This window comes from Pan troglodytes, chromosome 6 (assembly GCF_028858775.2).
Source record: "Pan troglodytes isolate AG18354 chromosome 6, NHGRI_mPanTro3-v2.0_pri, whole genome shotgun sequence".
NCBI classification, from domain to species: Eukaryota; Metazoa; Chordata; class Mammalia; order Primates; family Hominidae; genus Pan; species Pan troglodytes.
This window is the reverse complement of record NC_072404.2, coordinates 105759713-105831801: the sequence shown is the minus strand read 5'-3', so window position 1 is coordinate 105831801 and position 72089 is coordinate 105759713.

Genomic DNA, 72089 nt, shown 5'->3' with positions numbered 1-72089 from the left:
TGATGAGCATTCACATAGGATACAAATATCTTCACAGTTTTTGACCACTCAGAGTGATCCATCCACATACCTCTTCCCCAAATTTCTTTGTCACCAATTTTCCAATCATGCTTCTTCCAAGTCCCTGACCATCCAGCCAAACCATTGGCTACAGCCCATGAATCAGTATATAATTGCACATCTGGTTATTTCTGCTTCCATGCAAAGTGCACAACCAGATGGACTGCTCAAAGTTCTGCCCAGTGGGAAGATTTCCCTTCACCGCTGTCCTTCAGGGATGTCCTAGAAAGGGGCTGTAGTGCTGCAGCTGTCCACTTTCGGGTGGTGCCTGCATATCGTGCAGAACCATCTGTGAACCAAGCCCTAGCCTTCTCTTCCTCTGTCAACTAATCATAGGGAACTCCCCACGAGGCCATCAGTGCAGGTTGGGAAAGAGAAGGCAGGGTGGCAGGAGTGGAGACCATGGGCATTTGAGCCACTTCCTCATGTAACTTACTTGTGCCTTCAGGACCTGCTTGAGCCCGATCACATATATACCTCTACAATTTGATGACAGAAGGCTGCTGTGTGTGACCCACTTTATGGCTAGATGGGTCAGAAAGCACCCAATTTGTGATAGGCAGTTCAGGTCACATGGTGACTTGATGACCCATAGTCAAACATTCAGTTTCCACCAAAGCCCAGTAACAGGCAAAGAGCTGTCTCTCAAAAGGAGAGTAATTATCTGCAGAAGATGGCAGGGCCTTGCTCCAAAATCCTAAAGGTCTCCTCTGTGATTCACCTATCGGGGCCTGCCAAATGCTCCAAACAGCATCCCTATCTGCCACTGACACCTCGAGCACCATTGGATCTGCTGGGTCATGTGGCCCAAGTGGCAGAGCACCTTGCACAGCAGCCTGGACCTGTTGCAGAGCCTTCTATTGATCTGGACCCCACTCAAAACTGGCAGCCTTTGGGGTCACTCAGTAAATGGGCCAGAGTACCACACCCAAATGAGGGAAGTGTTCCTTCCAAAATCCAAATAGGCCCACTAGGCACTGTGCCACTTTATTGGTTGTAGGAAGGGCCAAATGCAGCAACTTATCCTTCATCTTAGAAGGAACATCTTGACAGACCCCACACCACTGGACCCCTAGAAATTTTACTGAACTAGAAGATCACTGGATTTTAGTTGGTGTTATTTCTCATCCACTGGCACACAAATATATCATTAATAAGTCCAGTGTGTTTGCTACTTCCTTTACTTCATCTTTCCTTATCTTGAGTTTTCTGTTCTGATTAATGCGATTTTGGTTATAGTCTCTTCTCAGGTATTTTCCTCTGATTTGGTGCAATAACATATTCAGTAATTCTTTGTATATTTGCAAACACTTTTGCACTCCTGTAGATGAATCTCAGAAACTCAACGAGCAGAAGAAGCCAGACACACAAATGAGGACATGCTGGATGTTTCTATCTATAGAAGCTCCAGAACAAATAAAACTACTATATGTGATAGAGGTTAGAATAACAGTTACTTTTGGAAGCAGAATGAGAGAGCCTGCTGGGATGCTGGAAATGTCTGTTTCTTGCTCTGTGTGGAGGTTACCTGTGTTTATACATAGGTAAAAATCATCAAGCTGTCTGCTTTGGGTTTTTGCACTTAACTGTATGTGAAATATACTTCTAAAAAGAGAAAGAGTCTTAAAAAGGGAAGAAAAATTAATAAATCAAGAGCCTAACTGGAAGAAAATTGTAAAAGAAGACCAAAAATAAGCCCTTCCTCTATTAAAAGGCATCAGAGCAAAAACTGTTAAAGTTCCAGCAAAACTCTCAGGAACAAATATATTTAATGCTACTTAAAATGTTCTAATTTTTAGGCCAGGAACAGTGGTTCATGCTTGTAATCCTAGCACTTTGGGAGACAGAGGCTGATGGATCACCTGAGGCCAGGAGTCCAAGACCTGCCTGGCCAGCATAGCAAAACCCCGTTTCTACTAAAAATGAAAAAAATAGGCGTAGTGGCCACCATCTGTAATCCCAACTACTTGGGAGGCTGAAGCATGAGAATCTCTTGAACCTGGGAGGCAGAGGTTGCAGTGAGCTGAGATCAAGATCGTGCTACTGCACTCCAGCCTGGGCAACAGAGCGAGACTCGGTCTCAAAAAAAAAAAAAAAAAGAATAAAATGTACTTATTTTTAGAAGTAGATAAATGAAAAGTTTCCCAAATCATTCTACAACATAAAAAGGTGACCTCATATTTTTGGCCTGATTTTGGCCACAATATAGAAGTATCAAGTACCCAAATTCTTTTTTTTTTTTTCCTTTTGAGATGGAGTCTCACTCTGTCGCCCAGGCTGGAGTGCAGTGACATGATTTCGGCTCACTGCAGCCTCTGCCTCCCAGGTTCTAGCAATTCTCCTGCCTCAGCCCCCCAAGTAGCTAGGATTACAGGCACACAACACCATGCCTGGCTAATTTTTGTATTTTCAGTAGAGATGTGTTTTCACCATGTTGGCCAGGCTGGTCTCGAGCTCCTGACCTCAAGTGATCCGCCTGCTCTGGCTTCTCAAAGTGTTGGGATTACAGACTCAAACAGACACACTTGAACTTGTTAGGAGACACTGAACTAGTCCTCTTTTTTTTTTTTTTTTTTTTTTTTTTTTTGATAGAGTCTCACTCTGTTGCCCAGGCTGGACTGCAGGGGTGTGATCTTGGCTCACTGCAACCTCAGCATCCCAGGTTTAAGCGATTCTCCTGCCTCAGCCTCCCGAGTAGCTGGGACTACAGGCACATGCCACCATGCCCGGCTAATTTTTGTATTTTTAGTAGAGACAGGGTTTCACTATGTTGGCCAGGCTGGCCTCGAATTCCTGACCTCAGGTGATCCACCCACCTCTGCCTCCCAAAGTGCAAATTAGCCCTCTTGATCCAGCCTTGCTTCCTTTTACTTTGGAGTGCTACAAAGAGGGAAAAACTGAAAAGGCAGCTAAACTTCCCCATCCCCACCCTGAAGACCTTCAACTACAGATTAAGCTTGATCTGGGGGAAGGGAAACAGATTCAAACAATTATGAATGTACATGGTTGACATTTATCCCGTGAGCTCCAGTTATTTGGTCACCATGCAAACAAGTCAAGAATTCATGAAAAGATTTTTCAAATTAAAGTATATTCAAAAGCTAGAAATCCATTGGAAAGCATGACACAACCAAGTTCAGGCAGCTCTCTTACAGTGTATAAACACGAATTTTCAGAAAGTTAAAAGTTAAACATTAAAAATTTTATTTTAAAGATCAGTGAGAACAATATCTGTTTATGTCAGTCCAGGTTACTCCTATGATACAAAAAGCATTTGCTATAACATGTTTATATTTCTTCACTAAAGGCCCACCTTTACTCTTTCTTTTTGACCTCTGTACAAATGAAACTTGTGAAGCAATCATTGCATCTGCTGGAGCTGGGAGTCTGTTTGCATTTCCATTCATCCCCTTGTTTCTGGGGGGTCCACATTCAGGCACAGAAAGAAAAAGCTAATAGAGCAGTAGGCCTTGGTCTGAAATCAGCACTTACAGTATCAGCCCACGTAGAAACAGATCTTTTTGTAAGGTTGAATAGGGCTGATAAAATAATAGATTGTCCTGCTGTGTGGAAGCCATGGGAATGCAGCTAATGGCACTCACACAGGTCCCAGGAACCCACCTAGGAGCTGCAGCAAGAAACTTATGAAAAAGTAAGGTTTAAGCAAGGTGCTATGGCTAAATTAACATAATATGTAAATGTGTATATGCTTGTGTCAGTAAGGCCTATGTGTATGTTGGGTCTTAACCATTAACACACACACTGGTTTGATATATCCAGCTTCTGTTTCAAGTTCTAGTACTGTCTAGCAATCTTTCTGGAAATATGCCCCACGTTTCAACCATACTCCTGCCAAGAGAACAGGCTCCCAGGGAAATGGCAGTGTGTATTCCATTAAAACCAATCAATTGTATTGTTAAACTATACAAATATTTCCATGCAATTTTCAAAAGAAATATAATTTTCTGAACAATATCACACAAATATCTTGAAACACACCACAGAAATCAAAATGTTCATTTGTAGTCCCCCAGCCCTTAGATTTCTGTCTGTGATTCCCAACTCATTCAGCATCTTAGGAACCAAGCAGGCATATTCTGTAGCTAGAATATATCAGGGCAACTTCAGCCTTTTCCCTACCCCAGGCAAAAGCCATCCTGTGCCTTTGGGCTCTATTCCTCATGTCCTAACAGACAAGAAAAAAAAATGCACAGGAAATGGCTTTGGATTCGGGAGGTGAAGGTGGTGGCAAGAAGAGCTGGTAACTATGCAGTGAGTAACTCATCAGCAAAATTAAAGTGTGTGTGCATGCGTGTGTGTCAGAGACAGAGAGACAAGAGGATACCTGCTTTAATAGGAAAGAATAAGTAGTTCTTGGTAAGGTCTAAATGATAAATATGGCCTCACAGTAAAGCCAAGTCTGCACGTGATATTTCTTTTTGTAAGACTTGTATTACCAAAACTTTTATTTTTATGAAAAATAGTGTCTTAAGTTAAATGGAAAAAGCTATAATGTTAGAATATAAATCTTTGGGCTTACTGAGCTGAAAAGGGAGATTGCCCTTCTGAAGACACTGGGGGAGGGCATTATATAGTGCTGCTCTCTCTATACCCCTGAAAATGGAATTATGATTCTACTTTATTTCAAAGCCTTCCCAGAATAGAGGGCTATGTGTGCTTCTGGTCCCTGTGTAAAGAATTAGAAAACTAAAAAAAAAAAAAAAATAGAATTAGAAAATTAGTAAACAATTCAACCCCTTAGAGCATCCATGTTAGGACCTGAAAGGATCACACACTGGAGTAGTTGAAGGGGAAGCCAGGGACAACCAGCAGCCCCTAAAGCCCTGCTGGCTGGCCATGTCACACAATCTGCCCACAAGCCAAAGGAACTTGAGTTTGTACAGAGCTGAAGACAATAGGGCAGACTAAGCAGGCTTGGCCTTGCAACAAGAGCTGTGTGTCACACTCAACCTCCCCTTCCTCTGAAAGGCTTGGCAGCCTAGGGGACATGAAGGATACCAGTAGTCACTCTAGACATTTGGAACTTGGCCGCTCTGCCCTATGTACCTCTAGTCTGGTGCATCAAAAATGTGGGATTGAGGAAGAACCTCAATATTAGAAGGTAATTTTCAGGTAGAAACAGGTGAGCAGAGTCTAACACCCATGTAACTGTATGTTCTATCACTTTTCAGCTTGCTCTCTGAGGTGTAGCTCCGTTCTCACAATGCACCATGACCCAACTCAAATTCTGCTAGGGATGCCTCTAAGCCACATTGGTAGTACTACTTGTTAGTACTACTTCTGAGCCTCTTGAGCTGCCCACAGTAAGTATTCAATAAATGTGCTTAAGAATACTATTCAGTCTCATGTTGGTTCTTACCTTTTCTTTGTAGCTATATCCTGTATCTCCATTAGGATTGTACACAGGGCCAACATATTACACTTCACATCTCTTACAGGTCGTTACAAAGCACCATACTCATAGTCTTCTGTAAAGTCTTCTGTAAAGTCTTCTGAATCCTTAACGCTTGCCTGTACTGGCAATAGATGGGTAACATCTGTTGATGTTTGCTTCACTTACATTATTCAATACAGTAGGGCCATTTAAAGTTTCAGCTGCCAACAATGACTATTAGTTTAACACACCAGCCCCTACATGGAATTAGCTTTCCTTAATCCTAGTGGATAGCTCCAAGAAACAGAATATGTGATCAATTTTATAGGACATTTTGATCACTTATATCCTGTTACTGATATTTACAATAAAAACATTACCAAAATATTGTCCAGTAAATGAACACAATTTTTTTTCTTATTCCTTGTATTTATCCATTTTTAAGGCCACTTTTGCTTATTTTGTTCTCTTTTCTGAAGTATTTCTAAGGTAAAATAAAAGAAATAACTCCTTTCAGGTAGTCTGTTTGGAATGAATTATCCAAAGGGTAACCCAACAATGTGTGAGCTTCCCTAGGCAATATGGCCATCCACCACTTTAAGGAAATAAAACATAAACAGATAAAGCAGTTAGCAGGTAATTACATGCATAAAAGAAAGATTTTCTGCTTTCCAGGGGAGAATGAGTGCAAGCTCCCCTGTTGCATTTGAACATGAATTTTAACTGTTAAATTTTGATTCGTATGAAAGTTTTTGTAAAGAGAGACACATCTATAACAATAATTCCTCCTACACCAGGATTTAGAATTGGGCCACACAGACTCCTTAACTGGCAGAAGATTTGCATTTCAAGGCCTTTTTGAAAATACCAACCCCACACTGAAAAACCTATATGAACAGCCATTAGAAAAACCAATCCTGCTATGAACATCCTCTGCTAATTATAATGAGGAGGCCTAAGGGAGAATCTTCCAACCCTGGCCACTAATCCAGTCAGATTGCATCTGCATTTGAATGAGTGACATCAGACCTCTCTACAGCTGTGACCCATTGGGGTCGCCGGCCAATCAAAGACTCAGTACGCAGCTGGGCCTGGTCATTTGTTCTCTCAGATCTTATCAAGCTTGACTCCTTTTCCCATTAGAACTCTCCTTTCTCACTTTCAGTCTCAATTTCCCTCTACTCAAAAACACCCAGAATAGAAAGGAGCTTAAAGGTCTTCTAATCCACTGATTGTCAAAATTGAGTTTTCTTCATAATCAAAGAATTCTTCCTTCAAGTTAAGGCTCATCCAGAAGCCTAAGAGATAAAAGAGTCATTTGGATGTGCTCTGGTCATGGAGGTAATGGGGGCTAGCAGCCCACCTGGGCACTGACCTGCCCTTCCCAGTAAGGACTTTAAGATAGAAATTCTATTCCCTCCATGTATGGATGAGGCATCTGGAGGGTAGACTGTTTTTCAATGGGGACATCCCTGGCATTTGTGGGCAGAAGCAGTCTTTACCACACAGGATTGGCCGATGCATAGTAGTCACTTAGCACCCCTGGCCCCCAGCTAAGTAACTGCAGTGCCCTCCCGTACAGGTGCTGACTGAATTCAGATACTAAGAGAGAGTGGTTCTGGTTCCACCTGGGCCGAGAATCATGTGATCTGGAGTGATTTGTCCAGGGTTAGTCAAAGGACAGAGCCAGGATAAACCCAGGTTTCCTGATTCCCAGCCTATCCCTTCTCTCCAACAGGTGGACTTTTCTGCCAACTACCATGCTTTCATCCCTCAGCCCTTTGGAGCTTTGTCCTAACAGCCAGGACCTGGTCTAATGTAATTCTGCTTCTACTACTCTGAGGCTGCCAGACCTTACTCCTTCTATTGCTGTTCCTGTTGTGAGGCCCATGCAGGCTCTTCCATCTGAGAACTCAGATTAATTTACCCACAGCGAAGACATCTCCAGCACTTTCTCAGTTTATGGTGAGCACAAGTTCAACTCCAGGGCTATGACCAACGCAGTTTCTCAGTGAAATGTGATTTTTCAATTCACTAACTCTGATACACTAATTTTTTTTCTTCTTTCCAAATTGTATTGTTTGATTCTAGATCATCTAGATTCTATATAACCATCTGTATAACCATGATTCTAGTAGATAAGTTCTTGGCTGCCATCCTGGTTGGATGCTAGAGAGATCTAGGTTTGAGTCCTCCTCCTCCACTAATCAGCTATATGAACCTCTAAAAGAGACGTGGCTTTTCTGAGCCTCAGTTTCCTCATTTATAAACTGGGGAAAAAAGAAAACTTCCCTTGCAGGAAGGGAAGTTCCTTGTATGGATTAAATGCATGTATAGTACTTAGCACTAGCAATTGCTGCCACTGTTATTACCACCATCACCATTTCCTCACCTTAGTGTAATTTGTTGGAGTACATTCCCCTAAGGTTTATAATGTTGTCACATGGAGGTGGCTGAGCGCCCCCATTCTAGATTCCATGTTCAGAGTTTCCCCTTAGCTTTCAAGCTTGCCCAGTAATATCGGTCAATTCTGGAAGAAAATGATAGATTCCCCTCTTCCTCCTCTAATAAGACGAGTAGACACCCCTGTGGTCGTCCAAGAGATCTTATTTCCCGCTGATGGAGGGGTTGGCAAATATCCAGACCTTTTAAAATGGGTTTTTACCAACAGTCTATCAAGTCTCCAGAGGAAACTATCGTGTCTGAGACAGCCAGGATCCTTTATTACTGACAAGTTTGATCTGTGTGGTTGAAATCATTTTTGACAAGAAAAAAACAGGCTCAAGTACAACGAAATCATGACCCATCCACAGTGACCAATTTTCAAACTTCAAAATCCTCAATAGTGCTTAATTATTACACACAAAAACGAATTTCCATGGAAATTTGATGTACATTTTTGTCTTTTGCATTCAGTACTGAAAAACCAGTCAAACAATTTCAAAAAATCACAGCTATTAAGCCAAACTAAACCAAACACTTTGTTCTGAGATATTTGCCAAAAGTCGTTTCAGAGTACAATTTGCTTTGCTGAATCAATTAGTTTTTGCAAAGTTATATATGTGTAAAGCATTTGTTAGATGCCTGTTCAAAATCTATCAATGTGGTTAGTGTTTTAAATGATATATAAAGATGTTAAGTGTATATATGAAAAAGTACACTTTATTGAAAATAGTTAAGACCCAATAAATCATAACGAATTCAATATTAAATTCCATGTTGGGATTTTTTGGATAGATCAGATTCAGCAGCTCTTCTGTTTTGTTTTGTTTTGTTTTGTTTTGTTTTTGAGATGGAGTCTCACTCTTTTCTCCCAGCCTGAAGTGCAGTGGTGCCATCTTGGCTCACTGCAACCTCCACCTCCCGAGTTCAAGCGATTCTTCTGCCTCAGCCTCTTGAGTACCTGGGATTACAGGTGCCTGCCACCACGCCCAGCTAATTTTTGTATTTTAGTAGAGATGGGGTTTCGCCATGTTGGCCAGGCTGGTCTCGAACTCCTGACCTCAGGTGATCCACCCGCCTCAGCCTCCCAAAGTGCCGGGATTACAGGCGTGAGCCGCAGCACCTAGCCAGCAGCTCTTCTTAACAGAAAGCTTTTGTGTGTTTCTGAGGAAATTTTGCCCAAGGAAAGACTGCTGCAGATTCCCGAGCTACATTTCTTTGCTCTTTTTATTCTCAATGAAACAATAATTATTCAATTAATCTTGTCAACAAGTGGAGGCTGGTTTCATTTCAGTTGTTTACTAATTATTATTGGGTAGATCTTTAGATCCTTGAAAATGTTGTCCAATTGCCACAAACTACTAATGAAGCCAGGCTTGGTTAATTAGGGAATAAGAGCAATTAGCTTGTCAGCAGTTAATTCCGACAGTCCCTAGAGAAAGGCTACATTTAGGGATTCGTATCACAGGAGCTATTGACCTCTAAACCCTCCTCCTTTTCTGTCACTGCTGTTTAATGGAAAGTCACTTATTTTGTCAGGCTAATAACTGAGGTAATGAAGTATCCCATGGCTTCGGCTTGCAACTCTGTTTTTCTCTTGCTAATTTTAGAAAGTTTATAAATAGCTGAAAGGGTCTATTTTGGACATCATTAAAAGAGGAAACCCAAGGTGGGACTTCACAGAATCCACTGAGGTCTGCTGACCACCCCTAAAGCTATCTGGAGCTCATTAGTCTACAGAGCTTTCTCTGCCGAAGAACAGTTGGTTGTGAATATTTTTTTGTTACAAGACTGTTAGGAGTCAAGGCAGTTTTGTCTAAAATTTTGATTTAATGGAACAAGAGAGGATGATTTTGAAATATGTTCTCTTGTTTCCATCTCTCCTGACAGAAACTCTTTTTAAAGCAATGGAATTAGGTAATTCATCTGTAGCCATTTGGTGAGGGATGGGGGGAGTGAGACTGGGATGGCAGTTATTAACCATAAAAGATCTTAGAGAAAGCTCTTAGGACAACCTGACAAGCCTGCCAAAGACTAATAATTTAAACCAAGGTCCTCTGATTGATTGTTCTAATCTTGGACCTCCCACTTTCAGTGGAAATTCTGTGTAGAGCATCCCCTCCATGTCTAGACTAGAGCTGAATCTGACCGGATTGAGATATTTCACTGGACCAATTTGCTGTTCCCTGTCTCCCCATTCTTAGAAAAGTCTAGGACAGAAAAGTACAAGCCCTGGATCTTGGAAGCCCAGTCACCAGGCCATGGTCTGTCTGCCACATGGCATGTTTCAGAGTTTTATTTACCTCACCTTCACTTTTCTCCTTGGGAATATTATAAAAAACTCCTCTATGCTTAAGCCATGTTAGCAACTACATAGGATATAAAAAGAACATAAAAGTAGAAATGAAAATGGAGGCAACAAGTCCCATCTCATCATGGAGTTTTGCTGAAGTTGTCACCAATAGTAGAAGTAATGGTGTTGACCTCGTTGGTACTGAAAGGACCTAATAAAGAGCATCCCTGCCTTCTTCCCCCTGAGTTCAGAACCAAATGAAAAGCAAGACAAAAAGTTAAGGTGAATGGGCACCCATATCGCCTGTACTTTAAATTGGTAGAGTTCAACTCAGATTTTACTATACTCTCAGGCAAATTACCTCCATATTTTTAAGAAATCAAAATGTACCACTACCCGCCAAGTGTGGTGGCTCCTACCTGTAGTCTCAGCACTTTGGGAGGCCAAGTCAGGAGGATCACTTGAGCCCAGGAGGTCGAGGCTGTAGTGAGCTGTGATCATGCCACTGCACTCCAGCCTGGGCTACAGAGAAAGACTCTGTCTGAAAAAAAAAAAGTAACTATATTAAACATCATATTAGAGAATGTGGCTTCTATCACAGGCTTCCTGATAGGACTTAGACCCCAGAATTAGAATTTACCCACTCAGTGCCTGAACTGCTAGACCACGTCTCGTGGGAAAACTGTCTGAACCAAGGAGCTAAGAAGAAGATATGCTCCTGCTGGTGGCTGCCTGCTGAAGAGAAAGGAGTTGGCTTTGCAGGCCTAGCTTCTTTTTCCAAACTCAGTAACCAAATTAAGTCTCTCCTCCTCCAAGGATGCAGCCAGGATGGGGCAAGAATACAGGCATGTTCTCCAAGTAGAATTTCCTCCACTGTAATAGGCAAGAACTATGTCTCCTCACAGATGTTACAGACAAAAGCTTTCTATATAGTTACATTTTCAGTGATTCATTAAGAAATTAAGAGTCCAATAAAATCTGAATTAAACCTTATTAATTTTAAAATTAAAACGATTAACTTTTGCATTGTCAATAACCAATCCATAAGGCAAATTAATAGTTTCTATAGAATTCTTGAGGGATTATTTTAATTCTTAAGCAAATGCACTAATTTTAAGACCTTTCAAAGGAAAGTGGCCCTAAGTATCTGTGGGGAATTGGTTCCAAGACATTCTGAGGATGTCAAAATTCAAAGATGCCCAATTCCTGATGTATAATGGTGTAGTATTTGCATATAACTAAGCATGTGCTCCCAAATACTTTAAATTATCTCTAGACTACCTAGAATACCAAATACAATGTAAATACTATGTAAAAAGTTGTTATACTGTATTGTTTAGGGATTAATGATATGGAGAAAATCTATATACATCAGTACAGGTACAATTTCTTTTCCAAATAGTTTCAATCCTTAGTTAAGTCCATGATACAGAACCTGGGACACGGGGGGCCTACTGTAACACTCACATGAAAAAGGATCATGCTAAAATATGACACTTTTAGCTGTTAAATTAGCTAAACATGCATATGTACTTTGTTATTACCAGGAGAGTGGAAATGATGCACAAAAGTCAGTTTTTAATTTTACTTCTCAATATGCACATATTTTACCAACATGCCCTACCCTCAACTTGCGGATGAGTAAAGAAAGAATGAAAGGAAAAGGTACTGTGAGTTGCCTCATGTTTCCCTTTCCTTCTATGCTATTTTTAGCACAACTGATTGACTAATACAGGGAATTAATTAAACAAAAGATGTGACAAGGTTCCCTGGTCATATGTTTCTTAGAACATTGCATTCTTCCTGTGTTTGAAACAAATTCTGGTTTGAACAGAAAACGTGGTCTTTTGAGACTGTTTGCATACCCTACACACACACACACAGACACACACAAACACACATACACACACACACACACACGAGTCCTGGATGTAGCACCCTCACCTTATACTTGCTTTGAGTCTTGCTGAATTCGCTTGTTTCATGGGTCCACCAGAATTCTGTGTGCCTGGGGCAGTGGGAATGCTATCGGCAGATGGGGCAGCTAGGCAGAATGGAGAAGCTATACTGCATGGATCTCCTATGCTCAGATGCAAGATTTATTGTCCCATCATACTTTATGAAACACAAGTTCAAAGATAAAAATTCTTAAAAATTTCCAAACAGAGGCAGCAGAGCTTGAGTGTGGGACACTTTTGAGCATGGGACCATGTGCAATGGCACAGGTCACATGCTTATGAAGATCACATGCCCTAAACGACATAGGCCACATGCCCATGAAGAAAGATCACATGCCCTTGAAGCCAGCCCTGAGTAGAGGATAGGATTAGACCTGAGAAAGTTTGGGCCACAGATTAGCAGCAGGGAAGCCTGAGTTCCGGGGATAGCGAACAACTGAAAGAGAGGAGCAAGTGTTGAAACAAGCCCCCACACACAGCCTTTTTTTTTTTTTTTTTTTTTTTTTTTGACATAGTCTCACTCTGTTGTCCAGGCTGGAGTATAGCGGCACAATCTCGGCTCCTTGCAACAGCTGCCTTCCAGGCTCAAGTGATCCTCCCACATCAGCCTCCTGAGTAACTGGGACTACAGGAACATGCCACGACACCTGACTAATTATTGTATTTTTTTTGTAGAGATGGGGTTTCACCATGTTGCCCAGGCTGGTCTGGAACTCCTGGGCTCAGGAGATCTCCCCATTTGGGCCTCCCAAAGCCTAGGGACTACAGACATGAGCCACCACACCTGGCCAACTCCCTATTCTTATTTTAAGCAAGTCCTCTCACTTTTGCCAGGAGGTAAGAATATCAACAACAAATGGGCCTTGTACCAACAGAGCACCAGGCTACATGCAATTGCTAGTTACAGTATTACCCCTCAATTAATACAAAGGAATTAAGTTGTTATTCAAGTTTTATGGACCCAATTTAGCCTTTGGGCTAAATTACCTTCCACTGAGCACAAAAGTATGTGAGTTTTTGCTACATTTTTGTTAGCATCTGGCAACAACCAGTAAGATTAAATAAAAGTTTATTATAATTTTTCCAGTGATTTAGTAAAATTGGCATAAATATGCAGGTTTGGTAAATTAAACAGCCTTTAGGGTCCTTTAAACCCATTATATTTGTGATCATTTTAGTTTACAAAGTGCTATCACCTACAGAATTCCCATTTAACCCCCATCATAACCCTGTGAAGTAAGATAGGCAGACATTATATCCCTAAGTATGAGTGTGTTTACCGGGCCTGCCCTGCCAGGGTGCTGAATTGGGTTGCATGAACCTCCATTGCCCCCACAGCCCCAGCTGATTGGAAAGGTGGAATCACTTAATACAACAGAAATCATAACATAAGCTAGACAATGTGCTGGTGTGACCAGACTCTAAAAGACGAAATGGGCCAATTGGATGTATCTCTCAGAGAGCATAACGTGTCCAATACAGACCTCCTTGTACAGATCAGACAGTTCACATTTCTCAAATAGACCTATTGAGAAATTTTCCTAAACTGTTTTGTTCTTAGTCTTCTCCATCTTAGTAAAAGGCATTTCCAGCCACTCATTTGCTCAGCAAAAGACCTAAGAATCATCCTGGTTCCTTCCTTTTCTCTCCCTGCTACCTCTCAGCAAGCTCTGCAAATGCTTTTTATAGCTTTAGTCTATCTGCTTCTGCTCTTTCCCACTGACCATCTCTGGAACAGGCTATAATTATCTCTTGTCTAATTTTGCAATAGCCTCAAAACTAGTCTCCCTGCTTCCATTCTTGCCCCTTTGGTAATCCATTTTCTACACAATAGCCTTTGTGAGCTTTATAGAACGTAAATCAAACCATGCCACTTACATACTTAAAGTGTTTCAGAGTTTTTTCATAATGAAAAAACTCATTGCCCTGTCTTACAAAGCTCTGCATGATGTGGAATTTATATTCCTCTCTAAGCTACCTCATACCAATCCCTTCGGCTACACTGGCCTTTGTTAGCTCCTGGACCCATTAAGCTCTCCCTACCCCAGGGATCTTGTAATGCCTATCTTGAAATCATTTTGGTGGGGACTAGCTTAAATATCACCTCCACATAGAAGCCTTCAGTGATCATGTTCCCCCAACACTGCCAAAGGAATTCTCTACCCTGTTACTCTCTACCCGGCTCCCATTCATTCTCATCATAGAATGTACCAGAGTCTGTCTTATTTATGCCTCTGCTTGTTCATTGGCCATTTCTCTCCATCAAATGTAAGTTTCATGAGGACAAGGACCTTGTCTAAATTGTTTATTACTATAGCCCTAGCACATAGAATAGTTCCTGGCACATAATAGATATTAAATAATTTTTTCTTTAAATGAAGAACAGAGAGGAAGTCAAATAAATATATTAAAATTTTCAGATGTAGTGGAGATTGGGGCACCCTGAGAGACCACGGGGAAATAAAAATTATGCACACGTAAAGGAGAAAGGAGACAGGAACACAATTGCAGAAATAACCCCAAATCCGAGAAAGAATAAATACAGGCTCTAGACTACCTTCAGTAGGAACAATGTCCCAGTTCTAAATTCAGGACAGGTGTGTCCTGACAATAAACTCTTTTTGCCAGACACCAACCAAAGTTTCAAGTTTTTTTAAATTAGAAAACTGAAGGTTATTCTGAAGCTTTGTCTTATGACAAGTCACTGTGAATGGGCATCCTAGATGACCTATCCAACCCTACGGCTGGCAAGAAAGACACAGTAAACAACCATGAAGATCACATGGAATGGGTGAAGGATGGCATCCCCAATGAAGAGATGCACCAGATAAAAATGACAAGTCCTCTAAGATTACCCTACCATAGACCCCTCCCAAATGCGTTAGCATTCCCTGAACACACACGCACTCTTCTACATGATCAGAGCTTTGCACTTGGTCTCTGCCTCGATTACTCTTCACTGTTAGCTGCCTAGTGTACTCAAAATGGGATGGTTGCTCTCAAGGCCCTCCATGTATGCTTCAACAGTAGCCAACTCACAGCCCTGTGTTCTTCATCTTTGCTTACATTTCTGTCTTTCTTGGTTAGACAGTGAAAGTCTGTTTCGGGGACAGTGAGCAGGTGCTCAACGCAATAGGTGCTCCACAAAGATATGGGCACATGATTATTTTCAAAGTTCACACAGCTAATGACTCACAGGGCCAAAATTAGAATCCAGTGTCTTTCCCTTGGTTCATTCTTCAAATCTTGTGTGGCATTATCATTGTACAGATGGTTATGAAGAAAAGCTTTCCTGATGATCGTAGCAAAAACCTTAGTTTGGGGATTAATGTTGAAGAAAAGCAAAACAATTCTCTACGGAATAAACACAAAAGGCTTCACAGTGTTCTACTAAAATAAATTGTATCATTGGAGTCGTGATAACTGAGGGAAATTTTCTATTTTTAAGTTCTTTTTACAACTCTCGTAACAGTCAGTATCCCAGGCAAATATTTACCCAACATGTACTTATTTAATGGCTACTGGATAGGAGACTCCCTGCACCAGCGACTGGGGACAAAAAGGTAAATAAGACATGTCCCCTGCCCTTGAGAAGACATAATCAATAAAGGAGTACACAGCAGCCTACATGATCCTTTAAAATTGAGTAAATCATATCACTCTTCTGAAAACAAACAAACAAAAAACCTCAACTGGGTTTTCTATCTCATTCCTGGTAATCTCCAAAACCCTTCCTATGACTTAGAAGACTCTCCTAGCATAGCCTCCTTTACTTTTCTCACCTCATCTTCCACTGCTCCAGTACTCCTAGGTTTCTGCCTCAGGCCTTTGAACTTTCCTTTCTCTACCTGAAATATTCTTCACCAAATACCCATAGTTCAATCCCTCATTTCTTTAGATCTCTCCTCAAATGCCTTCTTAGCTAAAAGGGCTTTCCTGTCCACACTGTCCACCACTCACCTCCCAACATCGTTCTCTGACCCTTGTACCTGGCTTCATTTTTCTTCAAGCATTACTACTAACTGATATTTTAGATTTAGGGGGTACATGTGCAGGTTTATTACATAGGTATATTGCATGATGCTGAGGTTTGTGGGTGTGAATTATTCCATCATCCAGGTAGTGAGCATAGTACACAATAGGTAGCTTCAGCCCTTGCCCCTCTTCTTCTTTCCTCCCTCTAGTAGTCTTCAGTGTCTATTGTTCCCATTTTTGTGTTCATGTGTACCCAATGTTTAGCTCCCACTTATAAGTGAGAACATGTGGTATTTGGTTTTCTGTTTCTGTGTTAGTTCAGTTAGGATAATGGCCTCCAGCTGCATCCATGTTGCTTCAAAGGGCATGATTTTGTACTTTTTAATGGCTGTGTAGTATTCCACTGTGTATATATACCACATTTTTTATCCAACCCACTGTTAATGGCCACCTAGGTTGATTCCACGTCTTTACTATTGCGTGTGAATACTGCTATGATGAATACACAGACGCATATGTCTTTTTGGTAGAACAGTTTGTTTTCCTTTGGGTATATACCCAGTAATAGGATTGCTGGGTCAATTGGTAATTCTAAGTTCTTTGAGAAATCTCCAAACTGCTTTCCACGGTGGCTGAACTAATTTACATTTCCACCAACAGTGTATACAGATTCCCTTTGCTGTTTTTTGACTTTTTAATAATAGTCACTCTGAATGGTGAAATGGTATCTCACTGTGGTTTTGATTTGCATTTCTCTGATGATTAGTGATTATGAGCATTTTCATGTTTGTTGGCTGCTTGTATGTCTTCTTTTGAAAAAGTACCTGTACATGTCTTTTGCCCAGTTTTTAATGGAGTTATGTAGTTTTTGTTTGTTGAATTGTTTAAGCTCCTTATAGAGTCTGAATATTAGGCCTTTGTTGAATATATACTTTGCTCATATTTTCTCCCATTCTGTAGGTTGTCTGTTGACTGTTGATAGTTTCTTTTGCTGTGCAGAAGCTCTTTAGTTTAATTAGGTCCTACTTATCAATTTTTATTTTATTGCAATTGCTTTTGAAGACTTACTCATAATTTCTTTCCCAAGGCCTATGTCCAGAATTATGTTTCCTAGGTTTTCTTCTGGAATTCTTATAGTTTGAGGTCTTGCATTTAAATCTGTAATCCATCTTGTATATGGTGAAAGGCAGAGGCCCAGTTTCATTCTTCTCCATATGGCTAGCCAGCTATCCCAGCACCATTTATTGAATAGGGAGTCCTTTCCCTATTGCTTATTCTTGTTGACTTTGCCAAAGATCAGATGGCTTTAGATGTGTGGCTTTATTTCTGGGTTTTTAAAAATTCTGTTCCATTGGTCTGTGTGTCTATTTTTGTACCAGTAACATGCTGTTTTTGTTACTGTAGTCTTACAGTATAGTTTGAAGTCATATCATGTGATGCCTACAGCTTTGTTCTTTTCACTTAGGATTTCATTGGCTATTCAGGCTCTTTTCTGGTTCCATGTGAATTTTAAAATAATGTTTGTTAATTCTGTGAAAAATGATGATAGTTTGATAAGAATAGCACTGAATCTGTAGATTGATTTGAGCAGTATGGCCATAATATAGTTTGGATATTGTCCCCCAAATCTCATATGAAAGTATAATCCACAATGTTGGAAACGGGGCCTGGTGGGAGGTGTTTGGGTCATGGGGGCAGATTTCTCATGGCTTGGTGCTGTCCTCATTATAGTGAGTGAATTCTCATGAGATCTGGTTGTTTAAAAGTGTGTGTAACCTCCCCCGCCTGCGTTGCTCTTGTTCTTGCTGTATGATATGCCTGTTCCTGGTTTGCCTTCCACCATGAGTCAAATCTCTCTGAGGCCTCCCCAGAAGTCAAAGAGATGCCGGCACCATGCTTGTATAGCCTGCAGAACCATGAGCCAATTAAACCTCTTTTCTTTATAAACTACCCAGTCTCCAGTATTTCCAGACAGCAACACAAGAATGGCCTAACACTGGCCATTTTAATGATATTGATTCTCCCAATCTATAAGCATGTAACGTTTTTCTATTTGTTTGTGTTGTCTGTGATTTATTTCAACAGTGTTTTATAATTTTCCTTGTAGAGATCTTTTGCTGCCTTGTGTAACCTCTCTTTCTCTCTCTCTGCCTCTATTCTTCTCTCTTACACACACACACACACACAAACACACACAAAATTATAAGCTTCTTTAAATAAGAATGTGTGGTTTTATCCATATTCAACAAGTGGTTGTTGAATGGCTTAATGAATGAATTAGTACATTTCATAAATACTTTATTACAAACTTATCAAAATATACATAATTATGCAATTACAACAATTACTCTCTTAAACTGCACTGAAGATAGCTCTTACTGAGAACTAAATCTGGGTGTTTAGGCTAGAACCTGGCCCTTGTTGAGGAGGCTGTTTCTTATTTCTAGAGAGCCATTAGATATAAGACACTGGACCAGATATTGTGAGAGAAACAAATGTGCTTAAAGTAAGATGTGGACTTTAATGGAATTTTCATTTATTAGGAGAGATAAAATTTACACCTGATCATACAAACGTAGTCAAGTGGCAGTTTGAAGACAGAGCATGTAATGAAGGCTCAGAAGAGAGAAAGAATACTTTTTGGGAAGATCAGAGACTTAAAGGATACATTGATGTCTCAATTATGCATTGAAGAATAAGTAAACATGTGGAAAAGAAAATTGCCCACAAAAGAGATATAGAAAACAAAGCCATGAGACGATAGGAAAAGGTATAGTCTACCTTGGATAACACTAATGGGAGAAAAAGAGATACAGATGGAACGATCCACTGAGAACCCAGGAGCCAGCGAATATGCTCAACATTTGAAATTGTGGGAGGCAGGTGTGCAAGCCTGTGCTCAAATCCACACTGGGTCTCATGGACTAACCTTGAAACTAGTTCTTTAGCAAAATTAAAATATCGGTACCTCCTTCGAAGAGTTCTAACAGAATAACATTTTGAAAAGCACTGCCACATATTATATTTCATTAATACTGTTTCTTCATTATTCAGAAGACATTGTCTAAGTCATAGAAGAAATTTGGACAAATGAATGACACAACCAGAGCTTTTCCTTATTGACAAATTACCTAAAAGATTTGGTGTGATTTGGTTTTCCCTTTACCTGGTATTTCTGAAATGCCAAACTCAATTTCCTATTCCTCTATATGTCAACCATGTACACGATGTCAACATTAGCCTCTTCTTTATACATATGCCACAAGATGGAGTATCCAAACCTAAACATTCAAAATAGAAACCTGAAAAAGTTATGAGGTCATGGAGCCAGACAGCCTGGGTTGGATGCTGCCTTTTCCATGCAATAGTTATGTGACCTTGTAATGCCATTGAACATCTCTGTGCCTAGTGGTTGATGCTATAAGAATTAAATAAGATAATGTATGTCAAGTACTTAACACAGACTTGACACATAGTAAATGCTTCATATATATTAGCTATTGTGTTCCCATTGAAGTTCTCTTAGATCCTAACCAGACAACATATAAAAATTAGTAATTTAGTTTTCATCGTCTTTTGTTATTAATACGCCATATTAAAATGGACCTTTAAGAGTAATATGTACCTGACACTGAAGGAAATACAAAACTGGATTTCATGAAGATTAAAAAACCTTCATATATCAAAGGACACCATCAAAAGAGTAAAAAGACTCCATACTACCCATAGTGAGCTACAGATTCAGGGCAATCCCTATCAAAATACCAATGACATTCTTCATAGAAATAGAAAAAAAAATTCTAAGCTTCATGTGAAACCACAAAAGACCCTGAGTAGCCAAAACAATCTTGAGCAAAAGGAACAAAGCTGGAGGCATCACACTATGTGACTTCAAGATACACTACAAAACTATAGTAACCAAAACAGCATGGTTCTGGCATAAAAACAAACACATAACACATAGACCAACAGAACAGAATAGAAACCCAAAAATAAATCCATCCATTTACAGCCAACTGATTTTCAACAAAGGTTCCAAGAACACACATTAAGGAAAAGACAGCGTCTTCAATAAATGGTGCTAGGGAAACTGAATATACAAATGCAAAAAAAAAAAAAAAAGAAAAAAGAAAAAGAAACTAGACCCCCATCTCTCACCATGTACAAAAAATCAACTCAAAATGGATTAAGGCTTAAATACAATACCTGAAATTATGAAACTACTATATGAAAATGTAAGGGAACTATTTCATGACATTAGTCTGGGCAAGGACTTTTTGGATAGAACTTCAAAAGCACAGAAAACAAAAGCAAAAATAGACAAATGGGATTGCATCAAACTAAAAAGCTTCTGTACAGCAAATGAAACAATTAACAGAGTGAAGAGACAATGTACAGAATGGGAGAAAATATTTGCGAACTATGCACCTGGCAAGGGGTTAATATCCATAATACATAAGGAATTCAAACAACTTAATAGCAAAGAAACCAAATAACCCAATTTTAAAATGGGCAAAAGATTTTAATAGACATTTCTCAAAAGAAGATATAGAATGGCCAACAAACATATACAAAATGCCCAACATCACTAACCATCAGGAAAATGCAAATCAAAACCACAGTGAAATACCACTTTGCACCCACTAGGATAGCTATAATTTCAAAAAATAAAAATAACAATTCCTCTTGTGGAGGTGGAGAAATCGAAACTTTTATATGTTGCGAGGGAATGCAACATGGTTCAGCTATTGCAGAAAACACTTTTGTGATTCCTCAAAACATGAAACATAGAATTACCATTTGACCCAGCATTTTCACTTCTGGGTATATATCAAAAAGAATTGAAAACTGCATAAATGTACAGGCATGTTCACAGGGGAACTTTTGAAAAAAGCCAAATTTCCATCAACTCATGAATGGGCAGACAAAATGTGGTATACGCATACAGGGGAATATGACTCAGCCAGAAAAAATGAACTGCTGATAGATGGTACATCAATGAATCTATAAAGCATTATGTTAAATGAAAGAAGCCAGACACAAAAGATCACATATTGTATGATTCCATTTATATGAAATATTATATATTCAGAATAGGTAAATTCGTAGCAACAGAAAGCAGATTGGTAGTTGCCAGCAACTGGTGGGGGGACGGGAATGGGGAGCAACTGCCAAATGGGTACAGGGTTTTCCTTTGGGATAATTCCGTCTGATGGAAATGTTTTAGAACTAGGTAAATGTGGCAGTTGCACAACACTGTGAAAATACTAAGTGCCACTGTTCATTTTTAAATGGTAAATTTTATGTTATATGAATCTCATTTCAGAAAAAATGGAAACAAAATTATCATCTCCATAAGATATTAGCATTACAGCCTTTCCTAATTAATTTGTCCTATTTTATACTCTCACAGTGTATGTTCCCGCCATCATGCCATGTTATCCCATGTGTTCTACTTTGTTTCAATACACATCTACTACAGAGGTCAGTAAACTATGTCCTGCAGGCCAAATTTGGCCCACTGCTTGTTTTTGTGTGGCCCACAAACTAAGAATTGTTTTTTACATTTTAAATGGTTGAAAAAAGTTAAAACAAGAATAATAGTTTGTGAGACATGAAAATAGTTCGACACTTCAGTTTCAGTGTCCACTCAGAAAGCTGTATTAGTTTAGGGTTACTGTCATTCTCTTACAACATACTGTCTACGATTGCTTTCATTCTACAGTACCAGCTCTGAGTACAGAGATTACATGGCCTGCAAAGCAAAAAATATTCACCATCTGCCCCTTTACAAAAAATGTTGTTGACCCCTGATGTACTCGATCATAATAAGCTTCTAAGTAGAAGTAATCTCTCACAGCACCCAGCCTGATGATTTGTACATTCTAGAGAGTTGATAAATGTCTCTTGCATAAATACTTCTGTAAAGTTTTTACTATTCAAATGCATGCCACATGATTTCTGCTTCTATATGCTAATAAAATTGAAAGCACTAATTTCTTTGTATTTTTACAAAGTTTGACACCTCGTTTGATATTTGGCACATGAATTCTACAAAAGACTTTTTTAAACAGAAACTCCAAGCTGCAATGAGAATACATCATACCCAAAAGGAGAAGTAATTTTACAGTCTTTTTAAAAATATGAAATAGATGCTTATGTTGAAATCTTGAAAATTACACTAATGTGCCATTCAAACTTTAAACGTCAGTACATAAAACTATGTTAGTTTTCTAGCACAAAAATAAATGAAGGATTAGAAAGTTCTGATCCCTAGCATTGCCTCTCTGGAGGATAGATTCAGAACTAGTGTGACAATAGTATTTAAAAATTTCTAAAATTAATATTTAATTTATTAGAACAAACAGAATTCTATAATCCATTTTACAAAGTGAGTTACCACGTATGTTCAAGAAAATGTAGGTAAAGATGTAAATACTAAACATTATTGGAGTAGATTGTGGGGAGAAAAGAGGCAAAAAAAAAAAGAAACATAAAGATTAGGTTTTTATCTTGATTGTAAATGATAAATTATCCAGAATCTTGGTAAGACAAAAATGATACTAAGCAGCAATCACTTATGTTTCTTAAACATTTTTTTAGCAAAATTATTCTTTGACTCTTAATATTTTCATCATTACTTTTATTTCTCTGTTTTGCAAAGGAGATTGCCTGGGTTGCGTGGGACTGTCGGTATAATCAAGCAAGCAAGCAATACAGTGAAATTGATGTCATGTGACGAGCACCCATTTGGAGGTCTGAAGATCTCAGCATGGAGCCAAGCCACCTTGGCCCTATTCTTAAACCTTTCATCATCCATGATGAAGAAGGTGACTACATGGTTTCTGAGATCCTTTCATTCTCATATTCTGGGAGTCTAAGTAATAAGTTTAATTCTGACATTTGTGATTGACTATTCAACAGATTTGAGTGAATCACATTTTTATAAATAATATATATATTAGGCTTTTGTATTTCTTCTTTCTCAAATATTCTATGTGTACCTACTAGTGTAATAGCCCTGTATTAAATAGGGCAATATGAAAGAGTTTATGAAGGCTTAAAGAGCTATATAAATGTACGTTGTTATTATTAAATAAAAATCATACAATGTTAGTGTTAAGGCCAGAAGGTCTTAGAGATCACCTTACATGACTTCATTTCACAGATGAGGAAACTGTGGTCCAGAGAGGTGAAGTGCTAGAGATTCAAAGATTCAACCTTTTCTATTATTCTATGTTACCCCATTTACAGTTAAGAATTGCATTCCAGGCCAGATGCAGTGGTTCACACCTAATCCCAGCACTTTGGGAGGCCAAGGCAGGAGGATCACTTGAGGTCAGGAGTTTGAGACCAGCCTGGCCAACATGGCAAAACCCCATCTCCACTAAAAATACAAAAATTTGCCAGGCATGGTGCCCCAGGCCTGTAATTCCAGCTACTCAGGAGGCTGAGGCAGGATAATTGCTTGAACCCAGGAGGCAAAGGTTGCAGTGAGCCAAGATCATGCCACTGCACTCCAGCCTGGCCAACAGAGCGAGACTCCATCTCAAAAAAAAAAAAAAAAAGGAATCGCATTCTAAAGTATTACTGTCCTTGCAACATTTGCCTATATTGGCTTTCTCAATTATAATTTACCTTTTTTATTCAAGAAGCAGTCTGTTTTCTCACGCTCTTACTTTTGTATTCCCATGGCTTGATTTTAAGCTAGTTTCTATGTCTGCAAAACATTGCATTTTCTGATTGGGTTTATCAAACAATGATATCTAAGTAATATGTTTGTATTTCATCCAAGCATAAGAAGTATACAGCTCATTAGAATTTAGGGCTAATAATGTAAAATGAAGAAAAATAAACAAAGATAAAATAAGGGTAAATTGTTGCCTTATCTGGACAATTTTGATATCAGATTCCTCAAAACTATGGTTTTATAAAGAGACATAAATTAACTTATTAAATCATATCTTGTTAACCAGAAAATCAACAATAGTAGTAAGATACTTCTGGCAAAGTCCATTCATTCAGTCATTCAACAAACATTTATCAAGCCCTATAAATAGCAAGACCTTGTTGGAGACCCTAACTAAAAGGCAGAGATTAATAAGTTCCTTCCTAGGAAGGAATTTAAGAAATAATAATAATTCATTGAGTTCTTACTGTGTGCCCTGTACAAAGTGTTTTATGTGAATGATCTCTTTTGATCTTCAAGACAACATGAGTTATATACCAGTATATTAATGTGAACTTTAAGTGAAATACAATATAAAGCATCTAGTACAGTGCCTAGAACATACTAGATTCTCACAAAATATTAATTTTCTTTTGGTCCCCCTTTTATTTCACAGCAGACATCATAATTTTTCCTTCTAGAAGATATATCCCAGAAAGTAGTGGATTTCCAGAGCTGAATGAATGATACAACCAAAAGAACCTGCTGGTTGAACATAAGAAATACCCCCAGACCCAAGGTAAGGCTTAGAGCAGTGGAATGAAGCTCAGCTAAAGGCAGGAATTGGACAGCCACCCATCTGAAGGCACTGGGGCCCAGGACACGCTGGAGATTCTTGGAGGTGGGAAGTAAGCAGAGGCTCCACCATCAAAGTTTGGAGGAGAAGGGGTCTGGGTTCCTCTCAGTCATGTACAAGTTCCTGCAGTGGAGGAAAGCCCAGTTCCAAGAAACACAGCGAAGGAAGCGTGGGCAGAGGCACAAATAACAGATTGGATGCCCCAGCCTAGAGCCTTCAGAGTGTGGCTTCCAGAACCACAACAAACTCTAACAGACTTTCCACAGAGATGGGAAGGAAGTTGCTAGAACAAACACTATCCTGAAACTTGCCCCAAATCTGAACCTAATCAAACCCCAATGTTTTTTTGAGGTTAGAAAAAGCCTGGCTTAGCATTTTTAAAACAATATCTATTTGCCTTTTGTCTACCATTTGCAGCCAGAAGTGGAAGTTCTAAAAACCCATTAAAAACTTTGGGTTTTATTTTGTATTTATTTCTTTACTATATGCTTTGCCTGGCCAAAACCAGAAAATGCTGGAATGGCACAAGTTCATTCTCCTGAGATATCCAGATCAAAGTTGTTTGGAACTGCTTGGCAAAATATCTGAATTTTTCCATTCTTATCCAAACCAATGCCTCCAATCCCTTGCAATTTACTCATATGCATCCACCTTCTCAAGTGTTCTGAGGCATTTCTTTCAGCACACACACTGGCCTTCAAAGGGTAACAAGAAATTGTGTGCTGGCAGAAGCTATATTTTCAAGTTTATGCCTTCAATTCATTATCCGACAAAGAGAACAAGAAATTCTGGCAATTTTATCCACTCTATATATTCCACATGGAGTAAAGTATAGGAAGAGCAATGTCAAAGACCCTCTTGCATAGAGATTTATTTGTTGGCAGTATATTTTACACTGCTAAATTATTATCCTCTCTCCTAAGTGTGGAATCCAGTTTGGCCAAGTAAAACTTTAAAGCAGCTCATATAATCCGACCAGCAAATTTACTGGGAAACTGGTCTTGTTCCTTTCATAGTGCCTTAGAGAAATGTCCCTGGGGGTAGGGGGTTAGCAAAACTTGCCCTATCAGATATGTTGTATTTTTGTTGCAGAATTCACATTTTACACTTATTTCCCCTTGGTCATTCTTATTCTAAGTGGCCTTAATCCATAGATGTTACCTTTCAGGAACATATTAAGGGTATAATGCAGTGCATGCTGTAATGTTAATCTTGTCTTCATAAAAATACTTCAATTTATCATCTATAGATTTCTTTTCCCGTGGTAATTTTAATCTTGATTTTTTTCCATGAGATACAAAACAAGAATTTGCCTCACAAAAAAAGTCAACTCTTAAGAGAACTCTTCCACCTTTTCATTAAAATGAAGAAAATGCATGATGCTGCCTTACTCAAAGCTACTGAGAAAACATCCCAGTAATGCACCTCCTCACCTGTTACATGTTTTAGCCTCAGTTCCTATTTGGGTACTTGGGTATTTTTCAGGTATACCCTTGGCTATTTCTGGGTGTGTATTTGAAACCATCTTCATTAGCATAATATTTTTCTAATGTCAAATGAAAAACATTTTTATGATCAGATAGATGAACTTCTAAGGTCGGAAAGCCTGTCTCAGTTTCTAATATTTCCAAAATATACAAGTGATTCTTTTGCTTTATAAACCTCCACCTGCTTCTTTCTTTCATGTAATTCGCCTTTGTTCAGTTATTTTGCACCACCCCTGGAGTGTTTTCAAATATATTTTAAACCCCTAAGCAACCCCATTTCAGCTGATTGACTTTAGAGAACTCTAATGCTGGCCAGGCATTTTGCTGCAACCCCATTTAGACTCAGCAGGAAGAGCAGATTTAAAAGGCAGATTACTTTTTAGCTTTTTAAAAACTGCTTTATTAGAGAGGCTAAAAGCCACAGTGGTGGTAAGCTGAATTCTTTTGAAATACAAGCAACTTCAAGACATCTAGGGAGTAGCTCCTCACCCGTGGAGCTCCTCCCTTTGGGTTTCAATGATGGCAGGGACCAGCTGGCTCCAAGTATTTTTCTTAAGGGTCCTTGTGGCTCCAACAACAGAATCCCTAAAAGCACCAAAGAGGTTTCATTTAAGGGTTGGAGACCTTTGAAAAGCAGCTCACCGAGGTTCCCGCCTCTGGACTTCTGGCAGGCCATTTTGTGTGAAAGTGTTGTTACATACTGGCTTCTACTGAAATGGAGGGGCTGGCCAAGGGGCAATAGGTAGGGAACTATGATGAGGATGTGAAAGCCACTTACAGAAGAGGTGAGAATACCTGCAGGCCTCATTCCTATGACAGGCATCTGGGAGTCCCAAAAGATGGCTAAAAAACAAACAAACAAACAAACAAACAAAAACGGGTGGATGGATGGATAGATAAGACATAGATAGATAGATAGATAGATAGATAGATAGATAGATAGATAGATAGATAGATGATAGATAGATGATAGATAGATAGATAGATAGATAGACAGACAGACATGTGGAGGCCACAGTAGTGGCTACTGCTTCACACACCATCTTAAAACATGTGCTACTACTAATCAATGCATTCCTTCTCACATACTTGGGGTTTTGTTGGTATTATACCAAGAGCTGCTTATAGAGCAGTTGAGTGTTCCTGAAAAGAGGCTGGACATACTGAGATTTCTAGAAAGTCTACGAGATTCCATATGGAATCTCATTGTGTTTAGAGGTTTTGAGAGGAAATAAACACAACCAGATTTCAAGAATGTTTGTAGAAAAGGCACGCTAAGACTATTTAAAGACAAGGTTAAAACAGGATTAAGCCAGAGATCTAACTAATCATACCGTGTAGATGCAGGGCATATGTGCTGCCACGCACTCCCTCTGTGCCCAGAGAACATCAGAAACCAATTATAACTCACCTGCCAAGCCCAGAACAGCCTTAGAATCTTTCTTGGCAGGCTGATGCCATCCTGGATTAAACAGAGGATAGCCCTAAAGATGTATATGAGTCAGGTTAGAACCCAACACAGCTGGACATGGTGGCTCATGCCTGTAATCCCAGCACTTTGGGAGGCTGAGACGGGCGGATCACCTGTGGTCAGGAGTTCGACACCAGCCTGGCCAGCAATGGTAAAACCCTGTCTCTACTAAAAATACAAAAATTAGCTGGGCGTGGTGGCGCATGCCTGTAGTCCCAGCTACTCAGGAAGCTGAGGCAGGAGAATCACTGGAACCAAGGAGGCAGAGGGTGCAGTGAGCCGAGATCACGCCACTGCACTCCAGCCTGGGTGACAGAGTGAGACTGTTTCTCAAAAAAAAAAATTAATTAATTAATTAATTAATTATTTTTAAGAAAAGAAGTCAACACAAATTCCCACAGGCAGGACAAACAGGTTGCAAAAGCAAGTGGAGCCAGCGGAATGGGAGCAGGAAGAATGTCAAGTACATGCCCTACCAGAACAGGGCAGTAGGTGCTCAGCTTCAGAAGATGTTATCCTGCAGGAATCGTGGGCTTGTATCACCAGATTTTTTAAGAGTAAATAAAACCAAATTTTTACTTCAAATCTCTTGATTTTTAAATGCTGGATCCAAAAAGAGGGGGAGAAATTAATGCCATGTAAGCCAAACAAAATACATATGCGGAAAAAAATAAAAAGACATCTGCTTGTTAATGTAGCCTCCAGGCTTAGGAGAATTGAAGGAAGATTTCACTTTGCTCTTGTCTTGCCTGAACCACCTTGCCACTATCCGCAGCTTAAAAACAAAAGAAAACCATCTCACCAGGGCTTGCAGAGGGCATGTGACAAATTGCAGAAAATTATAGCCAACATTTTGTGGTTGCTGATCTTCCCTGGGTTACACACTAGCAGAGGCCTGAAAAAACAGGCAAACTTCAAAGATCAAAGTTTCCATGCTGCAGAGGGGACTTTTCAACCAGCTTGCTTTTGTCTAGTTCCTCCCACCCCCAACCCCTTTTTGTCAATCACCAAGCAGTTGTCACAAAGTTCAGATTCTGACATTGTCAGAGGCTAATCATGCCTTTCACTCATAGCTTATTTCAGTATTCCAACCCTCTAGGTCTTGGTCTCTTTTTGGGCTGTTTACATACAATTTCCTTCTGGGTGGAGCTTTGTTTTTTCTTTCCTTCTTTTGGGGCTGTTGTTTTTTCTTAAAATAGGAGGTCATTTCAGGCAGAAATGTGTTTTCGCCTCTTTGCTTCCTCTATGGCTGGGCCTGGGGCCCTTTTGGAAAGAAGGAAATTTCCACTTTGTTTACGAGGAGGGGTTGGTTTTCTTTGGATATCCCATTAATTTGCTGGGTAGGGAGTTTGATGTTCCTAGGATTATCTAAGGAAATCAGGAGAGGCATTTTAAAGGCCCTTCTTCATTTTTTTTTTTTTTTTATGTTACACTCTCTGTTTTTCTGATTCTTTTTCTCTAACTTGTTCACATTTTTCTAATGAATTTAAGCTTCCTATATGTCCGTCCTTGCGTTCCAGCTTTCTACCCTATTTTTTTAGCTTTAGTTATCAATCTGGTTATTTGACCAACATTCTGGACCAATTCCAGCATGAGTCACAGTTTTATACTTTTAAATGGAAAAGTAATGTTTCCCTTCTCTTTAAAATGCAGCCATGACCCATTGCCATTGCTGCAAAAGGCAGACTTGATTGTGCATGTCTTTCTCTACTGTATTCTCCCATTTTCATGGGCCACACGTCAAGCAATTCATCACCCACATCGAATAATGTCAATAGGCACCCGGGTGGGAGTGAACTGTTCTAAGCCTCACTCAGAGTTTACAGTTGTCCTCTGGAAGAATGCATTCTAAGAAAACAGCACATTAACTGAAAAAAAAAAAATTTCAAAGCCAACAGAAGAAAATCCTTTAAGGCATATCTTGTGATGACTTTAGTAGGCTTGATGCCAAAGAAATGTTAAATAATTTATTCAAGACCACTCCCAATATGTGATTTACTTAAAGGATCATGTTTACTAACATATCATACTAAAAGACCTCAATTAAGTGGAATTAAGAATCCCATTTCAGAGTTTGATTGTTTAGGACCATTCCATTTCATAAATGCTTATTGTTCATTCTAAACCGAGGAAGAAAGGTAAATAATGACAAATAAGGTCTATGGTAAAGATTGAGATCAGGAAAGGCTATTTAGGATGGTGATTAGGACCATGTATTTGGAGCCAGGCATATGTGGGATGGGTACACATCAGCTAGTACCAATGCGTCTCAGGCAAGTTACTTACTATGTCTATTCTTCAATTTGCTCAGCTATAAAATAGAGATAATAACAGTACTTCCTTCATGGAGTTGTAAATGACTATGTTAAAGACCTAGTAAGTGTTCATTACAACCAACAACAGCAATAATTCCAACCTTCATAGGGCACTTTTATTATGCATGAGGTACTACCTTTACTTAAATGATTCTATGAAGTAGGTATCATTATTATTATCCTCATTTTACCCATAAGGAAATTAGAGACTCAGAGAAGTTAAGTAACTTATCCAGGGTCACAGAGCTACTAAGTAACCAATCCAGGATTCCAACCTAAGTGAACTGGCATAGAGCCTGAGCCCTTAACCGCTATGTAGCTTTTAACGTCCTTTTAATGTGTAATGAGTCTTCCCTATTCCAAGTGTTTGTTGTTCTAAGGTCATTCTGTCATTAACTCAACTTCCTATGTTGCCTATGACTGCCTATAGTGTTGTACACAGAGCAGAGATGCTGAAAATGGCAAATCTGTTAAAACTGTCTCTTTCTCTCTCTGTCTCTCTCTCTCTCACACACACACACACACACACACTTACATGGTTGTTTATTTACCCTCACTGTACCCTTCCTGCGAAGTCAGAGGAGTAAATGAGGGATATAAAATATACATTCTACAGTATAAAAAGAGGAAGGAGTTTCTAATTCATTTTTGCCTTTTAATTAACCAATAATTAGTTATTTAAAACTTCTCATTCCTCCTAGCATTCTGGTTAACTGATTTTTTTTGTTATTTTATTCCTACAATAAAATAAATACATGTGGTAGAAATTACAGTCAAATAGCTTCCATTCCAAAAGATACAAACTGCTCTAATTTATCTAGTTTAAAGAAGCAACAGTTTTAGAGTAAACTGTTGGTGAAATTCCAAGTAACATTTTTACTGTCCTGAGAAATGAAATTTGAAGAATTGGAAGGCATAGGAGGCCATGACGCCAGAGATGGAAATATAGAATGGGGCCAGCAGTTTGTCACAGTGATACATTCTGATAATCAAGAAGTTAAATATCACAGGATATGTTTGCAAATCTATTACAATATGCTGTGCTTATAAAATTATATAAAATATGCTGTGCTATAAAATCACTTATATTTTATTGTATATTTTATGTTATCACACATGACCTCATTTGATTTGCACAGGAGAAATAGTATTAGATGAGATAGGCAGTAGAAATAATATCAATCCATTTTATGTAGGAGGAAACTGAGGCTCAGAAAGCCAATGACTTGGCCTAGGTCACACAGCTTGCAGAGCCAAGACTTACCATTTTTTGGTATTTCTACTAAGTCACAATTCTTACTGGCACTTTTGCTGAGCCTCCCTTGACAGTTTCCTTAGACCAAGATGGCTGTTCTCCAAGGGATGGGAACCAGGAATGATTTTTGTAGGGAAAGGTCCAGAACAAGAGGTAGTAATGCATGGGTACACCCTCCCAAATCACCTTAGAAGGCTAAGCAGGGCTGGAGGAAAGGAGGTCATTGGCAGGAGAAGGGAAAACTACAAAGGGCAAATGTCCCAACTTTCCCACATCTGGCCATGCTCATTCCACATTTTACTTTGTGTTAAAACTATTGGCTCTTGATTCAAATTGCAAGGGTTGAATCCTGGCGCCACTCTTCACGAGCTCTTTTTGCCTCGTTTCCTTGTTGGTAGAATGGGATTCAAAACCATCCGAATTTTGTAGGATTGATGTGAGAATTAAACAAGAGAGAGCCGAAATGGCGGCTCATGCTGTAATGCCAGCACTTTAGGAAGCTGAGGCAGGAGGATTGCTTCAGGCCGGGAGTTTGAGACCAGCCTGGTCAACATAGTGAGATCCTGTCTCTTTTTTTTTTTAAACAAAAAATAAATAAGAATTAAATAAGAGAACCATGTAAAGGGCTTAGCATTCTAACTGACACATGGTAAGTACTTAATGAACATCAGCTATCATCATCACTATTTTTCATGCAGAGCTATGAGTGGCAGAGCCAGTATTGGAACCCAGCCAACTCAATTCCAGAGACCAGTTTCTTAACCAAAATTCCTATTGTCTTTGGACTTTCTGTGTCCATCTGTCTGGAACGAACTTCCCTTAGATATCCATCTGCACAGCTCTCTTCCCCTCTACATTTAGGCCTCTGCTCAAATATCACTTCCTCTGAATGACACTTCTTGGCTGCCTGATCTAAAACGGTACTCTTTGTGACTCTCTATCCCTTTAATCTGCTTCATTTTTTTATAGTACTTATAGTTACCTAATACAATATTGAATATTTATTTGATTTGTCATGGATTGCTTTCTCTACCACTAGGAAGCAAGCTCCATGAAGGCAGGGGCTTGGTTTGGCTCACATGTGTGGCTTTTTTGCTTAGAACGTATTCAATTTTTCTTTGCATAAATGTATATACTGATGAGTAAAACATTCATTGACAGCGGCAACTAACATATGGAACCACTATCAACAGAGAAACCAAATAGGAATAAGATCTAGCTCCTACTCTAAAGAGACTTACACTTTAGCTAGGAAGGGGCTTAGAAAGGTCATTAGAAACCCACCTAACTGTCGTGACAGAGAATGCCAAGGTTGAATGAGGGGCACCAAACCTCTGTGTGCTCCACCCTGAGTCTAATCTGCAGACTTATCTATCAAGTGAGTCTAACAGTCTATTCTTCCCTAATGAAATGTTCTAGAATCAAATATCAAATCAAACAATAGAATTTCAGAAAGCATTTTAAGAGAGTTTAAATGCTCAAGCCTTGCTATCTCTATGAAATCAGACATACTATTCCTTGGGAGGTGACATTCTCCAGAAGACTATGGAAATAGTATTTCTTTGATGTAATCTGCTCCCAAAAGTAAACTAGGGAAGTAGATATTTTACAGTTGCTAAAGATCTTGAGAGATTGAAAAGCAAAATAGGCACTCAGTCTCATTAAGCCCAAACTACTGGACTGTGTCTCCTGGGTGAGTCATTAATCAATACCATTAAGTTATAATTCTTTGCCAAGCTAAGAAAACACGACCCAAACAGTAGTGAGCATTTCCTCCCTCTTACCACTTACCCCTAAATATGAAGAGCGATCTTCTAAAAACTTCAGTCTTCCTGAGATTAGCAGGTCTGCAAAATGTCCACTGGATTTGTCCAGAGAGAAAATGTGCCAAACGTGATGAAGTTGAGAGAACACCACTTGATTCTGGCCACTCACACTCAAAGCTTTTTCCACTGCCCGGATAAAGCAGTGCAGAGCTACACAGGATGACAAGACTGAAATAAAACAAATCATTTACAACATGATTTCCTGCTAAGCAGTGTTCTAAGCCATCCCATGGTGGATAGTGCCTAGCTAACACAGAACAGACCCTAGGCTCTTGAACGGAAAGTCCTTTTATATGACAAATAACACTGTGTGTGTACTGATGAGTGGCAACCACAGAAAAATGGTGCGCTATAATGTAAACATCAATGGTTCCAGCAGAGGAAGACTGCACTGTTCTTCATCAGAGAAGCTCACCTTGATCTGGTATGATGGGCCTAAGGAATAACTAGCCACTGGGGCAGTCAAATCTACATTCACATAAAAGGCCATAGCAATGCCCAGTGTGACTTATTTAAAGGGCAACACAATTGAACATAAATTATCAAGTGTCTAGAATATGCAACATTATGGGTTAGGGGTTAAAAAAATAAAGATGCACAAGACACATTTCTGCCATGAAGGAGGAGGAAAGTGCTGACTTAAATGTGACCTCATTTAATTTGATCCTTATAGAATCCAGTAGGGTAGACACAAAGTTTTATAAACCCCATTTTACAGATAAAGAAGCTAAGGCTCAAAGTGGTAAGTGATGTGCTCAAGTTTAATTTGAGTGAGCTCTGGAGCTGGAACTCGACCCCAAATCCTGGATTCTTACCACTATAAAACCTGCACCCGGCTCCATCTTTAGACAACAGAAAAAAGCAAAGCCTTAATTCAAACATATTCCTGAGGTAAATTAGAATTTGCGTGACATTTTTAAACTTTTAATCACTTCAGTATGTCATTGCAACACCATTTAGCTTTCTTTCATTAAACCTTGATATGACCACATGACCAAAACAGCCAGATGATGACAGAACAGAAGCTCTGCTTTCACCCACAGAACAATCCAGGACTCAGGGATGGCAGGCTGCATCCAAAGTATTCACAGCTGAGGTAAATCTAAAACCTTTGCTCATTGGGGCATTCCAAGGCTTTTGGGGAAAAACATACCTCTTTCTCAAGTATTGTTTGGCAACTTTTCTTCATCCAGATGATCCTGGTTTGACTGGATCACCAATAATGTTTTTCAGAGAATTGAAAATTTTATGAGCTTTCCCTCAAGATGGGCTCAAGGAATGCTTAACGTAAAGGCACAAATATTATGGAGCTGGAGAAATTTAAAAAAGAAAACTGATAAAAAGAGTGATCCAGGTCCCAGGAAGATTAGAGGGTCTTTAAATTCTGATTTTGTTCGGGGTTGAACACTAAACAGAATTCATACATTGACTCTCTACAGTTTACAGTTGGGGCTGTCTTTAACTTCCTTCACCTGGCTTGCTTTCTGTATGCTTTTATTATACTCACAGTTCAAATCTCATTTCCTGACATTGTTTATTATCATCAGGTGTTGTGCCTTTATCATTACAGTCATAGTAGCACTTTTATCTCTACCTCTATTTCTAATGAAACAACCTTTTTACCCTGTATTATTGTACTTGTGTATATTTTTATATCACCTCTGAACTTAAAACTTCTTGAAGAGTTATCTGTAATAGAATATTATCTCTGACTAACCAGCATGAAGTCTCAAATTTGACAAGCATCCAGTTTATTGAATACAGAATTAATCTTTCTCTGGTTTCCACTGACCCCTCTATCTTCATCAGAGGACTTCTGTTGGACTTCAGTCCAGTCTGGTCTACAGAAAGTCCCTTTTTATCAGTTCTCTTTTTTTTCTTTCTTCAGCTCCATAATATTTGTGCCTTTATGTTAAGCATTCCTTGAGCCCATCTTGAGGGAAAGCTCATACAATTTTCAATTCTCTCAAAAATGCTATTGGTGGTCCAGTCAAAACAGGATCATCTGGATAAAGAAAAATTGCTAATCAACATTTGAGGCAGAGGTACATTTTTGTCCCCAAAGCCTTGGAATGCCCCGATGAGCAAAGGTTTTAGGTTTACCTCAGTCCTGAATCTTTGGATCTACCAGCAAATTAGGGACCCCTGTCAAAACATGCCTTAAAGAGGGAGATGGCAGTTGGGAAAGAGAGTAAATCAGGAAACTCAACATCCTCATTTTATATATGAAAAATGGAAGCCCAAAATAGCAATGTAATTTACCCAAACTCATCCAGCTCTTGGTAAAAGACCCAGGACTAAAACCCAGGTGTCCTGTCTGCCAGTCCTCTGAGGTAACTTTTCTTTCTCCTCACCATCCCAAACTGCCTCTCCTAAAGAAAATAAGTCCTTCTGATATTTTAGTTCTTGTTTTTATTAAATTGGTTTGCGTCCTTGGCTCCTTGTCCTGCCCTCATGACTGGCCCAGAGTGCTGGGCCACTTGGAACTAGGAGTGTCAGTCCCCATGGCTCCAAGAGGTCACCATCAATAGAGAAGTCACTTGTCTCACGTCTTTGGGCAACACCACCTTCCCTACTTAGACAAAAAGATGACCCTTGCGTTAAATCTGTCAGTCTTGAGTCCTTTGCTAACTGGCAGAGCTAAGAGATCATACCCAGGCTTATGTTGGTCAGGTAGAAACAAATGTGCCACCTATAGGTCGGGTGACATTATGATCATTCTAGCACCCTTTGATTTGTTAAGAATAAAATAGTTTTGTTGGAATCCTTTGTGGTTATGTTAGTGTCTTATTGACCTCATCTTTTTCTAGTCCCACCTTCTTTTTTTTTTTTTTTTTTTTGCCTTCCTGGTGCCTCGTATTTATTTGTTTTAAGATGTGATTGAGGCCGGGTGTGGTGGCTCACGCCTGTGATCCCAGCACTTTGGGAGGCCGAGGCGGGCGGATCACAAGGTCAGGAGATCGAGACCATCCTGGCTAACATGGTGAAACCCCGTCTCTACTAAATATACAAAAAATTAGCCAGGCATGGTGGCAGGCGCCTGTAGTCCCAGCTACTAGGGAGGCTGAGGGAGGAGAATGGCGTGAACCCGGGAGGCGGAGGTTGCAGTGAGCTGAGATCACGCCACTGCACTCCAGCCTGGGCGACAGAGTGATACTCGGTCTCAAAAAAAAAAAGATGTGATTGAGGGATATTACTTTAATTTTTTAAGCACCTAAAACACTTTATGTAAAAATAAAGAAATAAATTTATCAAATCCAATTTTTTGGAGCAAGTTGCAATGGAAAAAACCCTAGACATGAAATCAGATTAGAGTTCAAAAACACCCTCTCACCTGCTAACTTTTGCCGATGACTGAACTTCTCTGAGTCTCAGAATGCTCATTTGTAAAATAGAGTTAACAATTCAACAACAGAGAGTAGGCTAGTTGAGCGAGAAGTCATTAAATGAGTCTGGTGTGATGCCTGTCATGGCACATGGGATCCCACTCCACGTTTGCTGAATCTGAACTCAGAGGATTTTCAGGATCATAAGAGCTTTGTTTACCACAGCTGCCCTCACTACTGCTCTGGTATCTCTTTTCTTGTACCATCAGCACTTTTCATAGTGTGCTACAGAAATGCCCAATTATGGTATCCTCTTGTGGTTTTGATTTGCATTTCCCTCATGGCTAATAAGAGCATCTGTTCATGCATTTATTGTGCATGTGTTCTTTGGAGAACTGTCTTTTTATATCCTTTGCCCATTTTATCATTGGGTTTTCCTATTTTCATTGAGTTGTAAGAGTTCTTTACATATTCTAGATTCAAGTCCCTTATCAGTTATATGACTTGCAAATTTTTCTTTCATTCTGCATGTTGCCTTTTCACTTTCTAGGTGATGTCGTTTGAAGCACAAAAGTTTCTCATTATAATGATGTCCAGTCATCAAATCTACTTTTTCCTTTGTTGCTTGTGTTTTTGTTTTCATATCTAAAAACCATTGTCTAATTCGAATTCATAAGTATTTACCACTGCATTTTTTTCTAAGAGCTTACAATTTTCACTCTTATGTTTAGATTTAATGATCCAGCTGGAGTTAATTTCTGTATATGTTGTGAGGTAGGGATCCAGATTCATTCTTCTACCTGTAGATATGAAGTTGTTCCAGCATCATTTACTGAAAAATACTATTTTTTCCCATTTTGTTATATTTACACTCATGTTAAAAATTAAGTACTTTTTATAGCAACACATCAGGAAGCACATAATGCCTAATTGCCTCCCTTTTTGTATTAAAATTGATTCTATTCAAATGTCAAAAAAATTTAAAAAATCAAATTTAAATGAAATGAAAAGATATCATGGAGCATATTGTGATACTGCTTATTACATATGCACATTTTAAAAGCTGAGTAAGGTAAATTTATCCAGGAGAAATATATTAAATATTTGTCCAATTCAGGCAACCTTGCACTTAGGAGGGCAGCAGCAGAACTTTGGACATCATCCAGAGGAAAACATTAAACAGCATGAATACAAAGCCTTTCAGCATGTACTAGAAAATAAACCCATCCTGAAGTTGAACACGGACAAGGTCCTAGATTTTTTTTCTTTTTTAGAAAGATCAAAATGTCAGTCTGAACAACAATTTTTTTAAACTAAATAAAAGCAGCATTAATGTTTTTAAATACAATTCAAAAACTATTAAAATGAGTAAGTTATCAGGAAGTACATGACCATAATCCATGTATTTTCTATGTTCCTTCTACTTGTACATAGATTTCAGATCACGTGCAGTCCTATTATGAATTCTATTAATTCTTCCTTGCCTTGTGTTGTAAACATTTGCATTGATTTAAGTGGCTGCAGAATAGTTCATCATGCTGCTGGCTGTTTAACAAACTCTCCTCCTAACTCTAGACATTGTTTGGAAGTTGAATTGAATTTTGTGATTAAGTGGTTGTTTTTCATAACTCCTGTAGTTTTAACTTCAAAATTCCTTTGCACTCCCAGTCCCAGTGACCATTTCAGTCATGCAGGGCATAGCAATGATGCATAAAACAGAGACAGACAGGAGATAAGCGATTGAAACTGCTCTTGTTGGGCAGGGAGACAATGAGAAGCAGGGGAAGCACAAAACAAACCAAAAAATCTGGTTTTAATATCTGCTTTCAGTTGTTGGACTAAATGATTATTTGGTTCCCTTCTGTGAATTTATTTCACCAGCCAGTTGTTCTAATTCTGTATTCCTTTTGGCCAGATAGACATAGACTAAAAATATGTACAGAAAAGAATTATGGACTTATTTTAATGTGTGCCTATCAGCATTTGGTTATTTCCTGTCTTGTTGTAAAAAGAATTTAAAGCAGTTCACTTTGGGGAGTTTTCTGAAAAACTTAAGGTCTTTAACAATGCAATTTTTTCTGCTTTCTTTCAGTTCCTAGAGCATTTCTGTCAGTTATAGAAGTTAATTATATTTCCTAGAACCTTATCTCATATTATAGGTATATACTATTTTAATTCCTATTTGCTCTGCTCTCTATAGAAATCAGTTTGACATGAACAGTTTCATATCAGCATTGAGGGATTATTACAAATGGGCTCACATGTGTCTTTGTTTTATCTCTTGTGTAATTACAACTTGGATGGAGCATTATTTGTTCAACCTTCTAAGGTCACAGACCAGTCTTTTCTGGTTTACATCTGTACTAATCAGCTAAGAAACAATGGGTCAAGCTATGAAAAAGCTAAACGTTGAAGATTGTTGAATGCAGGGCTTTACAGTAACATGCAACTACCTGGCCTTTGGAACACCAACTGTATAGGATTGGGAATAATACTGGAAATGTCCCTTTGTTCACTGCAATGTGAAATCATTCCATCTCAGTGTTTGCTCAATAACCACATGCATTTTTGTTTTTGCCTTTTTGTCTCTTCATTTTAATATTTACTATGTGTAAAACTTCTGTATTCTGCACTGTGGCAGGGAGGTGTTCTGCAGATGGGAGGAAAAGGATGTAATTCCTAGCTAATATAAATCTTCACACTTGCATGGAACTTTAGAACTGACAAACTGTTTTTCCACATGAGTGAACTTCTCTGAGTCTCAGGATGCTCAACCTAGTGAGGGAGATAGGACAGGAATGAGTATCCCGTTTTACAGGAATGAAACTGAGACTCAGAGATATTGTGATGTATCCAAATCCATCAGACCTAGAAAAGTGAAAGACCCGGATGTTCACATCCCTAATCCAACCTGCTTATCACCATTCATGGCTATAATGAAAATTTTTCACTAAGTAATTTCTCCCTTTGAAGATTTTCTGTAATTCTTAGTTGCACACTAGTTTTACAACAATCCAAGTCAAGAAGAAATCTGTGTGTTTGTTAAAGGACTTTTTTCTTTGATGTGCCTTTACTCTCCGTGGAATGCACCCAACAGTGAGTTTTCCCCTGCACTGAATAGCTCCTTTTATTTAGTGAGATGGTACCTCACAGAGAGGGAGACTTCTCAAAGCAGCTAACAGATTGGGGCTTCCTAAACCACATCTTGAGGGACAAGAAACACTGCCCTCCCTGGCTGGTGGTAAAGCTTCAACAAGCCCAGGTGGCTTTTCTCTTGGGCTCCCATATTTCCGCTCTTTACTCTGCCAAAGTCCACATTCCTTTCCCTGTCACCACACACAGTTTGACCCCAGGCCAGGGTGGCAGCTTCCTCGGTCCCTTCGAGGCCACAGCCAGTGCTGCTCTGTAGACTCATTGGCAGTGGGCATCTGGGGACAGCTGCTGCCCAAGCCCTCCTGCAGCAGCCCATGCACCTTGCCTCACAATTGGCCTTGTGTTCTACCAGGCTCCTGGGAGGAAGACCCATCCTGCTCAGCCCAGGCCTCCCACCAAGTGTGTTACTTGGGGCCCTCCACCAAAACAGGATGGCGGTTGAGTGTTGAGATTACCTGACCACCATTACCTCTTCCTTGTCTCCCAACAGCTTAATTCAGCCAAAGGTGTCAGGACCTCATCCCTGAGAGATTTGGGTTGTTGTTTGGTTTTCTTTTGTTTCCCAGAACAGGAAAAACATGAATATTTTCTTTTTTTTTTTTTTTCCTGTGCTTCTTTGAAAAGACATGAGGGGTGAGCCCCGTGTGAAAAGATATTTTTGCATCTAGTTTGGGGGGAAAAAAAGCCTTTCCCCAAATGTCTGAGAACCTTTTCATTATAAAATCTTGTGATGAACCACTAACGAGGAAGAAGGATGCCATCAGCAGCAGGGCCGGAGTACAACAGCACCGTCTACTGGACAGAGGCTGAGTTTATTGATGGTGTTCCATGCAATGGCCATGAGGAAAATATGGCTAACACTCTGGGGCTAGGGTGCAGGGAGAAAAGCATGAAAGAGGACCTGGACTTTTCTAAATGCAGTAAATCTGTGAGAGGCAACTGCTTTGTGGGACTGTTCACAAAACAAATTCCAGGCCTTGAGAGTTGCTCTTTAAAAAAATTTCTAAAAATTTATCCCCTATACACCCATGCAACCCCCATCCATCTACTGTCATTTTTATGAGGCTGCCCCCACCATCAACACTTATTAAACACCCTCTCACCTTGACACCCACACATTCATTCCTTTATTCATTCATTCAGCGCCAGGCCCTGCGCTAGGCATTCAAGGTGTAATAAGAAGTAAGCCCTAGCATCCTTGAGCCATTCTGTAGGCATCCAGGACTGGGCCTAGGCAGGAATTCCTGTTCCAAGTCTTTCTTTATCAACTTCCTTTCAGTTTTGTTCTTACTTTCAGTTCCCCTCTGAGCCCTGCTCTCTGCTAAGAGATAAGTGGGATATTGGGGTATCCATGTAAATTAGCCAAGCTCCTATATTAACCAGGTAAAATGTTTCTTATCCCATGTAAATTCAAACTCTTAAATCCTTAAGATGGCTATTCAAGGATGATCCTAATGTTAAGATCTTTAGCCAATTTGACAGATACATGGAGGTCAAAGAGGAATGGGGTGTTGATGTATGTCCCTTAATCAATCATTATAGTTGGTAGCTGCCTTTTTAATACATACAAATGGCCAGCTCTGGCCAACAGGTTAAAACACAATGAAAGCTTGAATTTTCTTAGGCATAATTATTTGGTATGAATGTATCTTTTTTATTTTCCATCATTAATGAATTTTTAAAATGTATAGCCAAGCCTTTAAAATCAAGTAGGCCACAGTAATATCACCAGGAAGAGAAAATAAATAATATTATTAAGGAACCAAGATACCTCTCTGTAGCTGTTGGGAAAATTAAGGAAAGTAGAAACTGAGCCGTATGTATTCATTATTAGAACAAACATTCTCCTCAGTGGAGATTATCGTCAGGATGACAGGTGATCACTAGTGGCCCAGGGCTTTCTAACAGTCCGATGAGGCAAAGCCCAGAGTACAGTCACAAACTCAAGGGACTGAAAAAGCTTTTGGAATCCCCTCATTCATCTCTCTTTTTTAAGCAAAGCCAAACCAACCCACACCAATTATACCAATCTCATCGTTTAAAATTGTCTAGGGAAATGAGTTTATATATTTTGTTGTAGTCCCATCCTAGTAGTTAAAATGTACACATCATCAAAAAGTTTTTTCTAATGCTAATTTAAAGCCCCAGATTAAACTTAAACCTGTATCCCAGGAGGTGGAGAAGGGGAGAGGAGGTAGAGTAAGGAGAGAGAACAATAATTAATCAATTTCTTCCTTATAATAGCATGTGTTTTCTTGAAGCCCAAGTCTAATTCTATTTATAAATATTTCTTTCCCATTATAAGCAATTCCAGATTGATAGGTTGTTTCAAGTGAGCCATAGTCTCTTCAGTTTTTCATTAAATGTGTTAATAACTCACAGTGCATGTATCTACAGTCACAAAGCAACTTCTTGGGCTTTATCTGTTGTCTTTTACATGTATTCAGTAGAGAATGATGGGTGGTTTGAATATTTGTGGGTAGCTATTCGTGAATATGTTTACTGACTTCCATCATTAAAAGAGTCACAAGTTTCAAGTTAAACTGGAAGTCCTTGGTTTATATTTCCAATTTCTGCAAAGCATATAAAATTTTGAGGTAATGACAGCAGTGTTTCTAGAAATAAGAAACAGTCACCCATGTATCTCAAACAGTGTTTATTACATAGAACAGTTTCTGCTGAAACTACCCCTACCATATTTCATAGAATTCGTTTTCCTCCTTGCCTGGAGTGTCTGTGTCCCAGAATCTAGAATAGCAACTGTATCATCCACGCTGACTCCTGCCTGCAACCTTAACTTTTTAGAGATCAAACTGGCCCGTTGTCTGTGCTGTCACCACAAGTGACAGATCAGCCTTGTGCAGTGCTGTACATCAATTTTCAGTACAAAAATAATAGTACTTCTTCCTTAGCTGCCTGAGTAAAATCAAAGTGAGGGTCTTAAACAACTTAATTTCATCCTTCAGGGGCAAGTCATTCTTGAGCCTACTGTAACTGAAGAGGGATAGGTTGTGGTGTAATTGTTTCCTGCTTAACCATTTTACTGCTATACATCAATTTTACTCTACTTTTGTCTGTATCCAATCATATTTTCAAATATAAGTAATGTGAATATTTAAAGCCCCCTAAAAATGGGACAGAGGAAATTATTCCCAATGAACAAGGATAAGGGATCTGTATTCCTTGAATTTTAAAATAGTCGTGAATCTTAGAAACCCACTATTCCAGCTGGGAATCCAATTACGTGGCTGTCTAAACATTTTTCTTCAAGGAGTCTTTCTAGTCAATAATTATTCTTTCAGAGCATTCAGTTAGAGCCTTTACCAACAAAGACCAAGCATTTTAAAGTCAATAAACAAGGATTTATAATAGGCAGTGCCATTCTGATTTCTAGTAGAACCCAAAACCCTCTCTGTATTTCCATGCCAGATAACACATTTTACTAATATAGATTGTACCAACCTTTCTGATGGCCAATATTAAAAATTTAAATGTGTGTATAATTTGACTAAGGTGTTCACTTTAAGGAATATCGTCAATAGAAATTATTGGATGCATACACTAAAATATTTGCACATAGATGTTCATCACATTGTTGTTTATAAAAGTGAATCTTGGCTGGGTGCTGTGGCTCACGCCTGTAACCCCAGCACTCTGGGAGGCCAAGGCGGGCAAATCACAAGGTCAAGAGATTGAGACCATCCTAGCCAACATTGTGAAATCCTGTCTCTACTAACAATACAAAAAAAAAAAAAAAATTAGCTGGGTGTAGTGGTACACACCTGTAGTCCCAGCTACTCTGGAGACTGAGGCAGGAGAATCGCTTGAACCTGGGAGGCAGAGGTTGCAGTGAGCTGAGATTGCGCCACTGCACTCCAGCCTGGTGACAGAGTGAGACTCCGTCTCAAAAAAAAAATTATAAAATCTATTTTTCTCTATGAATAATAATAATGTGTGTATTTTCACTATCTATATAGTTACACAAGCTATGAAGCCATTTTTTCAAATGTATGAGCCATTTTTTAACTTTTTTTTTTTAGTAAAGTGAAAGCAAGTTTATTAAGGAGGTAAAGGAATAAATGAATGGCTACTCAATAGGCAAAGCAGCTCAAAAATGGTTTTCTATTACGGTAAAGAGAGTATATGCATAGAGAAAGCTTCAAAGAAATATGTCAAAATGTTAACAACAGTTATTTGTGGCTAGGACTACAGGTGAATTTATCCTTCTACTTTATATGTTGTGTGTTTTTTTTTAAATTTTGTTTTGTTTTGTTTTGTTTTTTTCAAACAGAGTCTCGCTCTGTCACCCAGGCTGGAGTACAGTGGCATGATCTCGACTCATTGCAACCTCTGTCCCCTGGGTTCAAGCAATTCTCCTGCCTCAGCCTCTCTAGTAGCTGGGATTACAGGTGTGCACTACCACACCCTGCTGATTTTTGTATTTTTAGTAGAGACGGGGTTTTGCCATGTTGTCCAGGCTGGTCTCCAACTCCTGACCTCAAGTGATCTGCATGCCTCAGCCTCCCAAAGTATTCAGATTATAGGCCTGAGCCACCGTGCCAGGCCTACTTTACATGTTATATCATTTTTTCTGTAAGCAGGTACATCTTTCATAGTTTTAAAGGGCTGTGTTTGGCCAGGCACTGAGGCTCACGTCTGTAATCCCAGAACTTTGGGAGGCCAAGATGGGTGGATCACTTGAGGCCAGGAGTTCGAGACCAGCCTGACTAACATGGTGAAACCCTGTCTCTACTAAAAATACAAAAATTAGCCATATATGGTGGCACATACCTATAATCCCAGCTACTCAGGAGGCTGAGATATGAGAATTGCTTGGACCCAGGAGTTGGAGATTGCAGTGAGCCAAGATCATGCCACTGCACTCCAGCCTGGGTGACAGAGTGAGACTCTGTCTCAAAACTAAATAAAAAATTTAATTAATTAATTAATTAAATAAAGGGCTGTTTTTACTTGGAGGAAAAAGTAGCTCATAAATACCGAAAATATTTTGTTTTATCAGGGTTTTGTTTTCCTCAAAGGAAACTACTCATGTGAGGAAAAAATTCTATGCACAAAATGTAAATTTTATATATCAAGAATGATTAAGAAATGGAGTATTATAGCTAACTAAGAGTAACTATACTGACTCTATGTAGGTATAAGGCAAGGTCACATCAAAAGGAACACTACCAAGTGGCTTTCATCCAAACTTTTAAGACCTTCTATTTTTACTGACTGGACCAAAACCAAAAATAGGCGTCTCTCAATCCAGCACAGTAGTCACTAACCTTCATTGCTTGGCTGTAAACATACGGAATTCCTCCACCCTCTTCTCACCCACAGACTCTCTTATATACAAAAATGACTTCAAGGACTAACCAGTGGTATTTATGCTGGGTTTTACAAAGTTGCTGACCAGACTTGTCAGCATAGGAAAGAGGGGCTGAGATCCCTCTCCTCTGGCTTTTTCATCCTAGAATGATACATAACATTTCTTTTGGAAGAAGGGTTGTATGGCAGCAAAAGCAAAGCTATGAGACACACCCTTCTTTTGCAAATAGGAAAACTGATGCCTAGAGACTAAATTACTTATTCACCAGGATGGAAATGCCAGGATCAGAATGTAGTTTCATGACACTTGCTCTGTTAGTTGCTATTTACCCAGCACCATCCTGGATTCTCACAAGAAAGAACCCCTTTAGGACAAACAAAAGATCAGACCCAACGAAAGGTGAATGTCCTTGTGCCCAGTCTGAGCTGTTCGTTTGCTGGCTGAAGAATAAGTGTAAGTGTGCTTTGTCTTCTTAAGGTTCTTATGGAAGGTAGCAAACCAACATATAAAAGTCTTTAAAATAGCTAATGCAAGACCTCTGAACAGCCATTGTGTTAAATGTCACAAGAGATTTTCATCTTAGTATTTAGTGGCTGGCAGGAGATGACTCAGTGTCATGGAATTTAATTTTAAATTGTTTTTAAATAAATTTATGGGGTCCAATAGCATGTAACTTTGGAAGGTGACAAGGTGGCTTTGGAGATTTGAGAGTTTTTGAAGCCATATATCAAAGGTTGCCTTTGACAGTTATGGGGATTTACTTTGTTCCCTACTCCAATTGTTTCCAAAAGCTCTCAACCATGCTTCCCTGTGCAGCAAAACTAAATTTGGAAGTCTTGCCATCTTTGCCTGCCTGGGACCTCAAAGTATCGAGCCCTGTATGCCTAGAAACTGCTCAAACATTCCTTTCTGGGGGCTGTCATTAAATCCCTGTTTTCTGGATGGAGATACTGAGGGTACAACTATTGGTCAAGGTCACCCAGTAAGTCAGTGGCAAAGCTGGGAATACAACCCAGACTTTCTGACTCCCTTGCCCATCCCCTGACCATCAAACCACATGCTCTTGACCAGGATGAAACAGACTTGTCTGTCTCAGCATTTAGAGTGAGCCGAGTAAAAGAAACTGCAATTTATCCATTTCCATTTCAAACTTTCATGTGTCTCTTATTTCATCAGCTAATAGGCACATCGCTCCAGATCATTCTTCACTCTAAAAAACTTATTTTTTACTAATTTGTCAAAGAAATGCTATCTTAATTTGGAAGACCATGAGAAACCACTTTTTTTCCCCCCGTCATATCACATTGTGTAACACTGGCAGTGTGGCCACTCCAAAAACCCGCAGAAGCTGCTTCCTTTGGTCTGCCGATGGCTGGTTCTTCTGCCAGCTCCTCCATGTGGCCTTCCTTGTATGGGGGTCGGGCGTCCCGTGGTTCCTGGCAAAGGAACATCCCATGGACAAGCCAGGGCCTTGACGTGGCTGTTCCTTCTCCTGCTCTTTTGAATGCTCCTTGACCACAAGAGAACTCGATTCTCCTGCCAGCTGTACCCCATATGCCACTTGAAATGTAGTCAGTGGTGACTGTCCAACAGGGCGCCAGCCAGAGTCCAGAGCAACTTTACTAGGGATGAGGGAAAGGCAGTACAACCAGGTCTTGCCAGTGAGAACCATCTCCTGCCAACAACCACAAGGGGAGAGAAGGGTTTTTAATGCCCATGGGTAAACTGTCCCACTTTTTCTCATAGCCTATAAAGATGTTTCTCCCAGCGTTTTATACCTGTCATGTTTGATCATAAATATTTCTTCCTCAAAATGAGCTAACTTGTTTACCAAAAAGGCCCGACTCTATTTTGGGGACAGCTTTCCAAACTCTGGGTTAGGGTGTTTGACCAGCTGGTTCCATCCCCTCTCCTGCTGCTGGCAGTTAGTCCTTGTGTTCTGCAATGACTTTGCTCCCTGAAGCTGTCAGTAGAAGCAGGGAGCAGCAGAGAAATGAAATCCAGGAAGGAGAGAGATGTGTTGTTATTGTGCTAACGAGGCTCCTCCCGTGAGTTTATTAAATCTGCTCAGTCCAGGCCAAGCATGCCTTGGTCAGAAGAGATTCCCCAAAGTCACCTCTAATTTTAGTACTGCCTCACCAAGAAGTGCGGCCCTGCCCTCACTACCCCAGACACCTGTCCTCTCCCTGTGAGAGGCTCTCAGGGCTAAGTGCATCCCCAGTGACACATAGGGTGGCCCCCAAAATCATTGTTCTAGTACTTAAAATTACAGACAGTTAAAAGGCGGTTCCTGCTTGTCTTTCCCATCACACATGGCTCCAAATGCATCATGTTATTCCATCCTTCAGCTCTTTCAGCCTGCACAAGCCATCAAGTGCTATGTTCTCATGAGAAGAAATACGTTTCCCTAATGTGACAGCACTGGATGTACTCCAGGGAGAGTGACAGCTTAATTTTGTTTATTATTCACTCTGAGTTCTAAAGAAGTAAACTTCATTAACTTTTCCAATAAAATACAAAGACTCTATTATTTGCCGTATCCATAAAATTAAACAAGAAAAAAATACTTTGACGTTTCCAAGAAAGCAGGTTCTTTTTTTTGTTTGTTTCTGTTGCTCTACCCAGATGATCTAGAGGGTGATATGCTTCTGTTGGCCTCTGACCTGTGATAGAAATGCCCAGGTCAGCAGCTCCATGCAATACTCAGCATCAACCTGTTTGCCCATCCATGTATATTTAATGGTCTTCCTGGCATCTTGACTATCAGGACAGAGATGTAACAGCCCTGACTAACATTTTATAGACATATATTTTCATTCACAGAGTAATAGAACTGTGAAGATAGATGTCTCATTCCAAGTAGTCTCTCAACCAGAAAATAAGAGATCTAAAAATATAATGTGGCCCACGGCAGCCCTGACTTCAGTCACAGATGGGGCTGGAGAGATTGAAGCTCCATGAGTGAGTGCATCACAGTGAGGATGAATCAGCCTGGCCTATCACCTTTCAAATCTGGTAGAAGAACTTACAGACCCAGTTTATACTTGTGTCTTCCTGATTATCTAGATACATGGTGGAAATCTGCTCTTAGGATGAAAGATCATAAGGAAATGTACCTGAAAAAATAATAATTAGAAAACTACTTTCAGTTTTAAAAATAGCTAGAAACTCATATTGAACCCCCAAATTCAATATTGAAGCATATCGCCTTATTTTTATAACTTATTTTGCCAAAAAACAAGTGATCGTGTGTATGATTGTTTCGGCAAGCACAAGTTCCAGCCTCTAACTGCTCTCAGAAGTTAAACAGCTTTCAAAAAGAATAGCAGGCAAGACAATCCAAGAAAGGGGTGTTAAGGCCTTTTGAATTCATTAAAATTTATTTCAAGAATGATAAATCTTCAGTGTATGTTAAATTGTATGCTAAACAGTCATCTTTTCTGCTTTGAGAGCAGCATTTGAAGATCTAAAAGTAAACAATGATGTGAAAGTTTCCTTCACAGGGCTTTCTTGTTCTCTTTCCCTCCTAATAAAATGGTGTTTATGGCTTAATATACACAGTAGGAAAGGAAGAACGTAAGTAGGAAAGCAAAAAGAAAATCTACAGACTCCAGGAATAGAACTGTATTTGGAGGTTGAGCTTTAAAAAAAGGAAAACTTTGTTTTTCACTTAATTTTAAAATTCTGATAAAATATGTATAACATAGTATTCATCATTTAGGCCATTCTTAAGTGTGCAATTTAGTACCATTAAATGCATTCATAATGTTATATAACCATCACCACTATCTATACCCAAAACCTTTTCATCATCCCTAACAAAACCTCTGTACTCATTATACAATAAACTCCCCATTCCTTCCTTCATGCAGACTGTAACATTTATTCAACTTTCTTTCTCTATGAATTTCACTTTTCTAGGTACCACATATAAATTGAAATCATACAATATTCATCCTTCTGTATCTGATTTATTTCTCTAAGCATAATATTTTCAAGGTCCATCCGTGTTTTAGCGTATATCAAAATTTCATTCCTAAAAAAGGAAAACTTTTATTTGTAAAGAATAAAAATTTTGATCTGTTTTTTTCTTATTTATAGCCCTTGTTGTCTGGAGTTTGTTATATCTCCATAGAGGGAAGCAGAGGTCTCTTTGGTCTTACCTGGCTTTTGTTAACTGACGATGGTCTTCTGAGTACGTGGAAGTCTTTCTCTATTGCCTGAGAAGCCCAAAGAGGTTCTGGGTTTTGTTTTTATTTTTCTTTCAGATCTTCTGGTATTGTGAACTGACAAACTCCTGTCATAAAACCAAAGGACTGAAAATCTTACATTGAAGCACTTATGGTTAACCCCAAAAGCATTCTTTGATTTTTGGTCCCCCTTCACCTACATATTTGTTGTAATTTTCCCTCAGTTAAATTGGGGAGAGGTACAATGTACAGGCAATGTGCATTTAGCACAACCTATGCTCACAACTCCTGCCTTTTCAATCACATTTTTGTCCAGTATTTCTCAACCTCATGGGGCCAAATGCCACCTTTTACAACAAATATTTTATTAAGCTCCATTTATTTATTCTTAAATGAAATTCACAGACAATATAACCTATAGACACCTATTAATTTTTAAGCCAAAATGATGCTTTAAGCATAAAATAAATTTTAAAAAAAGAAAATAATTTTTAGTAAAATAATATGTATTTCAATATGTAAATGCTTAGAAATAACTACATTGGAAGACATAATGAAGTAGTCAAAAGCTGGCTGTAGATGACAAATTGCTTTTGAATTCAGCAACTACAAATACAAACCAAGATTTATGTGCTGTTTAGACAACTAAATCCCTTGAACAACTGTCTAACAGTTATGCAAATTTCCAAAACAATGAACAACTTACTTTAAAAAAAAAGTTCTGAACAAAGTACAAAGTTTTATTCCTAGAAAATTTAGGGTGTATTAAAACTGTGTAATAAATACATTGTGTTTGCATGTAAAATGGAGTTAGGCTTTGAGTTTGAATAATTATACACGAGGTTTTCTGAATTCACAACTGCCCAGTTGGACATACAAAAGTCACATGGAACACAGAACAATTCTTCATGGCAAAGGACTATCCCAAACATGCATAATGTTGACCTCCCTGACACTTGCCCAGTAAATGTTAATGTTAGCCCCCAATTAGAGTAATAATCAAAAAATAAACTCACAAATTTTAAAAAATGAACAGAGGGGGATATTTAACTAGCCCAGTCTCTTTAAAGGTGGGAAGCCAGCAGATAATTCCCAGTGCCTCTAAGAACTCCGAAGTGTTTTGATGCACACTGTTTCCAGGGTGGATTCTGAAGAGACAGAGGCCCAGAGACTCTAACATGGAGGCTCCTCTGATGGTCGCAGTTTTTTGGGTGATTTTCTTGTATTCTTGCCCAGACTGTGTAACTGAGATCTTATTCTCTGCCTTCCTCTTGAGACACTTCATGCACCATCTATGTCAAGCTCCCTAAATATAGGAAAGTACATGAACAATTTGACTATGGTATGGTGGAAGCTCATGGTCTAAACATTCAAATTACATCATTAAAGCTGCAAAAAAGGATTAAGCTCTTTCTTCCATTTCGTTTTTCCCTTCTAAGTTCACCCTTAATTGCAGCCTCCTGACCAAAGCTGCAAGTCTGAGCATAGCTCCCAAACTATAAAAAATCCAATAATTTCTTTCTATCTGTGTCTCCAATCCCACCTCCAGCCTGGTTCCATGCCCATACTGCTCTTCTTGAAATTTGCCTAAACCAAACCTACTGGCTTCCTGCATCCTGTGCTGTAGTCACCTGGAATTGAGTTCTTCACTCTCTGAGAGTGCAGCTTCTCAATCACTCCTCGTAAGAGGCCAATCTCACCAAATTTCAAAAATATGTTCTAAAAGAGCAGATTCCTTATATGCCTCCATAGGGTCTAAATTTTTTCTCCATCCGCCCTCACTTAAGTTATCTTCTAAGATCTTCAAGAAAACCCTGTAAAGTAGATCAAGGAGTTGACATTTTATCAATGAGGTCATTGAGATACAGAGAGATTTATTAATTTGTGAAAGTTACAGTTAGGGTCAGACGTGATGGCTCACACCTGTAATACCAGCACTTTAGGAGGCCAAGGTGGGAGGACTGATTGAGGCCAGAATTTGGAGATCAGCCTGGGCAAAAAGTGAGACCCCATGTGTATTAGTCCATTATAGTCCCACATTGCTACAAAGAACTACCTGAGACCAGGTAGTTTATAAAGAAATTAAGTTTAATTGGCCCACGGCTCCACAGGTTGTATAGGAAGCATGGCTTGGGGAGGACTCAGGAAACTTACAATCATGGCAGAAAATGAAGGGGAAGGAAGCATATCTTCACATGGCCAGCAGGAGAGAGAGAGCAAAGGGGGAAGGGCTATGCACTTTTAAACAACCAGATTTCATGAGAACTCACTGTCACGAGAACAGGAAAAGGGAAATCTGCCCCCATGATCCTATCACCTCCCACCAGGTCCCTCACCCAACACTGAGGATTGCAATTCAACATTAGATTTGGGTGGGGACACAGAACCAAACACTATCATCGTCTTTACCAAAACAAAACAAAGTTACACAGCTAATGAGTTGCACAACTAGGAAAATAACGGGTTTTCTGTTTGCTTATTTGTTTTTATTTTAATTTTTTTTACTCTTAATTCAGTAGGTTTTTCAGTCATCCATTTACTAACTCTATTAAAATAAAAATCTCTTTGGTGAACTAATTTATATTTACCATTTCCACACTCGACTGAGATTTAGCAAGTCTCTCAGAAAGCCTTCCTGCTTTTTTTTTTTTTTTTTTTTTGGCAACACAGTTGGAAAGTCCCTCATTTTCTGATCTATCATCATATCCCCAGAAGTGTCTCTGCTCCCCACATGGTTAAAACTACCCTTCCTTTGACCTTTTCTAGCATTGTTGTTTTTTCTGGATATAGAGAAACCAGAGTTGCCACACTAAGAGATATGTATGTCCTACATTTGAGCACATAAGTACCATAACATTTTCCCTTTTATTTCTGAAGCATATCAGAGGCAAAAGAGCACTTTGGACTTGAGACCCGTTCCCCTGCTCTGAAATCTCACCAAATTTCAAGGCTTAGCTTGAATGCAGCCTCCTCCATTGTATTAGTTGATGTTCTCCAGAAAAACAGAACCAATAGGACATTATACACACACACACACACACACACACACACATAAATTTATTATGAGAAATCTGCCCACGTGGTTATGGAGTCAGAAGTCCCATGATCTGCCATCTGAAAGCTGAAGACTCGTGAAAGCAAGTGGTATAATGCCAGTCTGAGTCTGAAGCCCTGGGAAATAATGGCATAAGTTCTAGTCAAAGTCCAAAGTCCTAAAAACTAGAGGGGCAATGGTATAAGTTCCAGTCCAAGTCCAAAGGCCTGAGAACCAGGAGGGCAGGTGATGTAAGTCCCAGCCCAAAGACAGGAAAAGACTGATGCTACTGTCCCAGCTCATGCAGTCAGGTGCAGAGAGAGAGAATTATTCTTTCCTCTATATTTTTGCTCTACTCAGGCCTTCAACTGAAAATTATAGTTAATTGCTCACAAATGTTTGCTTTATATTCATTCTTGTTTATTTATTTACTTTTAGGTTTTATCTTTTTTTATTTTTTGAAACAGTTGCATTGAATGATATTTATTTATGTTGGGAAAGGCAATCTTCCTTAATCAAATTTATTTATTTATTTAAATGTTCATCTCTTCCAGAAACATCCTCATAGACACACCCAGAAATGATGTTTAACCAGATATCTGTGCATCAGGTGGCCCACTCAAATTGACACATATAACTAAACATAGCATCTATAAAGCCTTCTTTGAACCTCTAACATAATTCCTTTATTTTACCATAGCACATTTTCTAAAATCTGTTTAGCACTTATTTAATTATGTAGGATATTATAGTTAATTGCTCACAAATGTTTGCTTTACATTCATTCTCATTTATTTTTATTTTTTATCTTTTTAAATTTTTTCAAGACAGGGTCTTGCTCTGTCATCACCCAGGCTGGAGTGCAGTGGCTCAATCATGGCTCATTGATGCCTCAAACTCCTGGGCTTACACAATCCTCCTGCCTCAGCCTCCTGAGTAGCTGGGAATATAAGCATGTACCATCATACCCAGATTTTTTTTTTTATTTTTATACAGACAGGGTCTCACTATGTTGCCCAGGCTGGTCTTGAACTCCTGTGCTCAAGCAATCCTCCTGCCTCAGCCTTCTAAAGTGCTGGGATTACAGGTATGAGCCACCACTCCCAGCATTCATTCTTATTTATACGTAACACTAAGTTTCACTCATTTCTTTGCCCACAAGTGTTCCTGTATCCCATTTCTTATTACTGAATTTATTTTTCTTCTTTCTGGAGTAAACTCTCTGTGAGAAGGTCTGGGTATGGTAAATTTTTTAAGTCTATGTGTTTCCATTAGAAAACTTTTGGTTGCAAGTAACAGAGAAATCCATACTCAAATGTTTTTTAAAAGGCAGCTCCATGCACAAAGGTATCATGTAAAGGAGAGGTCCTTTTCATCATCCCACCCTGCCATCCTCCACTTTTCTATTCTGCTCTGGGGTTAAGTCCTCTCTTGGCAATGGATGTCACAGTCCCAGGAATCACAGTCAGTCATGACAATGTCCAATGGAAGCAGACTCTGCTTCTTCCTCTCTTGATCTCTTTAAAGAAAAGGAGACCTTTCACATAAGCCTCTGGGCAGACTTCTCACATCTATTTTGTCAGGACTAAGTGAACCAGCCCTTTCTATAACCAATTACTGTCAAAAGGAATGGGATTACTACAATTAGAGTAGCCTAACTAAGATTTACCCTTTATTGGGCCAGAAGGTGGGACAAATGACACTATCAATTTGGGATATGGATTATGCATGGTTGGTTGGAAAGCACTTGTGCAAAAGGCTCTCCAGAATGCCCTTAGTCTCTACAGAGAGTTGTGCTTGAAACAGACAAAGCAGGCTGCAGCATGGATAGTGCCCTGGGACAGAGAGCTTGTGCTTGTACTGCGTTCGCATTTATGGGGAAGCTAGGGCAGAACGGAAATACTTAACCAGTCCTGTAGCAATAGGAGTTTCCCATCAGGGCAATGGCCTTGCTGGTGAGAATATGTGGAACTTGGACAGCAGCCATCTAGGGGAAGTTTGCTTTCCAGTTCTGGTGTCCCAAAAGACAAAGTTCCAAACAGCATACTCCCAAATGTTGAAATCCCAGAAGATCAAAATCTCCGAAGTCCAAACTTCCTAATGTCTTAAATCCAAGAAATCACTATCACAGAATGGTTGTCTCATGAAGGGCTAGCTCTTATGGACTGTCCAATTCCCCAAAATCTATCCTCGAAATGTGTTTTTTCCATAAGTCATATTTTCTCCTTAGTTTTTTCTTTTTCTTTATTTTAGTTTTTTTCACTATTTTAAATTGTCAACACTGCTTTTTACTATTTCTAATGCTCTGTATTTAATCTTCACATTATTTCCAATATTGGAACTAAGAATTATGTAGAAACTTATAGAGAATTCTAATGTTTTATGCGATTTTTTTTTTGCAAATTTGACTTCATGGAAGTGTATTATCACAATGTTGACTTTGTGTGTAAACACTGTGTGTATATGTGAAAATGTTGAAACTTCCTCAATAAATGAAGCACTATTCTTTTTGTAAATCTTCAGTGAAAGAGAAAATTTCTCAAGATCTCAGCTCTTTGGATGACTGTATAACCAGTGGTGACACATCATGATTTATGATCAATCTCATCAAAACACTTAGGTTGTTCATCAAGGTATTTCAGATGACTGCAGTTATAAAAGTGGGTGTACACAACTAGCACTATAGTGATATGTGTTTAGACATTTTCCTTTTTGACCTATTTATGAATACAGTTTATCTGCTCATAACTGTTATACCCATTCAACTGTCATTGGTATATACCTGAGTGTTTATGCTTGCAAAATTATGTATGTTATTATTACCTATTTTACTGGGTAAAGTGGCCTAGGAAGTGTTCTGACATGTTTTTACATGTTTCTCAAATAAATCCCATTTTAAGAATGTAAATAAATATCTTTTTAAATTTTTTTTTAAATTTTTTCCAGAATTATAGTTTGGGGACGTTTATTTTTCAGAATTTCAACATTCAAGGTTTTGGTGTTCAGAATTGTGTCTTTTAGATTAAAATCAACACCCACCTCATAGGTGTCCCTGGTGAGCCAGCCTGTTTGCTAGGATGCCTAAGGAAGTAGGGGCCAAGTCATGGGATGTGTGACTGAGTTTGTCTCGCCTCATCCCTGAATCACATGTACACCTCTATCAAAGAGGACTCTACCAGCAGCAGAGAATACTTGTTTGACTGGACTATGGGGTGTAGTCTATACCATAAATTCTTGAAACCCTCACCACCTGTGGCCAAATCTTTATTCTAAACTCAAAAGTTATTTTCCTTCAATATTGAAGATTTTGCTTGATTATCTTTTTTCATCCATTATTGCAGATGAAAAATCTGTGGATTTTCAGTTTAATTATCTAGAGTAGCTTTTTAATTTTCTCTTTTCTTGAATGAGCCAAAATGTCATACATTTGTGTGCATTTGTGAAGTTGTTTCATTCTGTTTGGCACATAGTGTTAGCTTTCAATCTGAGAGCTCATTTCATTCTTCAGGTGTTATTTCTTTTATTTATTTAAGGATCTGCTTCATTATCTCTATTTTATTCCTCCAGACCCACCTTAGGTAACCACATATCATTAAAAAGACTTCAAAACATGCAGACATTTCATTCAGGTTTCTTAATTTATCTTGTATATTTATCATCTATTTATTCCTTTGTGCTCTATTCTATAACAATAGAATACTTGGCCCCAATTTCTAACTCACTACACTTAGCTCTTTAGTTTTGACCTTTCTACTGCTCAGCCTAATATTGTTTTTTTTACTTTATTATTGAAATATAACATAAGTACAGAAAAGTGTATGAACCCAAACTATACAGGTGAGTAAAGAATCACAAAGTGAGCCTGTATGGTGTCTCACATCTGTAATCCCAGCACTTTGGGAGGCCAAGGTAAGAGGATAACTTGAGTCCAAGAGTTTGAGACTGGCCTGGGCAACATAGCAAGACTCCATTCCAAACAACAACAACAACAAACAATCATAAAGTGAACCCAGCTGTAAAACCCTCACAGCTGAAGAAAGAGGTCTGGGCCAGGAATGTTTTCTTTGCTCCATTAGAATATAGTGTACGTTTCTGATACGGCAACTTAGTGAAGTGAAAAAACAAAGAGAAAATGGAAAGTACTACTAGAATCATCTTTAATTTAGTTTGCAATTAAGGCAAGTGCACATTCCATAGGAGCAGACATTCTGGTCCTGAGACAAAGAGTTTGTTCAAATGACAGAGCCCTGAGATCCTCTATTTCTACAAAGATCTAGTTCACTCTGATATTGCTGACAACATTCCTAATTATCTCCCTTCACTTGTATGATTACTTTCTTCACCCCTTTTCCGTATCATATCAGTTCATACTATTTTATGGAAAAACCCAATCAAGGGAACATTTTTCTGAAATGTCAACCTAAAAGTAAGAAGCTGAGACAAAATTAATACAGAGTTTTTTGAGGCTAAAGTTGAAGACTGCAACCCTGGACACACTTCCAAATTGCTTTGGGGAGTCCTCCAGAAAATAAAACAGACGTTCAGTTTTAAAGAAAAAAGGACAAATCAGAAGAAGGGCAATTACAAAAGTTGTTTGTCAAAAATGTTTATTGGGACGAGGCAGGGCAAGATGGCTGAATAGAAGCCTCCACCAGTTGTCCTCTCCACAGGAACACCAAATTAATCAACTATTTATGCAGAAAAGCACCATCATAAGAACCAAAAATCAGGTGAGCAATCACAGTACCTGGTTTTAACTTCACATCACTAAAAGAGGCACTGAAGAGGGTGGAAAAGACAATCTTGAATTGTCGACACCACCCCTCCTCCATTCCCTGAGCAGCAGCCATGTGACACACAGAGAGGGAATCTGTCTACATGGGAGAGGGAGAATGCAGTGATTGTGGGACTTTGCATTGGAATGCAGTGCCGCCCACGCCAGCCAGAACTCAGTCTGCACCCATGGAGGAAGCATTGGGTCCAGCCTTAACCAAAAAAGAATCACCCATCCCAGTGGCTGGAACTTGAGTTTCGGCAAGCCTTGCCACTGTGGGCTGAAGTACTCTGGGGTACTAAATAAACCTGAACAGCTGTCTATGCCACAAGGACTACAACTCCTAGGCAAGTCCTAGTGTTGTGCTGGGCTCAGAGCCAGTGGACTTGGAGGGTATGCAGCCTAGTGAGACACCAGCCGGGGTGGCTAAGGGAGTACTTGAGCCACCCCTCCCCCAATCCCAGGTAGTGCACCTTGCAGCTCAAAAAGAGATCCCTTCCTTCCACTTCAGGAGACGAGAAGGAAGGGCAAAGAGGTCTTTATCTTACAACTTAGATCCAAGCTCAGCCACAGTAGCATACAGCACTGGGCAGAGTCATAAGGCCCCCATTCCAGGCTCTAGCTCCCAGATGAAATTTCTAGATACACCCTGGGCCAGAAGGGAATCCACTGCCTTGAAGGAAATGACCCATTCCTGGCAGGATTCATCACCTGCTGAGTAAAGAGCCCTTGGACCCTGAATAATCAGCAGTGGTAATCAGATATTACATGCCATGGGCCTTGGGTGAGACTCTGAGACATGTTGGCTTCACATGTAACCCAGCACATTTACGGCTGTGGTGGCTATGAGGAGAGACCCCATCTGCTTGAGAAAAGCAGAGGGAAGAGTAAGGGGGACTTTTTCTTGAGCTTAGGTACAAGCTCAGTCACAGTGAAGAGCATCAAGAGGGCTCTTGGGGTCCCCAGCTCTAGGCCTTGGCTCTTGGATGGATCTCTGGATCCCTGGGCAAGAAGTAAGCCCACTTCCCTAAAGGGTGAGTCCTGGGCTTGGCAGCATTAACCCCAAGCTGACTAAACAGCTCTTGGTCCTTAAGTGAACATTGGTGATAACCTGACAGTACTCCCCATGGGCCTGTGGTGGTTGTAGAAACATGGATAGACTCCTCTGCCTGGGGACAGGGGAATGAAGAATGGGAAAGACTTTGGTGGTTTTGGTCCCAGCTTAGCTGCAGTAGAATACAGCACCAGGTAGGCTTCTAAGGATTCTGACTACAGGCCCTGGCCTCTAGACAGCATCTGTGGACCCATCCCAGGTCTGGGGGAACTTGGGATGCTTAAAGGAAGGACATAAGCCTGACTGGCTCCACCACCTGCTGATTATAGAGCCCTAGAGCCTTGAGTGAACATAGGCAGTAGCGAGGTGGTGGTTACAGTGGGCCTTGGGCAAGGCCTAGTGCTGTTCTGGCTTCAGGTCAAATCCAGTGCAATCCCAGTGTTGGTAGCCACAGGAATGCTTGTGTCACCCCACCCCCCAGCTCCAGGTGGCTCAAAGAAGACACAGAGACTTTGTTCATTTGGGAGAAACTAAGGGAAAAGAACAAGAGTCTCTGCCTGGTAATCTGTAACATTCTTGCAGATGTTATCCAAGAGCACCAAGGTGGTACCTCTACGAGTCTGCAAAAACCACAGCATTACTGTGCTTGGGGGTGCCACCTAATGCAGATATGGTTGCAGTGAGCAAAAACTTAGATTGCAATACCCAAGTCTCTTAGAATATCTGGAAATCTTTCCCAAGAAGGACAGGTACAAATAAGCCCAGAGTGCAAAGGCTACAATAAATACCTAACTCTTAAATGCCAAACACAGATGAATACGCACAAGCTTCAAGACCATCCAGGAAAACATAGTCTCACCAAACAAACTGAATAAGGCATCAGGAACCAATCCTGGAGAGAAAGAGATATGTGACCTTTCAGACAGAGAATTCAAAATTTGAGGAATTCATATTTGAGGAAAGTCAAAAATTTCAAGATAACACAGAGAAGGAATTCAGAATCCTATCAGATAAATTTTAGATAGAAATTGTAATTATTAAAAATAATCAAGCAGAAATTCTGGAGTTGAAAAATGCAGAAGAATGCATCAGAGGTTTTTTTGTTTGCTTTTGTTTTTTGAGACAGAGTCTCACTCTTTGCTCAGGCTGGAGTGCAGTGGCATGATCTCAGCTCACTGCAACCTCCACCTCCCAGGTTCAAGCGATTCTCCTGCCTCAGCCTCCAAAGTAGCTCCGATTACAGGCATGTGTCACAACGCCTGAATAATTTTTGTATCTTCAGTAGAGATGGGGTTTCACCATGTTGGCCAGGCTGGTCTCCAACTCCTGACCTCAGGTGATCCACCCAACTCGGCCTCCAAAAGTGCTAGGATTACAGGCATGAGCCACCACGCCCAGCCTAGAGTATCTTAATAGCAGAATTGATCAAGAAGAAGAAATAATTAGTAAACTTGAAGACAGGCTATTTGACAATTCGCAGTCAGAGGAGACAAAAGAAAAAAGAATGAAAAAGAATAAAGCACACCTGCAAGATCTGGAAAACAGCCTCAAAAGGGCAAATCTAAGAGTTACTGGCCTTTAAAAGGAGGTAGAGAGAGAGATAGAAGTAGAAAGCCTATTCTAAGTAATAATAACAGAAAATTTCCCAAACCTAGAGAAAGATATTAATATTCAAGTATAAGAAGGTTTTAGAACACTAGGCAGATTTAAACTAAAGAAGACTGCCTCAAGGCATTTAATCATTAAACTCCCAAATCCCAAGGATAAAGAAAGGATGCTAAAATCAAGAGAAAAGAAACAAATAACCCACGATGGAGCTCCAATACATCTGGCAGCAGACTTTTCAGTGGAAACCTTATAGGCTAGGAGAGAGTGGCATGACATATTTACAGTGCTAAAGGAAAAATGCTTTTATCCTAGAATAGTGTATCCAGTGAAAATATCCTTCAAAAATGAAGCAGAAATAAAGAAGACTTTCCCAGATAAACAAAAGCTGAGGGATTTCATCAACACCAGACCTGCCCTACAAGAAATGCTAAACAGAGTTCTTTAATCTGAAAAAAAGGACATTAATGAGCAATAAGGAATCATTCAAAGGTAAAAAAATTCACTGGTAATAATAAGTACACAGAAAAACAAAGAATAGTATAACACTGATTGCAGTGTGTAAATGACTCATATTTGAAGTAGAAAGATGAAAAGATGAATAACATATAATAACTACAACTTTTTAAGACATAGGCCATACAATAAGATACACATAGAAACAACAAAAAGTTAAAAAGCAGGGGTATGAAGTTAAAATGTAGATATATTATTAGTTTTTTCTTTGCTTATGCAATCAGTGCTAAGTTTTCATCAGTTTAAAATAATGAGATAAGATAATATTTGCAAGCCTCATGGTAACCTCAAATAAAAAAGAACACGCAATAAGTACACAAAAAACAAAAAGCAAGAAATTAAACAACCACCTGAGAAAATCAGATCAGAAAATCACCTTCACTAAAAGGAAAACAGGAAGAAAAGAAAGAAGAAAGAGAAAACCACAAAATAACCAGAAAACAAATAACAAAATGGCAGGAGTAGTTCTTACTTATCATTAATAATATTGAATGTAAATGGACTAACTGGCCAATTAAAAGACACAGAGTGGCAGAATGGATTTAAAAAAAAAAGACCCAATGATCTGTTGCCCCCAAGAAACATATTTCACCTAAAAAGACACATATAGACTGAAACTAAAAAGATGGAAAAAGATATTCCATGCAAATGGAAACCAAAAGGGAGCAGGGGTAGCTATACTTATATCAGACAAAATAGATTTTAAGACAAAAACTACACAAAGAGACAAAGAAGGTTATTATATAATGATAAAGTGGTCAATTCAGCAAGAGGATATAACAATTGTAAATATATATGCACCCAACAGGGGAGCACCCAGATATATAGAGCAAATATTATTAGAGCTAAAGAGAGAGACCCCAATACAATTATAGCTGGAGACTTCAACACCCTACTTTTAGCATTGGACAGATCATTCAGACAGAAAAGCAACCAATGAAACATTGTACTTAATCTACACCATAAACCAAATGGAACTAATAGATATTTACCAAACATTTCATCCAATGGCTGCAGAATACACATTCTTCTCAGTACACAGATCATTCTCAAGGATAGTCCATATGTTAGACAATATGATCATTTCAATTGATGCTGAAAAAGCATTTTATAAAATTTAACATCACTTCATGATAAAAACCCTCAAAACACTGGGGATAGAAGGAACATACCTCAATATAATAAAAGCCATATGTGATATATCCACAGTTAGTATTATATTGAATGGAGGAAAACTGAAAGCCTTTCCTCGAAGATCTGCAACACAAGGATGCCCACATTCACCACTATTATTCAACATATTACTGGAAGTCCTATCTAGAGCAATCAGACAAGAGAAAGAAATAAAGTGCATCCAAATTTGAAAGGAAGACATCAAATTATCCTTGATTGCAGAAGATATGATCTTATATTTGGAGAAACTTGAAGACTCTACCAAAAAACTATTAAAACTGGTAAATTCAGTAAAGTTGCAGGATACCAAATAAACATACAAAAATCAGTAGCATTTCTATATGCCAACAGCAAACACTTCTGAAAAAGAAAATGACAAAGTAATCTCATGTACAAGTTACAAATAAAAGGCCAGGCATGGTGGCTCTCACGCTTGTAATCCCAGCACTTTGGGAGGCTGAGGTGGGCAGATCAAATCAAAGTGGATTAAAGACTTAAATTTAAGATCTCAAACTATGAAACTACTGGAAGAAAACTTTGGTGAAAGTCTCCAGGACATGGGACTGGAGAAAGTCTCCAGGACATGGGACTGGAGAAAGTCTCCAGGACATGGGACTGGAGAAAGTCTCCAGGACATTGGACTGGGCAAAGATCTCTTGAGCAATACCCCCACAAACACAGGCAACCAAAGCAAAAATGGACAAATGGGATCCCAACAAGTTCTGCACAGCAAAGGAAACAATCAACAAAGTGAAGAGACAACCCACAGAATGGGAGAAAATATTTGCAAACTACCCATCTGACAAGGGATTAATAACCAGAATATTTAAGGAGCTCAAACAACTCTACAGGAAAAAAATCTAATAATCTGATTTAAAAATTAGAAAAAGATCTGAATAGACATTTCTCAAAAGAAGACATACAAATGGCAAGCAGATATAAGAAAAGATGTTCCATATTATTGATCATCAGATAAACGCAAATCAAAACTACAATGAGATATTATCTCATCCCAGTAAAATGGCTTTTATCCAAAAGACAGGCTATAACAAATGCTGGCAAGGCTATGGAGCAAAGGGCAACTTCGTATGCTGTTGGTGGGAATGTAAATTAGTACAACCACTATAGAGAACAGTTCGGAGGTTCCTCAAAAAACTAAAATTAGAGCTACCATATGATCCACCAATCCCACTACTAGGTATATAAGCAAAAGAAAGGAAATTAGCATATCAAAAAGATATCTGCACTCCCAAGTTTATTGCAGCACTATTCACAACAGCCAAGATTTGGAAGCACCCCAAGTGTTTGCCAACAGACAAATGGATAAAGAAAATATGGTACATATACAGAATGGAATACTAAACAGCCATAAAAAATGAGATCCTGTCATTTTCAACAACATGGATGGAACTGTAGGTCACTATGTTAAGTTAAATAAGCCAGGCACAGAAAAACAAATTTCACATGTTCCCACTTATCTGTGGAAGCTAAAAATTAAAACACTTGAACTCATGGAGATAGAGAATAAGACAGTTACCAGAGGATAGCAGGGTGGGGCCAGGGGTGGGGGCGGAATGGGGAGGGAGGGGGACAGAAGAGAAGGAATGGTTAATAGGTATAAAAAATAGAAAGAATGGACAAGATCTAATATTTGACCCCACAACAGGTTGATTATAGTCAATAATAATTTAATTGTACATTCTAAAATACCTAAAAGAGTATAATTGTACTGTTTGTAACACAATGGATAAATGCTTGAGGTGATGGATACCTCAATTACTCTGATATGATTATTACACACTGTATACCTACCTGTATTAAAATATCCCATATTCCCCACAAATGTATACACCTACTATGTACCCATAAAAACTAAAACTAAAAATATTAAAAAATTAAAAACAATTTTTTATTGGTTTATAAAAATGACATTGGTTAGTGATTGGCTATGCAGTGGTAATTTTTAAAGTATGCTATGGAAAACAAGACCACAGGTGCCCAACTGCCAGCCCTTTGACTTGAACCTTATGCTGTGAGACAGAGATGGAAAAATCCTTAACCTGAATCTCTGGTCCTGAGGGAGAGGCAGAAAAAAGGCAGTTTTTTTCCCTACAACCCAAATCTCTTACCCACAAGATAAGTACCAAAAATCTTTGTTCTAGAGAGAGTTTGAAAGAATAGCCCAAGTAAAGTCTAGACCTTTAATCAAAGAGTGGAAGAATTAGGATTGGAATTTTAGTAACATCCACCACTTTACATCAAATAATTTCTCTCAGAATAGGAAGAACACAAAGGTTTCGAAGGCTGACCAGGGGTCAAGTTCGGGAAAAATGTTAGAGGATGGGATGGGTTTGTTGTGAATCTTGCTAACAGCACCAGAAATGTTGACCTAAAAGGAATAAGCTGAGGCAAAATTAATACGGAGAGTTTGGGCCACAGTTGAGGACTGCAGCCCAGAACACACTTCCAAGTTTCCTTGAGGGGAGTGCTCCCGAGAACAAAATAGAGGCTTAAATTTTTAAAGAAAAAAGGACAATTAGAAATGTTATCAGGAATTCTCATTGGTTAACAGAAGTAACATTGCTTTGTGATTGGATGTATATTCTTACACTGTAAGGTATATGACATTATAGTTATTTAGCGTCAGTCTAGAGCCTACATAATAAGTATCTTCAAGAGATAATTATTTGGCTCAAGGGAGAGTGAGATGTAACTGCTGTTACATTTTAAACGCCTTTCTGGGCCTAATAATTTAAAAGGGCTCACATTCTTCACATTAAAAGGTTTTTTTCCTTCTCAGAACCACGCTCCTAGAAATCCAAGGGCTCTTTCCCGGCTTAAGCTCCGCCCTGAACAGAGGGGTTGGGAAGGCTAAAAGGAAACAAATATTCCCATTCAGTAAGAGAGATATGGAAATGACATCTCTCCCTGGACCATCAAGTTAACTCAGCTGGCCTGCCTATTCTTAGGAGTGATCTGAGAGAGGATGGTAGAGAGGTGTACTGTTCCCCAATCTGCTGCTCTGCCTGCTGCTCTCAGTCAGTGTCATTCATTCTTCTTACTGGGGACTGACTGCCTCAGAAGAGACTTCCAAAAGGAAAAAGATCTCAAGAAGTTGATCAAAATTTGCAGCACTCATGTGGGTCCTATGAAATCTCAAAAAAATATCTAGATTCTTCAATGACTGGAAAATTTTGTGATTAGTTCACTATAAAAGATGCTTATTGAGTACCTCTTGTTTTCATTTATTCAACAAATATTTATTGGCCACCCACTCTGTAGCAGGCTCTGTTTTAGGAGCCATAGCAGATACAATAAGTAAGATAAGATCCTGCTTTGAAGGCAGTTCCCATTTATTTGGAAGGGAATGGCATACAGAAATAATAAAAGCAAATAACAGAAAAAGGTATGTGCCCTACAGCAGTATAAACAAATGACATTGTGAGGGAGGGGTGAAAACAGAGAAATCCTACTCAGATTAGTAAACCAGGATGTCCTCATGGAAGATAGCATTTAACATGACCCTTGAAACTACAAAGAAATTTGACAAAGATGGAGTAAGAAAGAGCATTCCAAAAGAGAAAACTGCATAAAGAACAGGGTAGTCTGAGCGTGGTGGCTCACACCTGTTATCTCAGCACTTTAGGAGGCCGTGGAGGGCAGATCACTCGAGCTCAGAAGCTTGAGACAAGCCTGGCCAACATGGTGAAATCCCCTCTCTACCAAAAATACAAAAATTAGCCAGATGTGGTGACATACGCCTGTAGTCCCAGCTATTCAGGAGGCTGAGGCAGGAGAATCACTTGAAACCAGGAGGCGGAGGTTGTAGTGAGCCAATATCTCACCACTGCACTCCAGCCTGGGTGACAGAGTAACAGTGTCTCAAAAAAAAAAAGAAAAAAAAAAAGAAAAACAGAGTAGAACTAAGGTACATAAAGTAGTTGGGTGTGGCAGGAATGATAATAGAGACAAATAAGCAAAGCATCATTATTTAAGAAAAAAAAAGGAGTTGGTCTATGTGCACCATACTTACAGATCACAACTCTAGCCAATAGCTAGTGTAAGCTGTAACATCCAAAACAAGCTATTTTGTAGACTTCTGTAAGGTTCCTGAATAAATATAAATGATATTTTTGTTCATCCAGTTTAACCTGGGTCAAATGCTTTAAGCCAATGCTAAGTGCTAAGCTGAGGAGTCCTTAAGGAGTCTTCTTTTTAGTGGATAGATTCGAGGAAACAAAAACATGCTGAGTTTTCCTAAATAAAAACATGGATAAGCTAAGGTGAACATTGATGATTAGAGTTAGTTCTGACTGAAAGGAACATGGAAAGCTTGTGAAAAATACCCATTTAAGTGGATTTTGAATCGGGGGACAGGGACTGGAGAAGATGGAAGTGGAAAGATCAAGGTCCTAGACCAATTTTAATGGAAGAATCAACACAGAGCTCCTGGAGATGTGAGTGCTTCTGATTAACTTGCAATCTGACCACAGAAGAAATCTGACTTAGCCAATTAACTGTGGATGTTAAATTAGCTTTTCATTAGTATTAATTGTTATGATGGATAGATAATTTATGAATTCTGAGGAATACTCCACACATTCAAACAAGGGCTTTATCTTTTAAAAGCATCATTATAACAAAAATAATATTATATGTGGCTACTATTCCCTCAATGGTGGGAAAGAAAGAGGGGGTTGTGGAAGGGTTTTGGAGAAGTGGATGATGACCTTGAGATCTAAAAGATAAGATACAGGGAGGCCACATAGAGAAGGAGGTATAGGGAGGATATTCCAAGCACAGACAGCAGCAAGCAAAGGGGGCAACAGGGAATTTAATGGAATCAAGAAATGCCAGTAGTTGTGAAGGGCTGCAGTACAGAAGGGTTAACAGAGAGGAGTGACCATAATGATGTATGAGCCACATCTTCTAACGACTCATATACCACATGAAGTTTAGCTCTTATCCTAAAGACAACGGAAGTCACCCAAGCATTTTATACAAAGAGCAGACTTTCACTTTAGAAAAATCCCTCTGGCAGCTGGAAGAAAAAGAGATGAGTAATATGTAGGCAGATTGAAGGCAGAAAGACCAGTCCACATTCCAAGTGACCAGTTGGTGGCCAAAGCATGGTGGGGGCCCCTAGCCGAGTGTATAACTAAGGCTTGTTCTGAAGAGCTGGAGAAAGAACCTACGTTCAAACTGCCTGGTTATATCGTCAAAGTCCCTCGCCACCCCTTGTTTGTCAGAACATTGCTTGAGCCAATTTTTTAAACCATAAGCCTGAGGAACAAGAATATCACATACATTGAGGAAATTTTAATTTAACTTTCCTGAGAGCTGGAAACCAACTTCTTGCAAAGTTCAGCACATTCCTCAAAGCTGCTCTCACTTCCCTGCCTGGCTGAGTCAGGAAGGAAAAGGGCTTCGTTGCTAAGACAACTCCATCCAAGGCCTTCCACATTGCCTGCCCTCTGCTTAAACCCTCTGGGATTGCTTGGAAAATTACAAACCTAAACTATAAATGCCCCTTCTTCACTTACCTTTTCCAGAAACACCACTTAGATATCGCTTTCTAGCAACCATTTTATTTCTGTTACCAGTTTCACCACCCCAGACTCTCCCTTTCTAAGGAAACCTGGACTTCCCAGTCAAATTGGATTTTATTTTCTGATATTTTCAGACTTCATTTACTATTATTCTATTTGTTTGAAAACCATTCTAAGAAGCAGATAGGGAAAGAGAAAGGATGCTTCTGATCTAATATATTGCTCAAGTCTAGGTGCTATGAGGCATACAAGTGCCAAATCTACACTCATTTCCTTGTTAAAACATATGACACCATATATTGAGTAATAGCAATATTATATACTAGCATCTGGATTTCAACAAAGTGTTTGGCAAAGTTTCAGGATAAGGAACAAGGTGAGGAAATGAGGACTGGATAAGGTTGTATGGTTAGCATGATTCAAATCTGACAGTATCCACAAGGTGTTGTTGATTAATGGATTGCTGTCATATTGTGGGAAGGGTTCTAATTTTAACCCTTTCCTGTTCCTCAAATTTATAGTCACTTAGATAGCAACATATGCTGTTAGTTGTGCAAATGACCCAATTCATTTAGTGCAATGCTAGGCACTTAGCAATTGTTCAATAAATGTTTGTTGAGTTTAATGGAGAGGAAACTGTTGATACTTTATGTGACCAAATCACAATTGTAAATGAGTTCATTAGGCTGAAAGTCAAAATACAAATATGATGATATTGAAAAGGGATAAGTGAATTTTGTGCTTTTGGACTCAAATAATCAATGGTACAACTATAGCACTTGGAAAGCCCAATTTAACATATAAATTAAAACTTGTCTTTAAAAAGTTAGCACTACAGGCTAAATATGAATTAATAGGCTGTTCCCTTCTCCTACAAAATTAATATAAGTTACAGAATGTCATGTGCTGATCAAGGGCAATCATAGCCTGTTCTCTGTGCTGTCTAGATAACATCTGGAAACTGTGTTTCATGCTAGGCAATGCATCTTAAGAGGATTATTAATCAAGAGACCATAATGCTAAGGGATTCCTATAAGAAATAGGTAGAGATATTTGGATTATATGCCCAGGTTATTTTTTAGAAACTTTTTTTTTTTTTTTGAGACAGGGTCTCACTCTGTCCCCCAGACTGGAGTGCAGTGGCACGATCCCGGCTCACTGCAACCTCTGCCTCCCAGATTCAAGCGAGTCTCCTGACTCAGCCTCCCAGGTAGCTGGGACTACAGGCATGCACCACCACACCCAGATAATTTTTCTATTTTTAGTAGAGATGGGATTTCACCATGTCGGACAGGCTGGCTTCAAACTCCTAACCTCAGGTGATCCACCCACCTCAGCCTCCCAAAGTTCTGGGATTACAAGTGTGAGCCACTGCACCGGGCCTATTTTTTAGAAACTTGAGCAGGAGTAGGGGTGGTAATGGGAGTCTTCTTGATAGCTACCTCCACATATCCAAAAGCTATCATCTACAAGCAAGATTTATTCTTAGTAGCTCTAGCTTAGCTCAACTAAGCTAAGTTTAAATTAGCTTAACTAGGAGCTTGAAAAAAAAATGACAAGCAAATTTTTGGCTCTAGATAAGAAATATTTCTTTATCAAATAAAATGATTGACAAATGAAACAGTGACTATCCCAAAGTAATAGTAAAATGCAGGTAACTTTTAAAGCAAATTGTTGCATGAAATAGTTTCATGGGTTTTTTAATGTTTGTAAATTTATTAGGTAACCCCCACTCAACCAGAATAGGTTCAAAGCAACTCCTTAAAGTACTCCATATTTTGAGGTTCCATCCATCTCTAAGACTGTCTGATTGTGATCACAGTTATGTTGCCAGAAAGCCAAGAACAAAACAGAGTTAAATCCCTGTCCATCACTATCATCATGCAGACTAAGAGACATAGGGTTTAAGAAATATTAATTCAAGGCCAGGCACTGTGGCTCATGCCTGTAATCCCTGCACTTTGGGAGGCCGAGATGGGTGGATCACGAGGTCAGGAGTTCGAAACCAGCCTGACCGACACAGTGAAACCCCGTCTCCACTAAAAATACAAAAATTAGCTGGGTGTATAAAAGCGCCTGTAATCCCAGGTACTCAGGAGGCTGAGGCAGGAGAATAGCTTGAACCCAGGAGGTGGAGGCTGCAATGAGCTGAGATCGCACCACTGCACTCCAGCCTGGGCAACAGAGTGAGACTCCATCTCAAGAAAAATAAATAAATAAATAAATACGAATTCAGTTGAATTCCACAAGTGTTTTTTGATTTCTTCTTTTGTACTAGGCACTTGTAGGTACTGAATTTATAACTGAATAAGACACAGTACTTGGCCACAGGAAGTTTATAGTCTTACGTTGGAAAACGTCCTGAATAGATAACTTCAAGATGCTTTCTATAACAGTGCCTGCCATAGTTGGTACTTGTATTAGTCTCTAATTGCTGCTGCAACAAATTACCAAAATTTAGCACCTTAAAACAGCACAATTTTTTTTTTTAATGTTGTTCTGTTGCCCAGGCTTGAGTGCAGTGGCATGATCATGGCTCACTGCAGCCTCAGCCTCCCAGGCACAGGCAAAGCTCCCACCTCAGCCTCTTGAGTAGCTGTAACTATAGGTATGTGCTACCATGCTCAGCTAATTTTTGTATTTTTTGTAGAGATGGTATTTCAGGCTGTTGCCTGGGCCAGTCTTAAACTCCTGGGCTCACGTGATCCACCAGCCTCGGCCTACAAAAGTGCTGGGATTACAGGCATGAGCCTGTAATGCCTGGCCAACAACACAAATTTATTATCTTACGATTTTTGGAGGACAGAAATCTGAAATGGCCACAGAGGTGGTATCTGTGAGTGAAGTGGGCCAGCTGGGACCTAGGGCAGGAGGAGGGCCCATGCCCTGTATACGTGAAGAAGCTGCAACTGAGCTCCAGCCAGTTTTAGCCATGTAATATTTAGCCCAGTGTTGTTACGTATTTCCATTTTTCAAGAGGAGCTGCAAATCTGGCTATTTATATACAAATAATCAAAAACTTTAACACTGGCAACTCCTATCAAACACCTCTGTGGACCAATTTGGCCCACATTCTACTAGTTTGCAAACTCTAGTTTAAGACAAAGAAAAGACTTGGCTAATTAATCAATGGTTCTAAACCTGGAGTCTGGAATAGAATTCAGGAGTCTATGAATATGAATGGGAAAAAAAGTGTCTTACTTGAATTTATAGAACATAATTTACATATCTCTTCATACATCTCTATATTTAAACATAGAAAATAAATACTATATCTTTATTTTACTAACCTCTAATAGAAATTTAGCATCTCCTTATTTATGAACATCAGTCATAGACCACAGTACTATTGGGAATACCTGTAAATATCATCCATAGAAATTACAAATATTTTCATATTATACTACAGTGTTGCAGTGTCTCAAAATGTCTTCTATGCTCATCATCACTTTGAAATGGGCAATTTGTAGATCTACCCTAGATCTTGTTGTGTAATATACTAATGAAGAATCACATACAACACCATCATCATGGATTTGCTTTTATTTTAGTATTTTGATAACTATATTTCATCATATTTGGTTACCTTTGTAATGATATTTTATTTAACAAACTTAGATTATTCTGAGATTTCAATAGATGTCATAAGACTACAAAGGGATTCATAGCACATGTGCCTCTGTCTCTCTCTCTCTCTCTGTCTCACACACACACACAGACACACACGCACATACAGACACACACAGACTAACACATATACGCACCAACTCTTGAACCAAATGAGGAGAATGAAGAAGAAAGCAAGACAAAAGACTCCTCAAAAATCTTTGATTAAATGTTTGTGTGTGGCCACCTGGCCCTTGTCAATCTGTAACTGTCACTGAGGCATTCTTATTAATTCTTTGAGCCTCTCAGGTGCTGCAGTTAAATCTAATTTCAGTGACTAGGAATAACTGAGCCTTGGTCAAAAACAGAAGCCTGCTGTTGTTAAACTGTATTATTAAAGTGGACTACCCTAGGAAATGCATTTTATTCAGTAAATAAGTCACACAGGAACTTAGGCTGTATAGCTAGAGATGCTGTTCCTTTGTTTGAGATCTTGCTGGGCTGTATAGTTAGAGATGCTGTTCTTTTGTTTGAGATCTTGCTGGGCTGAGGAGCTTCTGATGGCTTGCTCGCCATCCCATTTAACCAAAGACTCTCTCTCTCTGCTGATGGATGATCACTGGTTTCTTTGCAGATCTGGGAAATGTGTTTGGCTTGCTCCCCGATATGACATGCCTGCTCAGCTTGCTGGCTTTTGCAAAGTTTAGCTCAGTTGTGGGTTTTTCTTGCTTCCAGGAGACTTGGGTTGGCTTTTCACATTCCTAGGTCTCCTGTGTCTGAAAACCTTCAGTTTGGCTTTACAAATGATCCTATAATGTAACACTAGCTCCTGAATGGTAACATAAGTTTGGTAATAATAATAAAATAGAAATAGGGAGCGATCAGATTATTAGCATGGGCATATGAATTAAGCCATATTGCAACAAATCTGTTTCAAGGGTAATAATCTTAGTTTGGACAGAATTGAATTCAAGACCTCAGTCTCGCTGGCATTTCCTACATCCACTTCCTCAAACTATGAAACTTTCCAGATATGTACTTGAATGATATATGTTCCCAACTAGACTTCATGTGGTCTTCTAAAAGAAAGTCTCCTCTCAACCTCTTTTTTCAAATGCCCTGATATTTTTTGAGTCCTAGGTAGCTGAATATCCTCCAAAGTTATATATAAGGAGGTCCCCATACCTCTGTGGTCTCCAAGGACAGAGATTACTGTTTCTTTTGTTCATCAGGTATCTCTAGCCTGGCACATGAAAGGTGTTCAAAAAATATTAGTTGGTTTAACAAATAAATGAATAAATGCAATATGAATAATTATAATTACAATTACAATACTTTCCTCAAAGATTATTGAAAGAATTATTTGAAAACATTCATGAACTTTTAAGTCTTATGAAAGTGAATAAATTGGATTCACTAGTGCCATAAACCATGGTTAATTCCACACCTTCTCTTTATGTTATGTCCAATGAGAAGTGCAGAAAGCACATTTACACAACTCTAATCGTCTTTTGTTTATATAAAAACCTGTTTCTAAGCAAAATTATGCAAGTGACATATTTCATATTTGCTGCCATTCAAACCTCCTTTTATCAGTGCTGCTCTATTTTGAGGGGGTATCAATTTCCAGGGGCCCAAGGCCCTCAGAGAATCTTGTACATTTTACGTAATTAGTTTTGAAGATTCTCTCATCCTTACTGCAGACACTGAGCATTTGCTACCATTGCCTCTTCACCATCACAACTTATCTTTCCTATCTTATATTCTTTTTTTTT